At 42.7% G+C, this 70,731-nt stretch overlaps 4 protein-coding genes across 14 annotated transcripts in view; 2 read left to right on the top strand and 2 right to left on the bottom strand.

The window, feature by feature from the left end:
* The window catches only part of ttc23l.L (tetratricopeptide repeat domain 23-like L homeolog), a 17,671-nt gene extending 8,720 nt beyond the window's left edge, over positions 1-8,951 (top strand). For 2 of the 3 annotated variants that reach the window (XM_018266443.2, XM_018266463.2), the window contains 6 exons: positions 376-553; positions 2,473-2,572; positions 2,885-3,012; positions 5,862-6,055; positions 8,382-8,464; positions 8,686-8,951. In XM_018266443.2, the coding sequence (XP_018121932.1) occupies positions 376-553; positions 2,473-2,572; positions 2,885-3,012; positions 5,862-6,055; positions 8,382-8,460 (679 nt within the window). In that variant the 3' untranslated portion in view covers positions 8,461-8,464; positions 8,686-8,951. The remainder of the gene's footprint in view (positions 1-375; positions 554-2,472; positions 2,573-2,884; positions 3,013-5,861; positions 6,056-8,381; positions 8,465-8,685) is intronic. The other variant, XM_018266457.2, reaches the window with a different exon arrangement.
* Positions 8,952-9,098: 147 nt separating this feature from the next.
* On the bottom strand, positions 9,099-28,039 carry brix1.L (BRX1, biogenesis of ribosomes L homeolog). The gene is made up of 10 exons (XM_018266472.2): positions 27,819-28,039; positions 23,475-23,586; positions 23,241-23,284; positions 19,982-20,052; positions 18,741-18,790; positions 18,481-18,554; positions 18,296-18,346; positions 17,591-17,692; positions 12,432-12,560; positions 9,099-9,425 (listed from the first exon to the last, which is right to left on the bottom strand). Exons 1-10 carry the CDS (start codon positions 27,954-27,956, stop codon positions 9,177-9,179), a joined length of 1,020 nt encoding a protein of 339 aa, XP_018121961.1. The 5' UTR covers positions 27,957-28,039; the 3' UTR covers positions 9,099-9,176.
* A 2,661-nt stretch (positions 28,040-30,700) lies between these two features.
* On the bottom strand, positions 30,701-45,905 carry rad1.L (RAD1 checkpoint DNA exonuclease L homeolog). Of its 6 annotated transcripts, none has more exons than XM_018238473.2 (6): positions 45,774-45,905; positions 44,582-44,808; positions 44,125-44,233; positions 36,173-36,431; positions 35,462-35,560; positions 30,701-32,272 (listed from the first exon to the last, which is right to left on the bottom strand). In XM_018238473.2, exons 2-6 carry the CDS (start codon positions 44,780-44,782, stop codon positions 32,089-32,091), a joined length of 852 nt encoding a protein of 283 aa, XP_018093962.1. In that variant the 5' UTR covers positions 44,783-44,808; positions 45,774-45,905; the 3' UTR covers positions 30,701-32,088.
* dnajc21.L (DnaJ heat shock protein family (Hsp40) member C21 L homeolog) lies at positions 45,888-65,905 on the top strand. Of its 4 annotated transcripts, none has more exons than XM_041569650.1 (14): positions 45,888-46,018; positions 47,760-47,853; positions 48,768-48,891; positions 49,341-49,463; positions 50,542-50,846; positions 51,461-51,603; positions 52,293-52,380; positions 53,379-53,528; positions 56,734-56,776; positions 59,038-59,207; positions 61,022-61,064; positions 63,194-63,363; positions 65,523-65,601; positions 65,712-65,905. In XM_041569650.1, exons 1-14 carry the CDS (start codon positions 45,922-45,924, stop codon positions 65,880-65,882), a joined length of 1,800 nt encoding a protein of 599 aa, XP_041425584.1. In that variant the 5' UTR covers positions 45,888-45,921; the 3' UTR covers positions 65,883-65,905. The 4 variants fall into 4 exon arrangements, with proteins under 4 accessions (XP_041425584.1, XP_018121922.1, XP_018121916.1 ...); XM_018266433.2 differs by having other exon boundaries at positions 51,461-51,612; positions 65,715-65,905; XM_018266427.2 differs by having other exon boundaries at positions 51,461-51,612.
* Positions 65,906-70,731: the final 4,826 nt, after the last annotated feature.

The raw sequence follows: 70,731 nt of genomic DNA, 5'->3' as shown, positions 1-70,731 counted from the left end.
TAATGTACAACATTTCTAGCTTCTTCTTTAGTTAGACTTTAGTTCTGCTTTAAAGGGGAAGTTTTTGTCCTTGTCACAAGTTGCTGTTACCAGACTCTTGCCTTTGTTTTAGGTCATTGCATAAGGGTAATGGGGCCCCTTTAGCCGTTATTATTCACACTTTGGAGATAAGTGGATGCTCAATGCTGGAATGTATGTATGGAAACATGATCCACACACCATAATGATAGCTGGGGTGTCTGTCACAAGTTCTTTGAGTGGGAGGTGCCATATTGCTCGCCTCACACATTAGTTAGATTACTAGCACTCATATAGAAAAGGATTGCTATGCTTAGATTGGCCTTAACACAACAAGATCTTTCCCTTTCTCTAAAGGGCCTGCCTGCTGCAAAATAAACCAAGTTCTGCCATTAACTATTTTGAACAAGCTGCGGATTTCATCATCTCCTCCAAAGGGGACAGCGCCTCAGAACTGATCGGTCTGTATCAGGATATGGCCAGGGCCGAGTTTATGAGGAAGAAACCAAACGGTGCCATTGAGCACCTGCTGCAGGTACAGTGGCCTTGCAAGGACATTTACATTGAGAACAGTTGCAGTTTCTCTCACTGTACTGAATAACAAATCCGCTCCTTTGTCTGACTCTAAATACTTTCTGGCCAAGACGTCAATTCCCATAATGCCTGGCATGTTCTGTCATTAACAGACCTTTCATTAGGAAATATAGAATTATAGACGTGTGCAAGGCATTGTGGGAATTGGAGTCTTGTCTAGAAGAAAGCTGCTACACTGGTACACAGGGATGAGAAGTATTTACCTTGCTGTAAACAAGATTCAGGCATAGTTGTAATACACTAACACACCAGTCTGGAACTTCTCCATAATCTTCATATACTGTATGAGCCGGGGTACAGAGCACAAAACTGCAATAATAGCATCCCTAATAGTGCTGCCCTCTAGCATCCCCCATCCCCAGCCTGCACTTGGTTTGGCCCCCTATTTACTTAAGCATCTCTTCTACAGCTCTTTCCTGCTTTCTCTGACATTGCATAACGTTGTCAGGCCACAAATACAGTACAGATGTTTTATCTGTACTGGGGAGGATATTCCCTGTATTTACTTCTACTGGGGAGGGTATTGTAAGTAATATATCAGTGTTTGCAGATGACACAAAATTATCCAGCCCAATTAATTCCATCCAGGATGTGGCATCCTTGCAACATGATCTTGACAAACTGGCAATCTGGGCAGCTAAGTGGCAAATGAGATTCAATGTTGATAAATGTAAAGTCATACCCTTAAAGGAGAATTCAATCCTAATGTTTTACTTAACCCTCAGTGCAGATTCAGGCATTGGAGTTCATGGGCGCAATCTTCTCTTTGGAAATCTTCAGAATGAGACCAGTGTGTTGGCACATGTGCAATTTTCTGATTCGCGACAACTGCGCAAAAACTCGCCGGTCTAATTCGAATGATTACTGAAGATGGTGCCCATGAACTCCGATGCCTGAATCTGCACAGAGGGGTTAGTAAAACTTTAGGGGCATTTGTCTGGGGGAACACTTAGGCTGGAGAAAGGAGGGAGGGGGTCTATGTAGGGTAGGGGGGTAGGGTTTTTTAACTTTAGGGTTGAATTCTCCTTTAATGGGACTGCACTAGGCAAATCCATTATGGAAAAGGACATTGGAGTCCTTGTAGATGATAAACTTGTCTGTAGCAAGCAATGCCAGTCAGCAGCATCAAGGGCAAATAAGGTCTTGAGCTGTATTAAAAGGGGCAGAGATTCACGGGAGGAGGGGGTCATTCTTCCACTGTATAGAGCACTGGTAAGGCCCCATCTAGAATATGCCGTACAGTTTTGGTCTCCATCACTCAAACAGGACATTATTGTATTAGAGAGGGTACAGAGAAGGGCAACTAAGCTGGTAAAAGGTATTGAAAGGTATAAGCTGGAGAAGAGACGCTTAAGGGGAGATATGATAACTATGTATAAATATATAAGGGGATCATATAATAATCTCTCTAATGCTTTATTTACCAGTAGTTCTTTCCAGCTGACACGAGGTCACCCATTTCGATTAGAAGAAAAGAGGTTCTGCCTAAATATTGTGAAGGGGTTTGTTACAGTGAGAGCTGTGAAGATGTGGAATTCTCTCCCTGAATCAGTGGTACAGGCTGATACATTAGATAGGTATAAGAAGGGGTTGGATGGTGTTTAGCAAGTGAGGGAATACAGGGTTATGGGAAATAGCTCATAGTACAAGTTGATCCAGGAACTGGTCCCATTGACATCTTGGATTTTTCCCCTCTGAGGCAAATTGGCTCTAGGAGGGTTTTTTTGCTTTCCTCTGGATAAACTAGCAGTTAGGCAGATTTTATATAGACATGAAAGGTTGAACCTTGTTACTATGTTATAATGGCGATACACGTGTCCCTGTTTTCTGACACGCAGTCTGTTTATTATTATTCAACAGGCACATTCAATTTCTCAAGCCAACTATAGAAGTAACAGCACGGAGGCGGCACAGAGCGGGTTGCAGTTGGCTAAAGCTTATGCTGCGTCTGATTATCACGGTGAGTAGGAACAAACTCATGAAATTCTGATTTTAGTAAAACGGCAGCTCTTAAAGGGCAACAGCGAGCCCTAACGTGTACACAACAGCAGAACCAATGGGCAATACTCAATTTATATGGATTAACCAGCGTTCTTTACACAGCATGAACACTGCAAGGTGTAGTTATACAAGAACAAGTGATAGATTAGTGGTGTGTAGGTCTGAGAGCAGTGATATCTGTAGTGAGAGACAAATAATAATATCCTGCAGTGTAAGTGGCTCAGGCTTGGGTAGCCTTGACTGATCGGATGGATTTCTGTTCCGTTATTAGAGGCAGCTCACAGGTACTTCACAGAGAGTCTCAGCGCTTACCAATCAGTGGCAGGTCCTGATGACCCCCGGACATTGAGTGCCTGTGTGGAATTCAGCAAATGGCTTGTTCAGATCGGGAAGAAACAGGTAGGAAAGCACAACACCCCTTTATCTATTTTACTATGGTAGGTGGCCAGACTCCCAGGGGACTTGCTTCATTGTTTCATATGTCCATCAGTCCATGTGTGGGGCCCCCTAATAATGGAAAAGGAAGAGTACTCGCACACCCGTGCCAACAGAGAAACAGGTAACTCGGTGCCCAGCGATAGAGGCAACCTCCAGTGAATGGTAGGAATAGAAACACGCTGGCACACAAGAATCCTGTTGCTGGTTAAACCATGCACAAATTTTTAATGCGTAAGTGCGGTGCAACGTTTCGGGGCCACGCCCCTTCCTCAATGCTTGTGGCCCCGAAACATTGCACCGCACTTACACATTAAAAATAACAGGATTCTGTGTGCCAGCGTGTTTCTATGCCCCCTAATAATGGATCTGCTCATTCAAACTGTGGTGCAGCCAGACCAAAATCGACATGGCTGACAGTTAAAAGAATTGTTCAGTATAAAAATAAAAATCAGTGACTTGAGGGCGGGGGGGCACATGGGCCATAAAGGTGGCCACACAAGTGCAGATAAAGCTGCCGATATCGGTCATTTGGACCAATTTGACAGCTTATCTGCCCATGTATGGGGGCTTCCGACTGGTCTTCCCGATCGATATCTGGCCACGATTTCGATCGGGAAGGTTTGATTTTTTCCCGTCGGAGCCCCTTGGCGCATAGTAATTCGATCGTTCGGCCATACGGCCGAACGTTTGAATTACCCCCGATATAGCCATGCCGTTAGTGGCATATCGGCGATGTCGCCAAACGAGCGAATCTTTGAGTCTATGGCCAGCTTAACTGTTGCTTTTGAATCTGAGCTGAATGCTGAGGATCAATTGCAAACTCACTGAACAGTTATGTCCCATGTGGCCCCCTTATAGTCAGGCATTGGTAACTGCCTGACTATTATGTTAGACATCCAGTCACTCCAGCCTTTATACATTACATTTTTGGATAACTAACTATATTAGAAATATTTTTTATTTTGCACAGCTTATCTATTTACCCAGTTTATAATTTTATACTGAACAATCCTTTAACCCCTCTCTTTTCACTGGCCAGCATGGAACTGATTTGTTGGGCCTACGTCCCTTGACATCCGCTAATTTACTGACAGCAGAATAAGTGCACCTTGATCCTTCATATGTGAGGGCTAATTGCACCTCAGCTGGGTGAGCCATAATGCTAAATTAGCAGAGACCTGACTGGGGGGGGGGGGCTCCATAAACAATTCCCTTTGACTATTTTATTAGCTTGGTGGAATAGGAAAATAAATCTGCTGCTTTGGGTCAGTCTGAAGGGCTTGAATGTCAGATGATTGTCCCAGTTTAGTACCTTAGTATAGTTTCCATCAGGCAGGGGGTAATTAGCAGCTATGATGTCACTAAGTGGTCTCTGCACTTTATTACTGTCAGATGGGGTCCTGGAAAAACTAACCATTGATATTAAGTTACCTCCTGAATTTGCACTGCTTGACTATCAGCTGAAAAAAATAAACTTATAGAAAAGATGTTCAGTGTCGAATACAGTAATAGTTGGGGTTAACTTACCCAGAAAAAAGGGGGGTCCAGGTGCTCAAGCCCCAGACCTTCAGCTCGGGGAGGCAATTTGTTGCAAATTAGAAAATAGTAAAGGGCTGGCACATACCAGACCACACTCCACGAATGTATTTTTTAAAAAAGATTTTTATTGTGGCAAAAACATCACAGCAAAAGCCTTACACGTTTCGCGCCTTGGGGGCAATTAGTCATAGGCTTGACTCCTTTTGCCAATTGTACTCCTATGAGGAAATATTGGAATAAATATAAACATTTTATACATTTGGTCATTGCAAATACACGTAAATCAATTTTTTTGCATTGGATTCAGGAAAACTCCCCAGATCTCAAAGTTGTTTTGTCTTATCTAAGGTCTTTATGCTTAGATGAAGCAATAGATTTTAGATATGGTAGGGTTGGTTTCAGGGAAAATTCTTTGAAAATTTTGACATTCTGAAATCTGATGATAAAGTTATCATTAGGAAATATAGATATTATTTTGGATTCGGCTGAACCCCCGAATCCTTTGTGAAAGATTCGGCCGAATACTGAACCAAACCCTAATTTGCATATGCAAATTAGGGGTGGGAAGGGGAAAAATTTTACTTCCTTGTTTTGTGACGAAAAGTCACGCGATTTCCCTCCGCACCCCTAATTGGCGTATGCAAATCAGGATTCGGTTTGGCTGGGCAGAAGGATTCGGCCGAATCCTGCTGAAAAAGGCCGAATCCTGGATTCTGTGCATCCCTAGTAGATATAGTTCTGATGAAGATTCTTTTTACTGTTCCAAGATAGATTGATGGTATGTAAATCTTTTGTGCATCAATTTAGCAAATGCTTTATTTGTCTGATTGGTAGAGAGGAGGATTTATTTTTATTTCTATTTTATATTCATTTATGTTTCTTGGTGAATCTTTGTTTAAAGTCAACATTTGTTACTTTATTCTCAATGGATTGATGTGTAATAATCCTTTTATTTTGTAAACTGTTGGGCTTCATTGTAAGTCAATAATTTGTTGATTTTGCTCCTACTGTTTATTTTGAAATATCAATAAAAATAATTGGAACAGAAAGACGGGGTCCTGAATTCCAGTCACTCTTATTGAGCCTCGGGGGCCCAGTCCAACACTGCTGCCGTTTAGCTCATATAATATTGAGATAAGTTGACTGCTACATACTCAGTTACCCCCCAGCTGTAGCCCAAACACCTGGAATGGCCCATTATGTCTATGACACTGTTTATTCCTCCCCTGAAACGTATGACTTGCTGTATGTTCATTTGTCTCCGGCTGCAGGAAGCGTACAAGCTGCTACAAGGGGCCGTCGGGACGGACACTGAATTTAATGAAGAGCTGGCTGAGATTCTAAGTATAATGGGAAGCATATGCTTAGCAGATGGGAAGATACAAAAGGGCTACAAACTGCTGAAAAGGGTAATTTCTTGTGTGAGGAGTCTGATCAATTCTTTGTACTGGCAGCAGCAGCACAGGTTGGTAGCCACTCTATGGTCAGTCAGTGCCACCAGCAGCTAGATTTCTCCATACATTCCATAGCAGATTGCCAGAGCCATATCATTTGCCAAATCCTTTTTGTACAGGTACACGTCAAAATATCCAAGGTGTGCCAAAAAGATGTTACAAACCCATAGCAACAAGTCAGCTTTTAGCAGGCTAAATCAATAGTCTTTAAAGGGCATGTAAAGTCTAAAATAGAATAAGGCTAGAAATGCTGTATTTTGTATACTAAATATAAACATGAACTTACTGCACCACAAGCCTAATCTAATTTATGCTTTCAAAGTTGGCTACAGGGGGTCACCATCTTGTAACTTTAAACATCTTTGCAAGACTAAAGGTGGCCATACACGGAGAGATCCGCTCGTTTGGCGATGTCGCCAAACGAGCAGATCTCTCTCCGATATGCCCACCTTGAGGTGGGCAATATCGGGCTGATCCGATCGTGGGCCCTAGGGCCCATCGATCGGATCCTAACGAAGAGTAACGGGCGGTTGGATCGCAGGACCGCATCAACGAACAGATGCGGCTGCGATCCGAAGGGATTTTTCGTCCCATCCGATCGAGATCTGGCCGACTTTCGGCCAGATCTCGATCGGTGAAGCCCATCGTGGAGCCCCATACACGGGCCAATAAGCTGCCGACACGGTCTGTCGGCAGCTTTTATCGGCCCGTGTATGGCCACCTTAAGACTGTGCACATGCTCAGGGTGGTCTGGGCTGCTTAGGGATCATCATAAACAAAGCTGCTTGAGTTCTGCATGGCTGGGAAGTAAGGCGGGGACTCCCCCTGCTGTTCATAAGTATGATTGTTTCCCTGCTCAGCAGTTAGGGACCATCTGACAATTCCTATCCACAGCAGTAAATGAAGGGAGAATTTCACTGCATACAGTCAGGTTTCTTATAAAAACGGTACACATTTTTAATTTAAGTATATTGGAGATAGGTTTCTTTTTCTTTTTCATTAAAGAAAGTAAAAATGGGATTTTATTTTTTTGCCTTTACATGCCCTTTAAATCAGAAAGCAGCGACCATTTCCAACACAGTGCAGTTCTGATAAAAGTAAAGCACCCTGCATTTTTTAAAAAACTAGTTTTGCGTGTGACGTGTGCTAGGGACACTCTACACAGGTTTAATATAACTTTTAAAGGGCATGTAAAGTCTAACATAGCATAAGGCTAGAAATGCTGTATTTTGTATACTAAATATAAACATGAACTTACTGCACCACAAGCCTAATCAAACAAATAATTTATGCTTTCAAAGTTGGCTACAGGGGGTCACCATCTTGTAACTTTGTTATACATCTTTGCAAGACTAAGACTGTGCACATGCTCAGTGTGGTCTGGGCTGCTTAGGGATCGTCATAAACAAAGCTGCTTGAGTTCTGCATGGCTGGGAAGTAAGGCGGGGGCTCCCCCTGCTGTTCATAAGTATGATTGTTTCCCTGCAGAGCAGTTAGGGACCATCTGACAATTCCTATCCACAGCAGTAAATGAAGGGAGAGTTTCACTGCATACAGTCAGGTTTCTTATAAAAACAGTAGACATTTTTTAATTAAAGTATATTGGAGATAGGTTTCTTTTTCATTAAAGAAAGTAAAAATGGGATTTTATTTTTTTGCCTTTACATGCCCTTTAAGAAATTTACTGTTCTTAATGAATTTCCTTTTCCTTTAATGATGCCTGAACAGCCCCTTTTCAATGTGAGTTCCAGACTGATAGCGGGAGCAGTTGATGCTGAGGGGGCTCACATGTAATTCCATGGTTTTCCTGCTCCAAGCCCTTCTGTACATCTCGGCTAGCATCATTCTATGGGGTGACCACATAAAGGCACTAAGCTACAAGGGGAGTTATACAGGGAACTCTGAGTATCACTCATGTATTATAAGGGATAATGTAGCCCCTACTGTATATAATAAGGATATTAGAAGTCACTGAGAGGTTCCGTGACCATATAAAGGCACAAGGCTGCAGGCTGAGTTATACAGGGAACTCTGAGTATCACTCATGTATTATAAGGAATAATGTACCCCCTACTGTAAATGATAAGGATATTAGAAGTCACTGAGGGGTTGTTCTGTGACCATATAAAGGCAATAGTCAATAACTCAGATACATCACTGAGCACAATTTATTTAGTGATTTCCTTCACTTTTCCCCCCATCTATACTGTAATGCATAGGAGAAATGTTCCATGCTGCAGCCACAATAGCATTATATTATATTATATTAGCACTTTATACATACAGTAGAGCGGCAATATTATTCACTCACACCTTGGCTTCCATTTGTTCTTCCAGTGCCTGGACATTCAGGCTGCAGTGTATGGATCCCAGCACAGTAAAACCAAAGGAACACAACATCTCCTCACCACGTTGAAGAGGTAAGTTCTATATACTGGTCCCATTAACATATCACCGACTGGAATATAAATATATTGTATTTACACGTGTAATTCACACAAAAATATAATTTATGTACGGCATGGTTATTTTGTTCCTCTCTAAATAGATAAATAGATAGCTAGATAGATGATAGATAAATAGATAGATAAATAGATAGGCCTGCGGGGGAAAATGTTGATTAATGAATTGTCTTTTACAGGTCTGGAGTGGTTGGAGACTGAGAAAAGCAAGGAATGCTCCTACTGGGAATAATGTGGGATCATCTGTCTAGGTCTGTGGCAAAAAGAAAGGCAACAAATAGCCAGGGAATCCAGTCAGTGCAAATATCAGTTTAGTCTTTTCTACGCCTGAGCCCCAGCTCTACCTTTTACACTAGATTGTGACAGTGTGTCCATACAAGTATACATGTGTTGAGATTTTGTATTTATTTCACTATAAAAACAGAACTGTGTATTTTTTGGCCAAGGGCGTCAATGTCTGCTTTGTGGGTGTGACATGCAGGAGCCAGTGCCAATATGTGGGAACTTAAAGTGCTTTCTGTATATCCCAGTCACCTGTTTATCACCTATATTAACAATAGAATAGAAAGGAATGTCCCATAGAGCAGAAGAATAGTTTTTAGGATAAGGTTTAATATACAAAACAGCCAAACCCTGTGCTAACCCCCCCCCCATACCCGTCCCACAGACATCACATCCGTTTCTTAGCCATTCTCTGCCTTTTGAACTGCTTATCTTTCCTCTTAGCCTTGGGCTTGGGTGCTGGTGGCTCTGTTTCAATGAGCTGAGGCTTCTCTTCAGCTGGAGTGTAGAACACGGCTTCTGTGGGATCAACAGGGATAACAGGTCTGTCTTCCTCCTTCTTCATCTTCTGCACCTCTTTCACCTGCTGCTTCTCTTTCACCTTAGCGGCCGTGGCCAATCGGATCATACGCCGGTGCTTCAAATGGAACATGAGATTTTCATTAGCGAGAATCTAACACAATGGGGAAACTAGACGGGGTTGTTTACCTTTAAATTAACTGTTAGTATGATGTAGAGAGGGATATTCTGAGATATTTGCAATTGGTTTTCATTTTTTATTATTTGTGGTTTTTCAGTTATTTAGCTTTTTATTCAGCAGCTCTCCAGTTTGCAATTTCAGCAATCTGGTTGCTATGGTCCAAATTACCCAAGTAACCATGCAATGATTTGACTGGAATATGAATAGGAGAGGCCTGAATAGAAAGATGAGTAATAAAAAGTAACAATAACAATACATTTGTGGCCTTACAAAGGATTTGTTTTTTAGTTGAAAGCTGGAATGAGTCGGAAGAAGGCAAATAATTCAAAAACTTAAAATAAAAACAGGAACGCCAGTTGAAAAGTTGCTTAGAATTAGCCATTCTAGAACGTACTAAAAAAAAAAAAAATGTTCTTAAAGGAGAATTCAACCCGTAATAAAAAAAACCCTACCCTGGGTAGACCCCCCCCCAGGCCAAATGCCCCTAATTTTTTTTTCTACCCAGGTTAAGGGGGGTTTTAAACTACAGGTTGTTTCTCCTTTAATGGTGATCCTCCCCTTCTAACTAGGCCTTCCATTAATCAGTTAAGGTGGCCATACACTATAAGATCCACTCGTCTTGTGAGGTCGCCAAACCAGCGGATCTTTCCCCAAAATGCCCAACGGCGGGGCAATATCGGATTAATTATAACCCAATTGTTTGGCCTTAGGGCCAAACAATTGGGTTATAAAACGGAAATGGGCACGACAGGTTGTAGGACTGCATCAACTAGCTGATTCTGTCTTTGATTGAAGGAAAAATTAAATCTGCCCAATTTATATCTGGCAATTTTTGGCCTGATATTGATCGGGGAGATCCGTCGGAAACCCCCACACGTGCAGATAAATTACTCAATTGGTCTAAATATCGGCAGCTTTAATCTGCCCGTGTATTGCCACCCTTGTGCCCTCTTAGCTGAACTCCACAAACCTTCTTGCTCCATAACGGAGGGGTCATCTGTGGGTTGGGGCAATTTCATCTCAGCAGCATTTGTATTTAACAGAACATTCTACTAAGGCTCTAACAGTAGGGTCGGGCATACATGAAAACTGATTTCTATATATCTAATCTCCATCTTGTCCCTGTTGTGGACAAAACTGCCTACAAGCGGTGGAGCCATCTTTAAAATGGGCTCCAGGTGGTGATGAAAGATGAGAACCCTGCAGCATGAATCCCCCCTACTCTACTGGGACTTGCAGGACACATTCTTTTTATTATCACAAATCAAGTCATTTGCACTTCAGTAGGACAGCATAAGCTTTTCTGTTATTAAACAGCTTCATTAATGCATAGGACCTTGAGATTTCTGGATAATGGATCGTTCTGTAATTTGGATCTCCATACCTTAACTCTACTAGAAAATCATTTAAACATTAAACAAACCCAATAGGCTGGTTTTGCTTCCAATAAGGATTAATTATATCTTAGTTAGGATCAAGTACAAGTTACTGTTTTATTACTACAGAGAAATAGGAAATATTTTTTTTAAAATTTCTATTTGTATAAAATGGAGTCTATGGTAGACAACGTTTCTGTAATTTGGAGCTTTCTGGATAACAGGTTTCCCAATAATGGATCCCATACCTGTATTTAGCTGATCATATTGCAATTAGGGATGCACTGAATCAAGGATTCAGTTTGGTATTCGGCCAAATCCTTGTGCCTAGCTTAACGGGATCCACATATGTAAATTAAAGGGGAACTAGAGTCTAAAATAGAATAATGCTAGGAATGCTGTATTTTGTATACTAAATATAAACATTAATTAACTGCAGCAGAAGTCTAATAAAACAAATGATTTATGCTTTCAAAGTTGGCCGAAGGAGGCCGTCATCTTGTAATCTTCTTGGCAAGACCAAGACTACACACATGCTCAGTGTGGTCTGGGCTTCAGTTGGGAGGCTTAGGTTAGGGATCATCATAAATTATCCAAACAGCACAAGTCAAATAATATCTGCCATAGAAGCCGATACAGCAAGACTGATTAATAATCAGAATATACAGACTGGGTCTGTGAATATAAATCTCTACACAGCCGCCGGCTGCTTTATAGGGAAACCAACAAAGCTGCTCGAGTTCTGGGAAGAAAGGTGGAAGGGGGGCTCCTCCTGCCTTTTGAAAGTATGATCGTTACCCTGCAGAGCAGTTAGGGACCGTCTGAAGTTTTCTATCCGCAGCAGTCAGAGCAAGTAAAACGAAGGGGGAATTTCACTGCATACAGTCAGGTTTCTTATAAAAACAGTAGACATTTTTTAATTAAAGTATATTGGAGATGGATTTATTTTTCATTAAAGAAAGTAAAAAAATCGGATTTTATTTTTTTGCCTTTACATGCCCTTAAAGGGTGGGAAGGGAAATCAAGAGACTTTGTCACAAAACAAGAAATGAAAAACATTTTTTTCCCACTTTTTACTTTCCTGCACCTAATTTGCATATGCAAACAACTAAGCTGCATATGCAAATTCGATTTCCTATGAATCTTTCATGAAGCATTCGGCCGAATCCCCAATAGTGGATTTGGTACATCCCTAATTGCAATTTCCCTCTTATGGGATAGAGCTAGGGATGCACCGAATCCACTATTTTGGATTTGGCCGAACCCCTGAATCCTTTTCAAAAGATTCGGCCGAATACTGAACCGAATCCTAATTTGCATATGTAAATTAGGGGTTGGATTCGGTTCGGCCGGGCAGAAGGATTCGGCTGAATCCTGCTGAAAAATGTTGAATCCTGACCGAATCCCAAACCAAACCCTGGATTCGGTGCATCCCTAGATAGAGCTGAGCAAGAATGCTAAAGCTTATTATATTATAGAACAGGCAAATCTAATAAGGTCCCAGCAAGCAGCGTAATTAGGGCTCTGTCATTCATTCATATCCCCCCGATAGCAATGGATACTGTACCATGTTTGGAGACTGGTAGTGAGGGTTTTCATACAGTGTTGGTCCTCCAAAGCTTCCCTTGAAAATCTTAATGAGATTTAGGACAAAACGAGGTCCAATTTCCACCAGAGCCGCATCCTCTTCCATAATCTGATTTGCAGAACAAAACATTAAGGTATTAAAAATGGAGGTAAAACAAGGCGACAGACGTACAGAACCTAATTCTGTGTGACGCACCTTCTTACCCAGAACATGTGGGTGAAAGATAAAATGAACATGATCCGAAACATAAAATAAAAGGCTTGTATATTAAGACTGAAAACAAATGTGTAATATTTAGTGAGCAGCAATGGGGAAATGGTTTATTCTCATCATTCATAGGACGGCTTCTCCTGCCTTACTTTAAAGCCGAGACTCTAGCCATCGCATTTCCTAACATTGATGTTTCTATTGCGGTCGTCTTTGCACCCGCGCATTCACGGAGATAAGAGAGCTTAGAAAGTCAGAGAAAACAACTCCACTGAAGATCTAAAACTTTATATACAAACAGAACTAAGCTGTATGATACGACATACACACTAAAATATATACAATAGGGGGATGATATATCCCTTTAAAGGAGAACTAAAGAAGTAGCTAGAAATATTGTACATTATGTTTTGTGCTTCTGTACCAGCCCAAGGCAACCACAGCCCTTTAGCAGTAAAGATCTGTGTCTCCAAAGATGCCCCAGTAGCTCCCTATCTTCTTTTCTGCTGATTCACTGCACATGCTCTGTGCTGCTGTCACTTACTGAGCTTAGGGACCCCTTCACAATAACATTTTTTATACTCACCGTTAAAATTGTTTCTCTGTGATCAATAGGGGGACACAGGGACCATGGGGTTAAGCTCCACCCTCCAGGAGGCAGGACACTTACTACTTAATTTGTGGGCTTAACCCCACACTCTGACCTTATACAATCAGTTTGGTCACAAAGAGTGCTCTAACATGAAAAAAAATATATATAAGTAGTTAACATAACAGGTAGAAGGTAAATCAGGGGAATATCCCTTAACAATAACTTCAGGGCAGGAAGCCCTATGTCCCCCTATTGATCACAGAGAAACAATTTTAACGGTGAGTATAAAAAAAAAATGTTGTTTACTCAGGGACCATGGGGGACTTAAAGCAGCCTCAAAAACAGTAGGGAGGGAATGAATGTAGAATTGACCATTACTTCAAAACTGAATGAAGCACCTTGCGCCCAAGTGATGCTTCAGCTGAAGAAAACGTATCAACTCTATAGAATTTTGTACAGGTGAGCACGGAGAACCAGGTCGCCGCTCTGCAGATCTGGTCCAGTGAAGCAGAGTTGCGCCAACTGCTCTCGAAGAATGAGCCCAAACACCTTCGGGTGGGGTCTTTCCTTTGGATAGATAGGCTTGACATATGGTCTCCTTGATCCATCTTGCGATGGTGGCTTTTGATGCAGCCTGACCCCGGTGGGGACCACTTGGTAGTACGAATAGTGATTGAGATAGTCGAAAAGACTTTGACCTTTCCAGGTACCATCGTAATGCTCTAACTCCATCTATATTGTGTAGTCGTCGTTCTTTGTCATTCTTCAGATCCGGACAGAGAGAAGGAACTACAATCTCTTGGTTGATGTGGAAGGATGACACCACCTTGGGAAGGAAGGAACTGTACGTAGAACTGAATTATCTTTGTGGAATATTAGGAAAGAAGGATCAGATGACAGTGCACTTAGTTCAGACACCCTTCTGGTTGATGCTATTGCCACTAGAAACAAACTTTCCAGGTGAGCCACGTGTCTGACACAGATCCAAGCGGTTCAAACGGAGGATCAAGTAGAGCTTCAAGTACAACATTTTAAGCCCAGCCTGGTATCGGATGATGATATGGGGGTACCACATGCTCCACTCCCTGTAGAAATGTACGAACTGTGTCATCTAGTGCTAATCGGGACTGGAATAAGACCGACAGAGCGGACACTTGTACCTTCAGAGAACTGAGCTTTAGTCCCAATCTGAGGCCCCGCTGCATGACAGAACATGATGGCCGTTTCAACAGCCATCCCGTCAAAGCGAACAGACTTGGGTTATGATGTGCGATGGGTCCCTGCAACAGCAGATCCGGTCTGTAATGAAGACATATCGGTTGTGCTATTGACATTTCCTGAAGGTCGTAAAACCAGGTTCTCAGAGGCCACTATTACTGTGATGTTGGATTGTCTGATCTTTTTGAGTACTCACAGTAACATGGTAAGTGGTGGAAATATGTAAGCTAGACTGAATTGCCAGTGCCGTGTCATGGCATCCACCCCTTCCACTAACATTTCTCGGTAACGAGCAAAGAATCGAGGGGCCTTTTCATGGTCTCTGGATGCCATTAGATCGATCTGCGGCTGTCCTCATTGGTTTACTAGTTCTGGTGGTATCCCTCTGATATGATCTTTTTTACCCACGCATTTGAGCAGTGGCTGTTCCACACCTCCCAGAATCGAAGCAACCTGCACCCAATACGCCCCCCCGACTCCGGAGGGGGTGGCCATCAGGCCGACGTAGACTTGTCTGTAGTGGGCTTGTTATTGGGACGGTTGGACTTCCTGTGTGTGCGATTTTTGTAATTTGTTTTGTCTCAAAAATGTGAACGCTGTGGTGCGTTGTTTCTTGTGTGCAACGGCCACTTGAGCCTCGAAAAAATGTTTCCACGTCTGGCGGATTTATTAGCTCTGGTCTTGGCTTGTGGAAGAAACGTGCTTTTTCCTCCAGTGGCCTGGGAAAATCTTTTTCAAGCGCCTCTCCAAAAAAGGGGTTGTCCTTTGAAAGGCAGGGATGTCAAGGACTTCTTGGAACTAAGGTCTGCAGATCAATTTTTTAGCCACAATGTTCTGCGTGCTGCAATGGAATGGAAAGGGCTGAAGTCCGAGCCGTAATTTGTGATGGGTCTAGTGCAGTGTCGCACAGGTAGGCCGATGCTTACCCTATTACTTGTGCTGAAGATAAAAGGTCAGTTCTAGGGACTCCCTCTTGAATATCTTTGATAAGGGATTCTGACCAAGCTTGTATGGCTCTGGCCACCAGGCCGAGGCCAGACATGGGCGTAATGCTGAGCCAGATGAAGAATAAATTGACCTTAGGAATCCCTCCATTCGCCTGTCAGACGGATCTTTGAAGGCCGTCACATCTGTGACCGGCAAAGTAGTGGACTTGGCCAGTTTGGACACTGGTGTGTCCACTGCTGGGGGATTAGCCCACTTGTCCACCAATTCCTTCAGAAAGGAATAGGATTTGGAAAATTTCCTAGTCGTCTGAAATTTTCGTTCTGGAGAGCTCCACTCCTCTTGAATTATGTTAAGGAGATGTTTGTGAGAGGGCAAACAGGTTTCAGACTTATGCTAACTCTTGAACAAGCCAGAATCCTCCTGTGAGTTAGCTGTTTGAGAGATATTTAACACTTCTAGAACACCCTTAATACTCTCCACGTCATGTTGAGTATCACGGTTTCTGCAGTGCTCTAAATTTTCCTCCTCTTCACCTGACGAGAGGTGAGATGGTGGTAGCTCTCCTTCCGAGTTACAAGAGGTCTGATCAGCGGATGATTCCTCAGTGTGTGGGTAGCAGTGTCAGCTTTGGCACTATCTGCCTGCTTGCGTTTTCCACTATTTTTGTGGTCTAGCTTGGCCAACACCCTACCCAGATTGTCAGCCATGGAGGGAAGTCCCTGCAGGGAAGCTAGTGACTGAGATAGCTGAATGGCCCACATTGGGGCTGGTATGTCAGAAATAGTACTGGGCCCTTGTTCCTGGGAAGTACCTTCCATAGCAGAGTTCTCGGTTAAAGCTGCTGCTGGGCTTGTGATAACAGCTATCCCTGCCCCTCTGAGCAAGACTTGCAAAGAGGCTCCCCCTGTCCGACGGGCAGCTTAATTTGGCATGTAGTGCAGATAAAAAAAAAACATAGCCTACGCTGTTCTAGAAGCCCCCCTGCCCTGGTGAATAACCCGCTGGTCTACCTTCTGCCATGTGCTTATAGAAGGAGAGAGTGAGGGGTGGCCACAGGAGCTTTCAGCCGGAAGGCTCTAGTCAGGGCTCCTATCTCTGCTTCCGTGTACTGGAGTGGTGATGTGAGCTGTTGCCAGTGCGCCGCAATGAGAAGGGCGTGCAAGATGGCCGCCGGAACATGAAAGTGCGCTGTGTTCCACTGCGGCGTGCACTAAGTCTCCCCCTCTCCTACTTTTGAATGCCGCCGTGTAAGCACCAATGCGCTGAGTGAAAAAGAGAGGCTGTCCAGGTAACAAAAAAATTCTCTTGTGTTAAGAAGAGTCGGGGGAGAGCAGTGTAACTAAGTGGACGTCGCTATAGCCTAGATAGAACGCCCAAGGTGGAGGAACATGCAGTGTGGCATTAGGAAGGACCAAAGGGGAGGAGAGCTGCCAACCAATGGAGCGAGGTGAGCTGTTATGCTTAACAGCAGTTACTCACCTTGTGCGCACCGGCCAGGTCATCTGCCCTTGACTAACTTCACAGGAACATCTGGGTGGTCGTTATAGCCTGATAGGCTAGAGAATGACCCCGGTGCTGCGATTAGTCAGGTATATGCTACAAAGGTCATAGACAATTCCTGCTTGTAAGTAGAATTAGTTGATCAGTCACGACTTGACTGAGATATCTGCGGAGTACAACCTCCAGGTAGCAGGACACTTAAAAAACTGATTGTATAAGGTCAGAGTGTGGGGTTAACCCACAAATTAATTAGTAAGTGTCCTGCCTCCTGGAGGGTGAAGCTTAACCCCATGGTTCCTGTGTCCCCCCTATGATGACAGAGAAATACAGTACACATAGAATAGAAATGTCTCAATATAAGGCTGATTAGTAATTAATACAGATAATTACTACATGGCAGCACAGAAACCAGTGCAATTAGCATCAGAATTTAATAATCAGCAAACCTGTAGCATTAGCTTATATTACAGGGGAAACTCATTTTCTGCTGGATAATTAGTGACGACCCCTAAGCTTAGCTTCTCAACAGCCAATCAGAGCCCACTGAGCATGTGAGTGTCACAGACACTTTCCAAGATGGTGACCCCCTGTGACAAGTTTGAAGTCCTGGATCATTGCTGCTATTGACAAGCTGAAACTTTAGCCTCGTGCAATAATGGATCCCATTACCCACCTGATAATTCCTAAACCAGATGCGGTTGTCTGCTATGGAGAAAGTGAATATATGGTCCACAAACGGTTGGCTCCTAGGGTGATATCTCGGTGTTCCAAAAATCTGAATGAGACGAGCACAAGCATATTTAGGGGACAGACTATAGACCCTAAAGACAGACTACAGACTTACAGGATAAGTAAACCTTAAAAATAAGTGAATGTAAAATTGATGAGGGTGCTATTCTAAGCACTTTTGTAATGTACATTCATTATTTATTTATTTATTTTTAATTCCAAGATATTAAATGTACTGTTAACATGAATGAATTTTGTTACAACAGTGCCACCTGCTGGTCATTTTCCCACCAGTCTGACCACCAAGTAGTCAAGGAAGTTGTCAGGAGAAAGAAAGAGGCTGCTCTGATGTTCTTCTGCTTAGAAAAAAAAACTAGAAACCTTTCTCAAATCTTTCCTAAGCAGAAGAACATCAGAGCAGCCTCTTTCTTTCTCCTGACAACTTCCTTGACTACTTGGTGGTCAGACTGGTGGGAAAATGACCAGCAGGTGGCGCTGTTGTAACAAAAAATTGAAATAAAAAATTGAAATAAATAATGAATGTACATTGCAAAATGATTCGAATAGCCCTCAGTAATTTTACATTCACTTATTTTTAAGCTTTACTAATTCTTTATACAGTAAATAGAAGGGCGTAATATAAAAGTACCTGTGTAAGCAGCTCTTTTAGCACAGCGTATTGAGGGTCCCTGTCAAATGCCTGAAATACAAAAATAACTTTACTGAGCTGCTGGGGATTAAAGAGGAAGACGAGAGTCACAGACAGGCCCAGCATGAAGAAGAAATAAAGAGCAGGGCCAGTACTATGTGATACATTTAAATCAATCTACTAACCGGATCAAAGGAGAGAATCGGCCGAGAGCCTTTTAGGCAGTTCCCAGACATCTTCAGCTCCGCCAGCGTGTGAACTGCAGTAATGAAATGCATCCCAGGTTAGTGCAACACTCAACAAAGAACTCAGAAGTGCCACTGAACTACAGCTCACAGCATTCACCAACAGTCAAAAATCACAGGCTTCAAAAGTCTTGTGTAATTCAGGAGAACTCAGAGATCTTTATCAAGTGCACAGAGCAGTAATTATAGCAGCAACTTACTATTCTGAACCAAGAACTTAGCAGAGGGTCCCTCGGGGGAGTTGGATAACCTGAAAGTAAAGAGACTCGTTTTAAGTTACTCATTCTACGTTACTATCATTACTTTCATTACTTGACAGTTACTCATTCTAGGTTACGATCATTACTTGACAGTTACTCATTCTACGTTACTATCATTACTTGACAGTTACTCATTCTAGGTTACTAGCGATGTGCGGGTCGAGAAGTTCTCTAACCAGCCTGCTCCCTACCCGCATCCGACCAGGGCCCACTGCTCCCCTTTATTTAAAGACCCGCGCCCAACCAGCCCCGCAGTGGCATCACAAAAGGGGCAGGCGGAAGTCTATAAATTCCGGTGCCGGAAGTACTAAGTCGCGCATTTTGTCCAGGGGTCGGCCCGAACCCGCGGGCCTCGGGTCGGCCCACACATCACTATAGGTTACTATCATTACTTAACAGACAGTTACTCATTCTATTATTATTATTAACATGTATTTATATAGCTCCAACATATTGCATAGCACTATCATTACTTAGAAGACAGTTACTCATTCTACGTTACTGTCATTACTTAACAGACAGTTACTCATTCTATTATTATTATTATTATTATTAACATGTATTTATATAGCTCCAACATATTGCATAGCACTGTATTCTAGGTTACTATCATTACTTAACAGGCAGTTACTCATTCTAGGTTACTATCATTACTTAACGGACAGTTACTCATTCTAGGTCACTATCATTACTGGTGCAGTTGTGCTACTTCAGATTCATGTAATAATTCAACCTCACACCTGTGTTGGTCCTCCGTTGACCTAAGCAACAGCAAACTTATTCAAACAGATCCGCATACATACAATTGTTTGCAGTCGGGGAGCTTACCCCTTTTATTTTGCTACCAACAGTATCAACGTTTGGGGGGGGGGAACCCTTCCCTTCATCAGGGTGATACTGTTGGTAGCAAAATAAAAGGGGTAAGCTCCCCGAATGCAAACAATTGTATGTATGCGGATCTGTTTGAATAAATTTGCAGCTTTCTTAAGCCATAAAGATCACTATGTGTTTGTACATAAAGCTACACACTGTTGTACATACATCAGCCCCAAACAATGACATATAAACCTTCTGCTGTTTCTCTATAAGGAAGCAGTAGGGCCCAGTAATACAATGAGGCTATACATGTGCTATAGAACTAGAAACCTGGGAGCTCAAAAGTGAATCAGCTTGTTGCTCACCACATATACAGATCCTGCTTCTTCTTGGCTTCAAAATAGATGCACTTATTGCAGTTCTTCATTTCACACACCTACACACAAGGAGAAGTCAAATACAGCAATGACGGCATTAAAGACAGCGCAAAACCCTTAATAATCCTAGGCCAGCTGCCTGATTTATCCCCAATCTGAATTTATATATTAGGCTATTTAAATGCTCTGCTATATAGTTGCCCAATTATGTCACCAAATCTCTGTAAACTGCCCCACCAACACCTGCAAGTTCTTCTCATGCAAATCTAGAATCTGGGAAGGGAGTGTGACTGTGGTATAGCAGGTATAGTAAGGAGAGATGGTGCCTATAGTAACAGTGGATAATAGTCTCTGGGAAGGGAGTGTGACTGTGGGATGGCAGGTATAGTAAGGAGAGATGGTGCCTATAGTAACAGTGGATAATAGTCTCTGGGAAGGGAGTGTGACTGTGGGATAGCAGGTATAGTAGGGAGATGGTGCCTATAGTAACAGTGGGATAATAGTCTCTGGGAAGGGAGTGTGACTGTGGGATAACAGGTATAGTAGGGAGATGGTGCCTATAGTAACAGTGGGATAATAGTCTCTGGGAAGGGAGTGTGACTGTGGGATAGCAGGTATAGTAGGGAGAGATGGTGTCTATAGTAACAGTGGTATAATAGTCTCTGGGAAGGGAGTGTGACTGTGGGATAACAGGTATAGTAGGGAGATGGTGCTATAGTAACAGTGGGATAATAGTCTCTGGGAAGGGAGTGTGACTGTGGGATAACAGGTATAGTAGGGACGATGGTGCCTATAGTAACAGTGGGATAATAGTCTCTGGGAAGGGAGTGTGACTGTGGGATAGCAGGTATAGTAGGGAGAGATGGTGTCTATAGTAACAGTGGTATAATAGTCTCTGGGAAGGGAGTGTGACTGTGGGATAGCAGGTATAGTAGGGAGAGATGGTGTCTATAGTAACAGTGGTATAATAGTCTCTGGGAAGGGAGTGTGACTGTGGGATAGCAGGTATAGTAGGGAGAGATGGTGTCTATAGTAACAGTGGTATAATAGTCTCTGGGAAGGGAGTGTGACTGTGGGATAGCAGGTATAGTAGGGAGAGATGGTGTCTATAGTAACAGTGGGGATAATAGTCTCTGGGAAGGGAGTGTGACTGTGGGATAGCAGGTATAGTAGGGAGAGATGGTGCCTATAGTAACAGTGGGATAATAGTCACTGGGAAGGGAGTGTGACTGTGGGATAGCAGGTATAGTAGGGAGAGATGGTGCCTATAGTAACAGTGGATAATAGTCTCTGGGAAGGGAGTGTGACTGTGGGATAGCAGGTATAGTAGGGAGAGATGGTGCCTATAGTAACAGTGGGATAATAGTCTCTGGGAAGGGAGTGTGACTGTGGGATAGCAGGTATAGTAGGGAGAGATGGTGCCTATAGTAACAGTGGATAATAGTCACTGGGAAGGGAGTGTGACTGTGGGATAGCAGGTATAGTAGGGAGAGATGGTGCCTATAGTAACAGTGGTATAATAGTCTCTGGGAAGGGAGTGTGACTGTGGGATAGCAGGTATAGTAGGGAGAGATGGTGTCTATAGTAACAGTGGTATAATAGTCTCTGGGAAGGGAGTGTGACTGTGGGATAGCAGGTATAGTAGGGAGAGATGGTGTCTATAGTAACAGTGGGGATAATAGTCTCTGGGAAGGGAGTGTGACTGTGGGATAGCAGGTATAGTAGGGAGAGATGGTGCCTATAGTAACAGTGGGATAATAGTCACTGGGAAGGGAGTGTGACTGTGGGATAGCAGGTATAGTAGGGAGAGATGGTGCCTATAGTAACAGTGGATAATAGTCTCTGGGAAGGGAGTGTGACTGTGGGATAGCAGGTATAGTAGGGAGAGATGGTGCCTATAGTAACAGTGGGATAATAGTCTCTGGGAAGGGAGTGTGACTGTGGGATAGCAGGTATAGTAGGGAGAGATGGTGCCTATAGTAACAGTGGATAATAGTCTCTGGGAAGGGAGTGTGACTGTGGGATAGCAGGTATAGTAGGGAGAGATGGTGCCTATAGTAACAGTGGGATAATAGTCTCTGGGAAGGGAGTGTGACTGTGGGATAGCAGGTATAGTAGGGAGAGATGGTGTCTATAGTAACAGTGGTATAATAGTCTCTGGGAAGGGAGTGTGACTGTGGGATAGCAGGTATAGTAGGGAGAGATGGTGTCTATAGTAACAGTGGTATAATAGTCTCTGGGAAGGGAGTGTGACTGTGGGATAGCAGGTATAGTAGGGAGAGATGGTGTCTATAGTAACAGTGGTATAATAGTCTCTGGGAAGGGAGTGTGACTGTGGGATAGCAGGTATAGTAGGGAGAGATGGTGTCTATAGTAACAGTGGGGATAATAGTCTCTGGGAAGGGAGTGTGACTGTGGGATAGCAGGTATAGTAGGGAGAGATGGTGCCTATAGTAACAGTGGGATAATAGTCACTGGGAAGGGAGTGTGACTGTGGGATAGCAGGTATAGTAGGGAGAGATGGTGCCTATAGTAACAGTGGATAATAGTCTCTGGGAAGGGAGTGTGACTGTGGGATAGCAGGTATAGTAGGGAGAGATGGTGCCTATAGTAACAGTGTGATAATAGTCTCTGGGAAGGGAGTGTGACTGTGGGATAGCAGGTATAGTAGGGAGAGATGGTGCCTATAGTAACAGTGGATAATAGTCTCTGGGAAGGGAGTGTGACTGTGGGATAGCAGGTATAGTAGGGAGAGATGGTGCCTATAGTAACAGTGGGATAATAGTCTCTGGGAAGGGAGTGTGACTGTGGGATAGCAGGTATAGTAGGGAGAGATGGTGTCTATAGTAACAGTGGTATAATAGTCTCTGGGAAGGGAGTGTGACTGTGGGATAGCAGGTATAGTAGGGAGAGATGGTGCCTATAGTAACAGTGGGATAATAGTCTCTGGGAAGGGAGTGTGACTGTGGGATAGCAGGTATAGTAGGGAGAGATGGTGCCTATAGTAACAGTGGATAATAGTCTCTGGGAAGGGAGTGTGACTGTGGGATAGCAGGTATAGTAGGGAGAGATGGTGCCTATAGTAACAGTGGATAATAGTCTCTGGGAAGGGAGTGTGACTGTGGGATAGCAGGTATAGTAGGGAGAGATGGTGCCTATAGTAACAGTGGATAATAGTCTCTGGGAAGGGAGTGTGACTGTGGGATAGCAGGTATAGTAGGGAGAGAACACCTGGTGGGTTACTCACCTCATTCACCACAAACAGCTTGTCCTTACGATCCATTTTCGTTTCTGCAGGTGGGGAGGGAACATCAAACAGCAAAATTAGCAATATGATCATCTAATGAACATTTTATTGATGTAAAGCAGTTGGTAGAAGGAAAGCTAGCCTCTCATTGGGTGGTGTTATTGGGCAGGGAAAATGCTTGCTTGTTGCTAAATAACCATTAAGGATACAGAGATGGGGCTGAGGGTCTCTCACCTGCTTTTGAGTGAGGCATTAAAGTCTTGAGGTCCTGCATTAAATGTCTGGTTCGGAAATTGATGCCACGGGAAGAGAAAACGAGAACTCTCTCCTTGTTCTTCCATTTGCCCTGAGAGGAAAGAAAGAAAAAGCAAATGTTCTTCAGCCTCTCTCTCTCTCTGAGGTTGGGGAAAGCTTTTTCCTTGCACTTCCTGTGATACCAACACATGCCACTTGCACTGAAGTTACAATACACTGATTTACTCACTACTGTACCCGCCAACATTCCCAACATGGAACAGACTGAGGGAACACAGAGTATGGTGTTGCTGATTACATGAGGATATAGAGGGGACATACGGGTCACCCCCTAGTGACTAGTCTGATGATTGCAATGGCCCTTACACACATCATTGTGTTGTTAAATAAACAACTCGTACCAACCCACACAACTCTGCCCACTGTCCTACCACCTCCTGCATTCAGCTCTGTGCCACAAACAACCACAAACCTAAGGGCAAGACCAGACATGGCTTTTTGCCGCGTTTTTAAAAAAGAACAGCAAGGCTTAAATCCGCATAAACTGCACTACCACTGAAACGAATGGAAAACGCACGATGGCAATTCACACAGGGCGCTTGCCAGCTTAAATCCGCCACAGGACGCCAGTATTGGCGTTTTTTAGCAGAAACGCCAATACGTCAGGAAACTACCAGATCAATAGACTCTATGGGATCTGCACGTTTGAAACCACACTTTGCGTAAATACGCAGCGTATTTTAAATATGGCGTTCAAATTCAATGAGAACAATGAGAACTGCATGTTGGGAAAAGAATCCTACGTGCTGAAAAACGAATGTTGACGGTTGCATGTGGTTTCAGTGGCATATTTTATGCCTGGCTGTTCTTTTTTAAAAAATGCAACGTAAAAACGCTGCGTCTGGCCTCCCCCTTACAGCCCAAACTGGATTTATTGCCCAAATACAGGAGGCAAGTGCACACGGCCAAGAGCCCTTCAGACACAGAGTCAGTGAGCCCAGCCACATATATATATCACACACACATTTCCACTTAGATTTCTTTACTTTCACAAAGCCAAATGTTCTGACCCCCTGATCCAGGAGGGATTATTAGAATGGCTGGTCAGTCACTTGCCCTTTCCATTCCAGCTCTTCTCTGTGGTGCAACGTTTATTCCGGGTCCCCTTAATTTATAATGTTTGTGAGCAACTCAGGGTCCTTCTTTAGATCTCACTGACTGGGCCTAGCGTTGCCACCTTTTCTGGAAAAAATACCGGCCTTCCTATATATTTATCTCTTTTCCGTATTAATAACATTGGGATCAACCATTATTTTTACCGACCAGACAAATAGCGGCCAGGTGGCAACCTAACTGGGCTCCCAAACATAGGCGGATGGTGATTTTTTTGTTTGGGTAGGCTAAAAAATGGTAAGTATCTACAGCCATATGAAAAAGTTTTGGAACCCCTATTAGCCTGCATAATAATTTACTCCACTTTCAACGAAAAAGATAACAGAGGTATGTCTTTCATTTCCCAGAAACTGGGGTGTTTTCTTTAGTGAAGCAGTATTCAGTTGTTTGAAATTAAATCAAATGTGAAAAACTGGCTCTGCAAAAATGTGGGTACCATTGTAATTTTGCTAATTTGAATGCATGTAACTGCTCAATTCTGATTACTGGCAACACCAAATTGGTTGGGTTAGCTCCTTAAAGGAACAGTAACAGTAAGTGTTTCAAAGTAATGCAAATATCACGTACTGTTGCCCTGCACTGGTAAAACTGATCTGTTTGCTTCAGAAGCACTACTATAGTTCATATAAACAAGCTGCTGTGGAGCAATGGCGGAAATTGAAAAACGGCTATATGGTACATTTTAAACTAATGGATAACAGATAACACCATTAGGCAAACAGAGCTTATTTGCTATATGCTGTGTGACCTGAGCCTTTTCTCCTTTGAATGGCTGCCCCCATTGCTACACAGCAGCTTATTTATATAAACAAAAGTAGTGTTTCTTAAGCAAACACAACAGTTTTACCAGTGCAGGGCAACACATAATATTGCATTATATTTTCATTACTTTAAAACACTTTTATTTTTTGATGTTACTATTCCTTTAAGCTTTGAACTTCATAGGCAGGAGTGTCCAATCAAAAGAAAAGTGACCAACTTCAAGTTGTGCTTCTGTTTGACTCTCCTCTGAAGAGTGACAGCATGGGATCCTCAAAGCAACTCTCAAAAGATCTGAAAACAAAGATTGTTCAGTATCATGGTTTAGGGGAAGGCTACAAAAAGCTATCTCAGAGGTTTAAACTGTCAGTTTCAACTGTAAGGAATGTAATCAGGAAAGGAAAGTGCTTTGGACTGCTGAGACAACAATGTAGTTATTTGGCTATAACAAAAAGAGCTTTGCATGGCGGAAGAAGAACACGGCATTCCACGAAAAACACCTGCTACCTACTGTCACATTTGGTGGAGGTCCCATCATGCTGTGGGGCTGTGTGGCTAGTTCAGGGACTACTGGGGCCCATGTTAAAGTCCAGGGTCGGAAGAATTCAACCCAATATCAACAAATTCTTCAGGATAATGTTCAAGCATCAGTCACAAAGTTGAAGTTACACAGGGGTTGGATATTCCAACGAGACAATGACCCTAAACACACTGGGAAATCTACAAAGACATTTATGCAGAGGGACAAGTACAATATTCTGGAGTCCCCCGACTTGAATATCATGGAAAATCTATGGGATGATTTGAAGCAGACTGTCCATGCTCGGCAGCCATCAAATTTAACTGAACTGGAGAGATTTTGTATGGACCAATGGTCAAAAATACCCCCATCCAGAATCCAGACAATCATCAAAGTCTATAGGAGGTGTCTAGAGGCTGTTATATTTGTAATAAGTATTGATGTAATATCTCTGTTGGGGTGCCCAAATTTATGCACCTGTCTCATTTTGTTATAATGCATATTTTCTGTTAATCCAATAAACTTTATGTCACTGCTGAAATACTACTGTTTCCATAAGGCATGTTATATATTAAAAGGAAGTTGCTATGACAAAACAAAAAAATGACAAACAAAACTCCCAAACGTTTTCATATGACTGTATCTGCAATGACCATCAATACAATAGACTTACCAACAATGTTTTTTTGTCACACACATGTTGATAACTCAGTGCAGGGTAACAGAAAAAAACAATTTTTTAAAACAAATTATGTGGTCTTTTAAGGTTGAATTTTTTTTCCACTCTATTCAGTCATGTTAGATGGATCCCATATCTTATCTTACATTCAACTCCCAATATGTATTTTTTTGTCCCCACACTTTTGTTTTTTTTTTTTTTTCTATTACATGCCAGCATGCCCAGCCCTTGGCAGCATTAGCCCCCAGAAAAAACCTCTCCAGCAAGGCAGTTCCCTTACTTCCCAGCAGAATTATATCTCTTACACAATAAACACAAACTATCATTCCCTGGTAATATAAACCCATACAGCCCCAAAGGATCTTGATCCCAGACTTTTTACACACCTTCACTTCTCTTCATGGGATCCCCAGTTCAGTGATTTCTCCGTGTAGCTCAGCCCACCGCTGGCTGGTCTAAACTTACACTGGGAAGCAGGGCAGGCAAGAGCAGCAGAGTCTGAGAGTAAGGATTTAACTCATCTACCAGCAAGGTGGAGTACATTATGGATAGATTATTACAGTCTAACCCTTGCATCTGTTCACATGTTAACGCTGCTTATTGAAGTTGACAGTGCCACGATAATGTAAGTTTTTCACCTGCTGACTCCCTGAGTTTTTTAGTTAGTTACTTGTGTAGCATAATGCTTATGTTTGGGGAGGCTTAGCCTTCCCCAGCCTTCATTAAAATCCGCCTATGCTCCCAAAGCCCCACTCTGACCTCTCCCCCAGGGTATGAACTATACAGAGATTACAGATCCTACATTATTAGCTCCCTCCTCTCTATAACTAAAATGCCTATAGAAGAACAGTTGTACCATGAACCTGTATTAAACTACAACTCCCAACATGAGGAGCACAGGCTGCTGATTAACCTATTAACCCATGAAACACTGCACGTACCAGAAGCACCAGCTGCAGAACTACATACACTCATGTCTGAGAGATCAGGGGCCCAGGAGTATTAAGAGGAGTAATTATATTGTATACAGCTCTTATCTCCCATCCCCCAACCTATAATTGCCCCTGTAATGCTGCAGTCACAGTCTTTCCTGGGCCGCCCCAGAGCTCTGATAACAGACACACTCAGAGTTACAGTGGGAGATAAGGAGCCGACACAGACTTCATGTTTAGCGCGGGCCAAGGCCTCTCACCTCTGATACAGGCGGGGGGACAATAAACTCCTCTCCAGCTGCCGCTTCCTGCTCGCTCCCGGCCGCCTGCTTTTTTGCCTTTTTGGTGCTTATAGCCGGTTCAGGCAGTGAACCACGTTTCCTCTTGTAGGCGGCCATGCTGTTGTGCAGCAGGAAGCGAAGAAACTCTCTACGCCTTGGGTGAATTCCCTGGTAACGTGCACGCACGCAAGGTTCCAGCGCCCTCTGCTGCTCGTAAAGAGGAAATAGGCGTCACGGCGCAGATGCATTACCACCTGCAAACATTAGGTGTCGCTGTGATAGTCTTAAAATGATGGTAAAGGTAAAGCATAGGCAAGTGCTGTTGTAATGCTCCTGTCCAGCTGCTGTACACAATCACTGTGTCATGTATGTAAAGGAGTGGTTTACGTTTAATTTTTAGTATGTTATAGAATGGCCAATTCTGAACAACTTTTCAGTTGGTCTTCATTTTTTTCTTGTTAAAGCTGTTGTTCACCTTCAAAACACTTTTTTTAAATTCAGTTGTTTTTAGATTGTTCCCCAGTGATAAAGACTTTTTTTTTCAATTACTTTCTATTATTTAATTTTTACTGTTTTTCCAAAATCTAAGTTTAAAGTTGAATGTTGGTGTCTCAGGTGTTTGAGTCTGGCGGCTCAGTAATTCAGGGGCAGACTCTGAACTGTTACAATTTTTCAACATTGAGTTGATTCATTTCTCAGCAGCATCTCGGAGTATTAGTAACTATTGTATCAATTCTAACAGCTGCCTTTAAAGGAATCGTTCAGTGTAAAAATAAAAACTGGGTAAAATAGACACTCTGTGCAAAATAAAAAATGTTTCTAATATAATCAGTTAGGCAAAATGTAATGTATAAAGGCTGGAGTGACTGGAAGTGTAACATAATAGCCAGAACACTACTTCCTGCTTTTCAGCTCTCTTGGTTTTCACTGACTGGTTACCAGGCAGTAACCAATCAGTGACTTGAGGGGGGGTCACATGGGTCATTTCTGTTGCTTTTGAATCTGAGCTGAATGCTGAGGGTCAATTACAAACTCACTGAACAGTTATGTCCCATGTGGCCTCCCTTCAAGTCGCTGACTAACTCAGAGTTAGAGAGCTGCAAAGCAGGAAGTAGTGTTCTGGCTAATATGTTACACATCCAGTCACTCCAGCCTTTATACATTACATTTTTGGCTAACTAACTATATTAGAAACATTTTTTTTATTTTGCACAGCCTATCTATTTACCCAGTTTTTATTTTCACACTGAACTGTTCCTTTAATAAAACTCAGGGATTCTGCTCAGCAGGGACAAGGATAAGAAATGTATGAACAAAATGTATCAATTTAAATTAGTTAATAGGGTCGGCGAACCCCCTCCCAGGGCTGCTCCAGAAGGTGAAAAATGACACTTTACACTTCAATATTAGAAAAACATCACATATAAAATAGAAAGTCATTGGAAACAGATGTTATTTCTGGTGATCTATCTGAAAACAACTAGTTATTTGAAGCTAAACCACCCTTTAATGTAAAATTAATAAATAAAATTTGTTAGTTCAGAGATATTAAAGTATACATACAACAGCGCCATCTGCTGGTCATTTTCCCACCAGTCTGACCACCAAGTAGTCAAGGAAGTTGTCAGGAGAAAGAAAGAGGCTGCTCTGATGTTCTTCTGCTTAGGAAAGATTTGAGAAAGGTTTCTAATTTTTTTCCTAAGCAGAAGAACATCAGAGCAGCCTCTTTCTTTCTCCTGACAACTTCCTTGACTACTTGGTGGTCAGACTGGTGTGAAAATGACCAGCAGGTGGTGCTGTTGTAACACAATTCATTCATATTAATTAAAGGGATTGTGTCATGGTTTTTTTTTTATGTAATTTTTATTTCTAAATTTCACTGCAAATAATTCACTCTAACATAGAAAATGTAATTCCTGAATAAGTGTATTTTTTAGTTGTAATATTGGTGTGTAGGTGCATTTCAGGTCATTTTGCCTGGTCATGTGCTTTCAGAAAGAGCCAGCACTTTAGGATGGAACTGTTTTCTGGCAGGCTGCTGTTTCTCTTACTCAATGTAACTGTATGTGTCGCAGTGGGACCTGGATTTTACTATTGAGTGCTGTTCTTAGATCTACCAGGCAGCTGTTATCTTGTGTTAGGGAGCTGCTATCTGGTTACCTTCCCATTGTTATTTTGTTTGGCCGCTGGGGGGGGAAAGGGAGGGGGGTGATATCACTCCAACTTGCAGTACAGCAGTAAAGAGTGACTAAAGTTTATCAGAGCACAAGTCACATGACTGGGGGTAACTGCGAAACTGACAATATGTCTAGCCCCATGTCAGATTTCAAAATGAAAGAATATAAAAAAAATCTGTTTGCTCTTTTGAGAAATGGATTTCAGTGCAGAATTCTGCTGGAGCAGCACGATTAACTGATGCGTTTTAAAAAAAAACATTTTTTTCCATGACAGTATCCCTTTAATGTACTGAGTTCTATCTGTGGGTTTGAAAGCAGAATGACTCATAGGATTGTTAGTGATGTACCACTACAGGCTCTTATTTCCCTTTTACACTGAGCCAAAGACCCAGAAATAAAATCGCTTTCCTTAGCACACGTGTGTTTCTGCAGTTCAGGCCACAACCCTGCTGGAGAAGCATGTTCTGCACATGTATTAAGCACAGCACAAACAGATCTACACAGAGGAATCCTCACCACTCTGTCAGTCACAACCTACATCCCTGAAACTGCTTCTCACCCCTGCGGATATTGAAAACCACCCAATAACCCCAGGCAGTCAGAAGATGCAGTTCAACACCATCTGTAGGGCCAGATCTTGCCCAGCAGTGCCCTTAGCATTATTACAATAACCAGGACTCGGCATTTGTATAATATTTTATTCTAAAAATACATTATTCACAGCGGAGGGGGTCCTTGGTGCAAGTGCAAATCACGTGTGTAACAGAAGGAGGGCTGCACTGAAGGAACCCGGGGAGGTTGTAATGTAAGGAATAGATTGCTACTAATGATGACAAATCCCCTATTGAACGCTCTAGGACTGGCAATTGTAGCAAAGTATTGCCTAATTAAGGGCACATTAAAGAAAACAAGCTTTCCTATGTGTCAACTCTTTAGCCAGAGCACATACTGTATAAATAAGTGCAAACAAAAATCACACCTTTTCATTACACTCACCAAAAGAAATAAAATGTATATAATATCATTTAAATAATATGGTGAAGTCGGGTTGAATGAATCCATGTAGGATGTAGATACCCGGCCCCAGTTGTGATACTTTGCCTTGGAAAATACTTCACAATCATTTTGAGATAGGGATGCACCTGATCCCCTATTTTGGATTCGGCCGGACCCTTTGCGAAAGATTCAGCCGAATACCGAACCGGATCCTAATTTGCATATGCAAATTAGGGGTGGGAAGGGGAAACATTTTTTACTTCCTTGTTTTGTGACAAAAAGTCATGCGATTTCCCTCCCAGCCTGAATTTGCATATGAAAATTAGGAATCGGTTCGGCCTTGGAGAAGGACTCGGCCCTAATCCGACTGAAAAAGGCAGAATCCTGGATTTGGTTCATCCCTATTTTGAGGTGAACGATTATACCTGGGGCCTATCTAGAACCAGTCAGGAAATCTACATCCTACTTGGTTTCATTTGGTGAAATAAATGGTGTGAGTACCTGGGGACGTACAGGTATGTGATATGTGGTGATATCTACCTGACTGATATTTCAGGTTCAGCCCCCAAACCCCCAGTATAGTACAATATACACAGTCTTTTGCATTATATGCCCTATATTACTCATACTTCTGCCATTTTTCCACCTCTCTTGTAGTCAGTCGTTAGACACTGATCAAGCGGGTTTGCAGAACTATATACAGAGATGCTGGAGGGGAAGCTTTGTCCCTCCAGCACAATATAGGTATGAAGGGGTCAAGGCTCAAGCTAAGCAGAGAGTAGTTTAACTGGAGATATGTGAACCCCCTGCCTGAGCTGGTATCATCCATTCATGGGATGGAGCAGGACACATCTGTTCAACATAGTCCCCTCAAGTTCACCTTCCAGTAGTCCCTGTAGGACCATCCCTTAGAGAGAACCTCAGACCCTGACAAGGACTTATGAAACAATGGGAGTTGGCATTGTATAAAAGAGGAATGTATATGGTGTACTCAATATCACGCCTCTCCTCTTCCGTAGGTCTCACCATGAGAGACAGCAAACTGGATGAGTCTATAGAGATGACTGTGCCTCAGTCTATACATCGGCCTCTCCGACTTCCTCATCTGGGCAGCAGTAATACTCCACAAAGCAGATCTGCCCGTCCTCATTGCGGATCATGTACTGTAGGGAGAGAAAGCCTCTGTTGTCTGTCCTGATGGAAACTTTACAGGATAAAGCCAACGCCTTTGTGGATGGTTTCAGCAAAGAGATTTTATATCTGTAGGGCAGAAGGAAATTTATGGTCATCCAAAAACAGTAAAAAAAAAAAAGGGATCAATAGGAGATCAAACATACAGAACAACCTTATCTACTACTTCAACTCTTTAAAGGGATACTGTCATGGGAAAAACATTTTTTTTTCAAAATGAATCAGTTAATAGTGCTGCTCCAGCAGAATTCTGCACTGAAATCCATTTCTCAAAAGAGCAAACAGATTTTTTTATATTCAATTTTGACAAGGGGCTAGACATTTTGTCAATTTCCCAGCTGCCCCTGGTCATGTGACTTGTGCCTGCACTTTAGGAGACAAATGCTTTCTGGCAGGCTGCTGTTTTTCCTTCTCAATGTAACTGAATGTGTCTCAGTGGGACATGGGTTTTTACTATTGAGTGTTGTTCTTAGATCTACAAGTCAACTGTTATCTTGTGTTAGGGAGCTGTTATCTGGTTACCTTCCCATTGTTCTTTTGTTTGGCTGCTGGGGGGGGAACCGGAGGGGGAGATAGCACTCCAACTTGCAGTACAGCAGTAAAGAGTGATTGGAGTTTATCAGAGCACAAGTCACATGACTTGGGGCAGCTGGGAAATTGACAAAATGTCTAGCCCCATGTCAGATTTCAAAATTCAATATAAAAAAATCTGTTTGTTCTTTTGAGAAATGAATTTCAGCGCAGAATTCTGCTGGAGCAGCACTATTAACTGATTCATTTTGAAAAATTTTTTTTTTTTCCCATGACAGTATCCCTTTAAGGCACATACAGACCACACAGGGAAGTCTGTGATAAAATGCTGGCACACTTTATGTGAGTAGACAGGGTAGTCAGTCTGGGACAGGACATGGTTGAGATATTAAAGTGAAGTCAAAGGAAGACATGTGACATGTCCAGTGTTTGCAGATTACAGTAAGGCAAGGCATCGCCGTGTAAAAAAACTGCATACAAATGGCGTAACTTCCCCCAGAACTTACTTACAAAGGTCTGAAGCAGTATAAAATAACGGCAGAAAACCTGGTCGTCGCATGGTGTAGAAAAACAAGCGGCTTGATAAATTTGCCAGCTTTTTATACCGTTTTTTCTGCAAATTTTGTTTTACACAGCATAATATATATGCCCCTTAATGTGTGTTTGGGAAACTGCAGAGGATGTGGAAGGAGTTAGCAAGAGTTGAAATGTGATCCGATTGTGATCAGAGGGGGAGAAAGGGGGAGTTAGTGAAGTTTGTGGGAAATATAAAATCAAATGAGTTACCATTGGGGTGAGAGAGGAGGAACCCGAGTACAGAGGAGGTTAGTGAAAGGAGGTTAGAGACAGCAGGAGCATTAGGACTGGTAACAGGTATGTTACAGTCACCTGGTAAGATGTACAGGGCATCAGATGAAAGGAAATAAATAGGGATACACCAAAGCCACTACTTGGGATTCAAGTGAAAGATTCAGCAAAATACCGAACCAAATTTGTATATGCAATTCAGGGACGGGAAAGAAAAAAGTGTGAAAAAATGTTTTACTTCCTTGTTTTGTGATGAAAAGTCACGGGATTTCCCTTCCTGCCCCTAATTTACATATTCAAATTATAAATTGGATTTGGTTCGTCCAGCCACAAGGATTCAGCCGAATCTGAATCCTGCTGAAAAAGGGCAAATCCCAAACCGAATCCTGGATTTGGTGCATCCCTAGAAATAAGAAAGCAAAGCAATGTCGTAAAAAAATTTGGTTGGTCCAGAATACAGATGCACTGAATCCAGGATTGGGCTGAATCCTTCTGCCCAGCCTAACCCTAATTTGCATATGCAAACTGGGGGGAGGGAGGGAAATCGTGTGACTTTTTGTCACAAAACAAGGAAGTAAAAAATGTTTTCCCCTTCCCACCGCTAATCTGCATATGCAAATTAGGATTCGGTTCGGTATTCAGCCGAATCTTTCACAAAGGATTCTGGGGGTTCGGCTGAATCGAAAATAGTGGATTCTGTGCATCCCTAGTCCAGGAGGTCGTATATGACAGTGAAACAAAGTGATACTAATAGAATGAACCACAAATAAGGACTAGTACAGAGAAGGAGCAGGTAGAAGAACTTTAAATGTACAGTGTGGGGAGAGAGAGATTGAGTGAGTAAACTGTAGACCCCCCATAGGACATGGCAGCAGGTTTCAGTTATAACAAATAAGGTGAAGGAATTGGTGATGAAAAGGTCATGCATGTTGTAGACGGAGTGGCAATTTCCAGAGGGCACAGGATATATGAACCGTGGCATTGGATACGGGGTCTGTAATGTAGAGAGCAACATGGTGGGCTTGGAAAACTTGGTTGTGACAGAACAGGGCTGGATGAAATGTCTCCAGCTGCGAGTAATAGGAAGGAGAGGAATGCAAAGTCTTTTAAAGTAATGCAAATATATTGTACTGTTATGCTGCACTGTTAAAACTGGTGTGTTTGCTTCAGAAACACTACTATAATTTATATAAACAAGCTGCTGTGTAGCAATAGGGGCAGCCATTCAAGCACAGTATACACAGTAGATAACAGATAAGTACTACTATAGTTTATATAAACAAGCTGCTGTGTAGCCATGGGAGCAGCCATTCAAGCACAGGATACACAGTAGATAACAGATAAGTACTACTATAGTTTATATAAACAAGCTGCTGTGTAGCAATAGGGGCAGCCATTCAAGCATAGGATACACAGTAGATAACAGATAAGTACTACTATAGTTTATATAAACAAGCTGCTGTGTAGCAATAGGGGCAGCCATTCAAGCACAGTATACACAGTAGATAACAGATAAGTACTACTATAGTTTATATAAACAAGCTGCTGTGTAGCCATGGGAGCAGCCATTCAAGCACAGGATACACAGTAGATAACAGATAAGTTCTACTATAGTTTATATAAACAAGCTGCTGTGTAGCCATGGGGGCAGCCATTCAGGCACAGGATACACAGTAGATAACAGATAAGCTCTGTAGTATACAATGGGATTCTTCAGAATGTATCTGTTGTCCATTGTGTATCCTGTGCTTGAATGGCTGCCCCATGGCTACACAGCAGCTTGTTTATATAAACTATAGTCGTGTTACTGTTCCTTTAAGGCAGAAGGAAAATATTCTGGGCAAGAAAGAAGAGCAAAGTGTAGTGCAGATACATATACAAATGATTTCCCTGCGTTGGGCGAAAGGGATCCTCCATTACCTGTTAGTTTGAGTTTGAGTGCAGTGGAAAGCTTCTATCAGATCCGAATCTTTGGGATAGTCTAGGTGTGCGCTTCCAGCATTGCCAAATGTGGACAACCTACAGAGCAAGTCAAATGGTAATAAAATGATGATGTATGTTATATATAGTAAAGTAAACTGAGGACGTTGAACTCTGTGCAGCACTTGAGCAGCATGGAGAGCTATATCCCCATTTCCAGCCTCAAACAGGACAACACTGATGTATCTTAGTCAAGAGACATTCATTCATTTATGCTAACAGGCAATGTTCTTGTACGCTACACACTAGGGATGCACCAAATACACTATTGTGGATTCAGCCGAACCCCCGAATCCTTTGCGAAAGATTTGGCCGAATACCGAACCGAATTTGCTCATGCGAATTAGGGGTGGGAAGGGGAAAACATTTTTTACTTCCTTGTTCTGTGACAAAAGTCACGAGATTTCCCTCCCCGCCCCTAATTTGCATATGCAAATTAGGATTCGGATTCAGTTCAGCCAGGCAGAAGGATTCGGCAGAATCCTGCTGAAAAAGGCCGAATCCTACCCGAATCCCAAACCAAATCCAGGATTTGGTGCATCCCTACTACACACACACAGCAACATCTTTACAGTTGCTACAAATTCTACTTGCCCACAGCACCAGTCGCTCTTTGCAAGCCACACTTTAAAAACAAGTGACCAGAAGTACCTAAAATACGGCTTATCTGGAGACATGATGATCTGCAGGAACTCGCTGGTCATGTCCAGTTCAGCAAACGCCTCCCTGAGTCCCTCTGATTGGAGGATGATTTTATTAAGGACATTGGTGCTGCAGAAATCAAAGTCCAGAGTCTCCTCAGGTTCCTGGGTGTTGATTTTGCACACTGTGACCACCCCACTTTCTTCCAGAAACAGGATGAGGGGATGGCCGTATCCTTGGTAACACATTTTTAAAGCTGTAGGTGTACCTATGAAGAGACGCAGTATAAAGCACACAGTGGATGTGAAATACAGCAACTGCAAGGGGAAGAGCACACAAAACAAAATTAATTAGACTGCTATAATCTGCAAATGCTTTCATGGCAGTCACTGGGGCACTGGCTGCTAAATGGAATACAGTAAAAGCATTATTTTCTGATCCTGAATGGTCTCTTTCTGCGCTGCCATTAGGGGTGTCCTAATAGGGGCTTTTATGGTACAAGTCAACACTTTTTGATGGTCCTATCACCGTTAAAGTAAAGGTCCACAAAAATACATTGGCAGAATAAAGAGCAAAACTGATATATGTAAATCCCTGTACAGGAAAGAAAATGTAAAGCCTTTAACCAATTTTTTGAAAAATGGATCGGAGTGTGGTTATTGCTTTCTCCTGATATAATGAATCTGAAAAACAATAAAAAAATACTTAGAGAGGAAAGGAAAATCTTGTGATGATGTTCTGCTCAGAACTGACCAGGAGATGACTCTGCTTGTCTCCCTCGCTTCATTTTCTAAACAGAGCAACATCATAAGGAGTTTTGTGGTTTTACTTTTCCCTTAAACCTTTGCACAATGCTCCCATCCACAATTCTTTGAAATGACACAATGCAAGACTTCAAAGTCTCATCTTTAATCTCACCAAGATTTGCTTGTGATTTGTACAGAATGAAAGTGTTTTTTTATTTCTTTTAAGACATATTCATATTTAGATATATTACTCACCCTTTCTCAAAGCATAATGATGCAGAAAGAAACATTTTTGAAAGAATTTTTCCTCCTAAAACAATTTATGACCAGGTGCTGAGCGTTGCAAGGGAAAAATGCAGCTGTTGTGGAACAGTTTATGATCAGATAGAGGGAGTGGCAAGGGGAAATGCAGCTGTTCTGGAACAATTTATAATCAGGTGCAGGGAGTTGCAAGGTAAAATCCAGCTGTTCAGCAACAATTTATGATCAGGTGCAGGGAGTTGCAAAGGGAAATCCAGCTGTTCTGGAACAGTTTATGGTCAGGTGCTGGGAGTTGCAAGGGAATAAATGCAGCTATTCTGGAACAATTTATGATCAGGTGCAGGGAGTTACAAAGTAAAAATGCAGATGTTTTGGAATCATTTATGTTTAGGTGCAGGGGGTTGCAAGGGAATAAATGCAGCTGATGTTCTGGAATTGTATAACATATGTAGGGAGTTACAAAGGAAAACTGAAAACATGTTGATTGCTTTTTGTATACAACATAATACTTTGTAGAAAATGACTATGGTATTTACACTAACTGCTGATGCACATTGCCCCCACAAAAGAATAAAATACCTTTAGTAGCAGATTATGTTTTATTTATACAGAAGTTTGCTTTTCTATTTCCCCCCAATTATTGCAGGGCAAGGGCAAGGGAAAGGAACAAGCAGTGAAGGGAGGAGGGAGTTAAATGAACAAGGCAGAGAGGGGTAAAATGAACAGGGCACAGAGGGGTTAAATGAACAGGCAGAGAAGGAGAGAAACAAACACTGCAGGGAGGAGTTAAATGAACAGGGCAGAGAGGGAGAGAAAACAGGATTTTTTGATACTCACCGTTAAATCCTTTTCTCTGTAGTCGATAGGGGGACACAGGGACTCTTGGGGTTTAAGCTCCACCCTCCAGGAGGCAGGACACTATTAATAAAATTAAAATTAAGGGGGCGTGCCCATATAGTGGCTTAACCCCACATGCTGTAGCATTCCTTCAGTTGGTACCAAAGAGACTGCTGAAAGATAAACTGTATCAATACTCAACTAGCAAACCAGTAAATCAGGAAAACGTTTCCATAAGACCAAGTGGTCAACATTTCGCTCAGGGTTGGGAAGCCCTGTGTCCCCCTATCGACTACAGAGAAAAGGATTTAACGGTGAGTATCAAAAAATCCTGTTTTCTCTGTCGTCTAAAGGGGACACAGGGACTCTTGGGGACTTAACAAAGCAGCCCCAGACAGCAGGGTGGGAGCGAATACAGAAAAGGCAAAGACACGTTACTGTACCACAGTGTGTAGTACTTTGCGGCCAAAAACGGCTTCCGCTGATGAGAACGTGTCCAGTCTGTAGAATTTAGTGAATGTATGAACCGAAGACCAGGTGGCTGCTCTGCAGATCTGGTCCAAGGAGGCCGAGTTGCGCCAAGCCCAGGAAGCACCCAAGGATCGTGTGGAGTGAGCTCGAACATTGGCAGGAGGAGTTCTGCCCTTAGCTAGGTAGGCTTGTCTGATGGTTTCTCTGATCCAACGTGCGATGGTAGTCTTGGAAGCTGACAGGCCCCTCCGAGGCCCGGACGGAATGACAAAAAGGGCTTGAGAGCGCCGATATGATTTAGAACGGTCAAGGTACCAGCGAAGTGCTCTGACCACATCCAGACTGTGAAATCTCCGTTCCTTGTCATTCTTGGGTTCCGGACAGAGAGATGGAACCACAATCTCCTGGTTGACGTGAAACGAGGACACGACCTTAGGCAGGAAGGAAGGCACAGTCCTCAGGACTGCCTTGTCCCTATGGAAAACCAGCAGAGACGGATCACAAGATAAGGCACCTATTTCCGATACCCTGCGAGCAGATGAAATGGCAACAAGGAAGGCAGTTTTCCAGGTAAGCCACTGTTCAGGGACGACACCCAGAGGTTCGAAGGGAGGGTCAAGGAGAGCCTCCAAAACGAGGTTGAGATCCCATCCAGGGACTGGTGATCGATAAGGTGGAACGATATGTTGTACTCCCTGTAGGAAGGTGCGGACTGAATCGTCTAGGGCTAGACGAGACTGGAAAAGGACAGAGAGGGCAGATACTTGGACCTTCAAGGAACTGAGTTTCAGACCGAGTCGAAAACCTCGCTGTAGAAAGGATAAGATCCTGGGAATATTGCATTCATGGAAGGAAAACTTTGATTCCTCGCACCAGTTCCAGTAGCTGCGCCAGACCCTGTGGTAGGCTTTAGAAGACGTAGCTTTGCGTGACTTCAGCATAGTGGCAATCACATCGTCCGCTATACCCTTACGTCTCCAGATGGCCGCCTCAACAGCCATCCCGTCAAAGCGAACAGTCCCGGATTGTGGTGAAATATGGGACCCTGCTGGAGAAGATCGCTCCTGGGAGGGAGCGAACTGGTTGAGCTATGGACATGTCCTGAAGATCCGTAAACCACGTTCTCCTGGGCCAATACGGAGCTATCACTATGACCGTCGCACAGGATTGCTTGATTTTCTTCAGAACCCGAGGAAGCATTGGAAACGGAGGAAGACATAAGCCAGGTTGAAACTCCAGACTTGTGTCATGGCGTCCACCCCAGCGCCGTCGGATCCCGAAAACGGGCGTAAAAGGCTGGAACTTTGCGGTTGGCTCTGGATGCCATGAGGTCGACTTGAGGACGTCCCCACCTTTTCACTAGGTCTGTGAACACCGCGGGATGAAGTTCCCATTCTCCCGGATCCAGCTGGTTCCGACTGAGAAAGTCTGCTTGCGTGTTGTCCACTCCCGGAATGTGTATGGCAGATATCCTGACTGAGCTGAGCTCTGCCCAGGCTAGGATTTGTACCACCTCCGCTAGGGATGCTTTGCTGCGGGTACCTCCTTGTCTGTTGATGTAAGCGACGGTTGTGGAGTTGTCGCTTTGGACGCGGACAGACTTTGTTTGGAGTAGGGGAGACCAATGTCTTAGGGCAAGCTTGACTGCCCGAAGCTCCAGGACGTTGATGTGTAGCCTCGTTTCTGTGGGAGACCAACGGCCTTGTACCGACGAGTTGTTCCACGTGGCGCCCCACCCGAGGAGACTTGCGTCTGTCGTTATCACGGTCCAGTCCGGAGTTGCCCAGGACTGGCCCGTCGTCAGATTGTGGTGGTTCAGCCACCAGAGGAGTGACTCCCGTGTTGTCCGCTGTAGAAGAATCCGTTGGGACAGGGGACCCCCTTTCCATCCCGACAGAACGTTGGCCTGTAGAGGTCTCAAATGGATTTGAGCAAAGGGAACCGCTTCGATGGACGAGACCATCAGACCGAGTACCTTCATTGCGAGGTGGACTGTGGGGTGCCGGTCTTGAAGGAGGAGATTGACTTGCGCTCTGATCTTCCTCTGCTTGTCCAGGGGCAGCGAGACACGTTGAGTCAGTGTATCGAATTGGGAGACCCAGGAATAGCATTTGGTGACTGGGTGTCATGCTGGATTTGTTCCAGTTGATGGTCCACCCGAAGCTCTGAAGCAGCGATATCGCTTGTTGCATGTCCCTTCTGCTCTTCTCTAGTGTTGGAGCCTTCAGGAGAAGGTCGTCCAGGTAAGGTGTGATCGATATTCCGTGGAGTCGTAGGGTTGCTGCCGTCACTGACATGAGTTTGGTGAACACTCTGGGGGCAGAGGAGAGGCCGAATGGGAGTGCCACAAATTGGTAATGGAGATTTCGGAATGCGAATCTGAGAAAACGATGGTGAGGAGGCCAGATTGGAACGTGGAGATACGCGTCCTTGATGTCGAGGGACATCATCAGTTGACCTGGTTCCATTCCTCGGATGACTGACCTGAGAGTTTCCATTTTGAACCGGACTGACCGTATGTGTTTGTTGAGGAATTTCAGGTCCAATACTGGTCGGAAGGACCCGTCCTTCTTTGGAACCAGGAACAGATTGGAGTAAAATCCGCAAAATGTTTCTGACGGGGGAACTGGAATGATCACTCCATTCTGTTCCATGCTCGTAATGCAGTCCAAGAAGGCTCGGCCCTTGGCTGGGTTTGAGGGGACTCTGGACATGAGAAATTTTCGGGGAGGAAGAGAAGCGAAGTCCAGGTGGTAGCCCTCGGAAACGATTTCGGTTACCCAAGCGTCTGACGAGTATCGTATCCACACCTCCCGGAATCTCAGCAATCGTCCCCCTAGCGTTGCAGTGACCCCGGAGGGGGTGACCCGTCATCCTGAAGTGGCCTTGTCGGCTGGAGACTTGTTGTGGAATTTGTTGTTCTTCCACGATGGCCGTCCCTTGTCGTTTGGTTTAGAGCGAAACTGAGAACGTTGGGGATGACTGTGCCGTCTGGAAAAACGTCCAGTGTGGCCGCGAAAGGACCGACCGCGCCTGGAGGAAGTCGTGGGTCTTGACTTGCTTTGGGGGAGGAAGGTGCTCTTCCCTCCCGTGGCCTGTGAGATTATCTTTTCGAGCTCCTCACCAAAAAGTCGCTGTCCCTTGAAGGGTAGTGAGGTAAGGGACTTCTTGGAACTGACATCCGCAGACCAGTTCTTCAGCCAGAGCGTTCTGCGTGCTGCGACGGAGAGCGCTGATGTGCGGGCAGTAATCTGTGCTGTATCCAGGGAAGCGTCGCACAAGTAAGCTGCTGCCTCCGCGAGGGACTGTGCGGAAGGCAGGATGTCAGCTCTGGGGATGCCATCTTGAATATCAGCAACGAGGGATTCTGCCCATGCCTGAATGGCTCTCGCTACCCAGGCTGAGGCGAGAGCTGGACGAAGGGTTGAGCCAGCGGATGAGTAGACTGCCCTGAGGAAACCTTCCAGACGTCTGTCAGATGGGTCCTTGAAGGCTGCGGCGTCCGTGACTGGTAACGCTGTGGATTTAGATAATCTCGAAACTGGTGCGTCCACAGTTGGAGGCAGTGACCATTTCTCTACCAAGTCCTTGGGGAATGGATAGGATTTCGAAAATTTCCGAGTAGCTTGGAACTTGCGCTCCGGCGAATTCCATTCCTCTTGTATTATGTTAAGGAGTTGGTCATGCGAAGGAAAACATGCAGAAGCTTTGTGTTTTCTTTTAAACAGGTTAGAAGATGAAGCCTGTTGTTCAGGTGTCTGTGTGATTTTTAGCACGTCCATCACCCCCTTGATAATGCCCTCTACGTCGTGAGGGAGTTCCTTGCTTTTGGAATCTTCCGCATTATCCTCCTCTGCTTCTGAGGAAGCATCAGAAGGTGGGAGTTCCCCCTCTGAATGAGAAAAATCCTCTCCAGCTGACGAGACGTCAGAGGGGGTATGGGTGTCGGTGTCACCCCTGGAACTGGGAAGCCTTTTACGCTTTCCACTGGCTTTGTGACCTAGTTTGGCTAGGGCTTTGCCCAAATTGGTGGCAATGGAAGGAAGGCCCTGCAGGGATGCCAGGGATTGGGAAAGTTGAATGGCCCATAGGGGGGCAGGGGGTTCTGAGGAAGTGCCCGCTACCCCATCCATTGCATCCAAATCCTGTGCGGTTTCCCCAGATTCAGGGACCGTTGGGATGGACCCCTGGGTGGGCACTGGACCCTGCCCCTTTGAACAAGATCTGCAGAGCGGGTCAGCCTGGCCCCCAGGGATTTTTAGGTGGCAGTTTTTGCAGGTAAAGTAAGTCACCTGTGCTGCTGGTGCTCTCCCCCCAGCCCTGGGGAAAAGTCCCCCTGACTTACCTTCTGCCATGTGAACAGTGGCTGAGGTACCTGCTGAAGTAATGGCCGTCAGGAATGTGCTTGGTAAAAGGGTGCCTAGAGGTAACCCAAGACTGCTGCCTGAAGGTAGAAGCCTAATCCCCAAGAGCAAGTGGCTCCCGTGGCTCCGGGTCAGGAGGAGGAGGGCTGCTGGCAGAGTGGAAGCAGGAGAGGAGGATACAGTAAGCGGCAGCTTACTGTGACTGCGGGAAGTGGCGGGAGGAAGTTCCGCGCCTTCTGAAGCCTCCTCTACGCTTCGCGCCGAAAAAAACAAAATGGCGCCTGGAACGCATCAGCGCGATGCGTTCCACTGCGCGCAGGAGAAAGGCGCGCAACTTCACCAACAGCCTGCCTGTGTGGGAGACCGTCGGAGGGAGCAGCGAATACATCGCTTAGTGCAGCTAGGTCTGGGCTGGGGTGAGGGGGGGGGGGAGAGCACGCCAGAACACGAGTAGAATATTATATCATACTCACTGCTGGCTCTTCACCGGTCAGAACATCTGCTGGCCCCAGTGGGTTGCAGGGATTTTTCTGTGCAGGTCGGTTATAGCCTAGAGGGCTAGAATATGACCCCGGTGAGAGATCCCTCGAGGGGGGGGTACACTCAAGGGACAGGCAGTCCTGCCCTGGTGACACCCCATAGATATGCTTCTGTCTTGAAGCTGGTATCCATCCTCCTTGAAGCAGGACACTTTAAAAACTGAAGGAATGCTACAGCATGTGGGGTTAAGCCACTATATGGGCACGCCCCCTTAATTTTAATTTTATTAATAGTGTCCTGCCTCCTGGAGGGTGGAGCTTAAACCCCAAGAGTCCCTGTGTCCCCCTTTAGACGACAGAGAAATGAACAGTGCAGGGAGGGGAGGAGAAAGGAACAGGTCAGAGAGAGACAGAAAGGAGCAGTTCAGTAAGGGTTAACAGATGTCTGCAGGGAAGTACTGAGTGTGACATCACAAACACGCCCACTCCTCCCTCACTGGCTGCTGCTGTGTAGCTTAGGCAGAAAGAGCTGGTGGCTACAGAGCCTGACACTGGAAAGTCATGAACAGGAAGGGAGGAGGGCTGAGCAAATTTTTTAAGCTAATACAGACGTTTTCACACATGTAATCCTTTAACAGAACTGTGGATAGAAGCAGGTGCCTGGAGCTTATTGCTCAGTCTAAAATCACTTAAGAGTTCAATTTATTTCTGTACCCCTATTTCTCCTTTCTTTTCATGCTTTTGTTAAATATCTACATTGCTTTAGACTAAGTTAAAGCAAACAAAAGATATGAAATTTATACCTGGCCCAGCACTAGCACCAAATATCGTAAGACAATCCAGCAGGACAGTCAGATTGACCCGAAACACAACAGACTCCTCTCGGATGTTGAATTCTTGAAAGATTCCGGCCTATGAATGAACGGAAACAAAGGAAGATGAGCAGAGTGTTGACGAGCAATATGAGAGTATAAATGAAACAATACTCAGTTGAAGCAATGCCCAGCCTAGAGTGATTGATGCAGCCGAGTCTCTACTACTGGTGACAATAAGCAGTCTCAGTGTCAGAGTGAAAGCTGCAGTAAGTACTGCTAGGCTGGGCAGGTTTAGGGGGTTATTTTGAAAGAAAAAAAAGCCTATTCTTTTTATAACTATTGCCACATTCCCATGGCTTTTCACAGGAACATGTCAGTATCACTTGAGTATGATCTCCCTCAGTTTGCCCCATTCCCGGGACAGAGAATAAACAAGCCCTGCTACCTGAATGAAGGCGTTGGCCTGGAGACACTTTGCATTTTCCACTGTGACTTTAAGGCCATTGTTAGTAGCAAAGCAGGACGCGTGGTCTTTGAAGTGAATGGCTTTCAGAATGTTGGACAGGTTCCTGACATTATCCAGGCTGCAGGTGAGCACGTACTGATCGTCATCCGCTTCGGGCTGCGTCAGGAAAGGCATATTCATGCACCGCTGCAAGGGAACGCACAAACCTGTAATAATAAGGCAATGCTTGAATCCAAACTGGTGACTAAACACTCCTATTGGGTTTATTTTATGCTTAAAGGATTTGTTGTGGCTTTAAAGATCCGCACCATGAAAACCCCTAATCTGGAGAACCCCAGGTCCCAAAGAATCCAGATAATGGATCCTATACCTGTAATTTTTAATGGCGACAATAATAACAATATGCCTTTGAATGTACGCGGGGACAAAAGAGGGATGAGTCTCCCAGACAAACACATGGGGGTATAATGAAGTTAATGATTGTCATAGTCTGCTAGAGTGAATTTCCGCCACTCTCCATTCATTTCTATGGGATTTTGAAAGGCCCATTTATCAAAGGATGAACTTTCACTTTCACCCATTGATAAATACTATTTTAAAAATCCCATAGAAATGAATGGAGAGAGGCAGAATTCCACTCTAAAGGACTGCAGTGATTGTTAACTTCACTCTTAATAAATAAAATCTACACCATGATAAGTAAATAATATAATAAGTAAATATACCCCATGATATGGCTAGCAAGTGAGAATAAGCAACCGCAATCATGTCCAAACCTTTATATTCAGCCAAGTTCTGAATTCTAGGCCCCTGGATGTTTCTGGACTACAACTCCCTCCAGTTTTCATGATATAATAAGGGTCAACAGTGAGAGCACAATGGGAGTTGTCCTCCAACAACAGCTGGCAAACCAAGTTCAGAAACAGAAGGAAAAATCCTTAAGCTGAACACTAAGAGGAGGGCAGCAAGAGCAGGAGGGCAGCAAGAGCCGGAGGGCAGCAAGAGCCGGAGGGCAAAAAGGGGAGCAACAGCAGGAGGGGAGCAAGAGCTGTATCAGCTGCTCACTTTCCCAACATTGTCCCCAAGTAAGTAATAATCCCGTTACTAGGGTTACCACCTTTTCTGGAAAAAAATACCGGCCTTCCTATCCCCTCCTGTTACCTGCTGTTACCTGCTGGCGGGACCAGAGCAGTGAGTATTGGCTCAAACGAAGTACGTCATCCCGCGCCGGAAGTCGTCCGAACTGCTTCCTCGGTCACCCCCTTCCCCAGCTCCTTTTTCCGGTTCCGGCCCGCACGTGTAAACTGACAGAGCCGGCTATGAGGTGCCACTACGAAGTTCTCGGGGTCCGCAGGGACTGCACGGATGAGGATCTGAAGAAGGCCTACCGGAAGCTGGCCCTACGCTGGCACCCGGGTGAGATGCTGGGGGGATGGGGTTATAGTGGCTGGGCCATGTCTGTTCCGGGGATGGAGCTACTGAAGCTGCTTAGGGCACGGATCCTGCGGTTGTTGTTCTATTGTGTGTGCAGGGGATGCTGGGAGATTTACATATAAAAAACATATTGGTGTTTCTTATAAAATGTCCATGTTGTGCAGCTTTTCTTTAGCATCACCCCTCCCACTGGTGCAGTTTCCTTCTCATTTCCCCATTACACTTACACACTGGGCAAAACAACCCCCCCCCACTCATTTCAGGTGTCACCCCCACTCTCACTTTGGGGTTGAGTTTCCATCAGCCCAAGTCTATGAAATACAGAGGTCCTCTGCAAAGTCTATGCACCCAGACAAATACACGAGATCCTCTGCAAAGTCTATGCACCCAGCAATTGCCCAGTTCATAGAATTCCATTTCATTCTATAAATGTGGTGGGTTCCGTAGTTTAGAGATGGCTGAGTACAGGACTATTTAATACCCTGTAGTCCCAGTTTAGAGAGAGATAAAAGTGAGGTGCTAATTCTGTGCAGAGTGCATCAAAGAGTATCACGTTGGAAGAGGCTTTGGAATATGCTTGCTCTGTTTTATAATGAAGCTCTTGCTTACCTTCTTTAAAGGGATGGCTCACCTTTAAATTAACTTTTAGTATTGTTAGAATGGCTAATTCTAAGCAACTTTTCAATTGGTCTTCATTGTTGTTGTTTTTTTTTATAGTTTTTGAATTATTTGCTTTCTTCTTCTCACTCTTACCAGCTTTCAAATGGGGGTCACTGACCCCAACTAAAAACAAATGCTCTGTACAAATGTATTGCTACTTTGTATTACTCATATCTCATATAAGTAATTATAAAACAACTGGACTTGCTGAGTAATCATTGAAGACGTTTCACTACTCATCCGAGCAGCTTCTTCAGTACAACTGACTGGTGTGGGAAGTTCTCATATAAACTCTTCCACTAATCCAATCACAATGGCACATTGTAACTCTTCAAAGAGGTGACATCTGAATTTACAGATGTGTTGTTACTGTGATAGGCCTCTCCTATTCATATTCCAGTCTGTTATTCAAATCAGTACATTGTTGCTAGACTAATTAGAACCCTAGCAACCAGACTTCTGAAATTGCAAACTGGAGAGCTGCTGAATAAAAAGCTAAATAACTCAAAAACCAATTTCAAATTCTCAAAATATCACTCTCTACGTCATACTAAAAGTTATCTCAAAGGTGAACAACCCCTTTAATGAGAAGGGTTCATGTTCACTACAATGCAAAGGTTATGTGATCATTTAATGACATGGTAAAAAGGCTGTGCTACATTTACTGGGTAGTCACTGTGGTCTGAGCTTTGAGCAGCCCTGGACTTGAATTTAAAATAGGCTTTGGCATTCCAAGTGAATAGAGGCCAAAACAGCCCCCACCAGCCCAGAAAATATCAACTGTCTATGGCATCTTGCAGCGTTTGCATTTGCCAGAACCCACAGATTTCCAGTCTGGGCCCTGCTTTGAGATTTGTTTGGATTGAGGGCTGCTAGTCTGGAAAACTTGTATAGCGGTGGCTACATCTCCTGCTGGGTGTATTCGCAAGTGGGGTTATTTGTGGGTCTTCTTAGTCAAGTATGTGCAGGTTTCTGATAAAAGGTAAAATAAATTACTAGCCGACAATGTATAAGATATAAAAAACATGGCAGATATTCCTAAATCCATCCGTTGTATTTTCAGATAAGAACTTGGACAATGCAGAGGAAGCTGCCGAGCAGTTTAAATTAATCCAGGCGGCCTATGATGTCATTTTTGATCCTCAGGAGCGAGCTTGGTGAGTTATCCGCTTATATGTTCTATTATTTCTACATGGCAGAAAGGGCCCTTATTCCAATTCATTCAGGATAAAACAAATTTACATTTTATGCAGAATATGTTATAAAACCATCAAACTCCTGTTTAAAAAGCTAAGCAGCTGCTTTTTATGAGAATTTGGCTGCTAGAGGTGACTGTTAAGCTAAAGGCATGGGCAGGACACAAGGTCCGTTTGAAGAGCTACAGTGTGACCCCCCCCATACAAACGACTACTGAACATTTAGAATACCTGACAATATAATACAGAGTAGTAGCAACGCTAAACAGTCTAAATAAATTGCTTTAATAATTATGGTAAAGACAGAGAATAAGAGGGAAACAGACACATGCTGTCCCTTCAGCTTGAGTCAGGTCTGTGTATGATTTATGGCTATATGCTGTGTGTGTTTTTTTTTCCTCGATATTAAAGGAGAAGGAAAGCTATGGAGGCATTTTATTGCCAATAGATTAGCTGCAATAGTGCAAGCTAGAATGCTATATTTATTCTGCAGAATGTTTTACCATACCTGAGTAAACAGCTCTAGAAGTTCTGTATGTTTCTGATAGCAGCTGCAGTATTAGCTTGGTGTCACATCACTTCCTGTCTGAGTCTTTCCCTGCTCACTTATTGCTCTGGGCTCAGATTCCATCAGAGAATGGAGGGGGGAGGGGAAGAGGAGCAAACTGAGCATGCTCACGCCCAGGGCAAGGAGGTTTAAGATGAAAACAGGAAGTCTGATACAGAAGCCCATGAGTACACAAAAAAAGGAAAGAATTGCTGTGTTTCTTTAGACAGAGAACTCAGAGCAGCATTACTTTGAGGGTTTACTGGTATGTGTAGGTGGGCCTTTCTGATAAGGCTTACTTAGTTTTAACCTTTCCTTCTCCTTTAAGGTATGATAATCACAGAGAAGCCCTGCTGAAAGGAGGGGTGGATGGGGATTTCCAAGATGACAGCCTGGACCTGCTCCAGTATTTTACTGTAACTTGTTACTCTGGCTACGGAGATGATGAAGAGGTAAGGAAATCTCCAATGACCGATATGTTGTACATTATATAGTGAATAAAGTACCCCCTCTTGTAAAATATAAGGATATTATAAGTTACCGAGGAGTTTCATGACCATATAAAAACACGAGGCCGAAGGCCGAGTGTTTTTATACAGGTCATGGAACTCCGAGGTAACTTATAATATCCTCATATTTTGCAACTGGGGGTACTTTATTTATTATAATACACAAATTTCAGTGAGTCATGTGACAGAAATGACATCAGAACTCACCGTTTATAACTGATGACATCAGAACTCACCGTTTATAAGGATATAATTTACAGGATATTCATGGCTTTTGTGTATTATATACTGATACATATGAGTAGATAATACATGATATGGCCTCAAACATTGTAGACTCTCTTGTGCAATGTAAAGGAAGAGATTTCAATAATCTTCACTGTAACTTTCAGGGATTCTATTCGGTTTATCGGCGTATCTTTGAACTGATCGTGAAAGAAGAATTGGATAATAAAATTGATGGGGAAATGGAGGAACATCCACCCTTTGGAGACTCACAGAGTGACTATGACACGGTACAAACTTTGTTTTCTTTTATGCACCCTATCTGAGAGTTCGTTCCCTTTTCATTTAACTTCTAGCGTTATGTATACATTGATGTTGACAGTTTACAGTTGGCTTTCATTTTTTTTTATTCTTTTGTGGTTTTTGAATAATTTAGCTTTCTGTTAAAGGAAAACTATACCCCTGAAACAATGTAGGTCTCTATAAAAAGATATTACATAAAACAGCTCATATGTAAAACCCTGCTTCATGTAAATAAACCATTTTCATAATAATATACTTTTTTAGTATTATATGCCATTGGGTAATCCTAATTAGAAAATTGTCGTTTTAAAATAAGGGCCGCCCCCTGGGATCATATGATTCACGGTGCATACAAACATACCAAACAAACTATACTTGTTAGGTCACATGAGCCAATTAACAGACAGAGCTGTGTCTTTTGCTTCCACACTTCTTCCTGTTACAGTTAGAGTTGCAGTATTTCTGGTCAGGTGATCTCTGAGACAGCACACAGACCATCACAAGGTCAAGGCAAGAGATGTAAAAGGCCAATATTTACTTAAATATATGTTCCAGTTTGATATGATTCTTTAATATGTCACTTAATATGTTATAAACTATCTGTTGCTTAAAGGGATCCTGTCATCGGAAAACATGTTTTTTTCAAAACGCATCAGTTAATAGTGCTGCTCCAGCAGAATTCTTGGAGCTGCTATCTGGTTACCTTCCCATTGTTCTTTTGTTTGGCTGCTGGGGGGGGGGAAAGGGAGGGGGGTGATATCACTCCAACTTGCCGTACAGCAGTAAAGAGTGATTGAAGTTTATCAGAGCACAAGTCACATGACTTGGGGCAGCTGGGAAATTGACAATATGTCTAGCCCCATGTCAATATAAAAAAATCGGTTTGCTCTTTTGAGAAATGGATTTCAGTGCAGAATTCTGCTGGAGCAGCACTATTAACTGATTCATTTTGAAAAAAATTTTTTTTCCCATGACAGTATCCCTTTAAGTATTAATTTTGGGGATATAGATATTGTAGGTGCAGTTATTTGACATGTGTTAAGGATTATTTCTCCCCTCCCACAGGTAGTGCACCTTTTCTACGCTTATTGGCAGAGCTTCTGCACAGTTAAGAACTTTGCTTGGAAAGAGGAGTATGACACCCGGCAGGGGTCCAATAGGTGGGAGAAACGGGCCATGGAGAAGGAGAACAAGAAGGTCAGAGATAAAGCTCGCAAGGAGAGGAATGAGCTGGTCCGGGAGCTGGTGGCCTTTGTCAGGAAAAGGGACAAACGGGTCCAGGCCCATCGCAAACTGGTGGAAGAGCAGAACGCAGAGAAAGCCAAGAAGGTGGAGGAGCTGCGCAGGCAGCAGAAACGGCAGCAGGCAAAGTGAGCAAATCTCTGCTATAATCATTGGAACAGACTCATGGGAGTGGTGTAAGCAACTATAGACTTAGTCAGTTTAGTATGATCGGTTGGGGCAACATATGAGCTAAAATGTAGGATGCAAGTGCTGTAAGTGAGAAACACCCAGACTAATAGGGGAAGTGGTTAGAATGCCAAGTTCCAGCATCCCTTACCAATTCAAATGGGAGAAAGATTTTCACTTGTAGCTCAGCATATTAATGGGTTCTTAGGGTGTTCCTTATTACTCTACTAATATTAGGGATCCACTAGTTTGGATTCCTGGGGCATATGAAAATTAGGGTTTGGATTTAGTTCTTCCGGGCAGAAGGATTTGGCCGAATCCAAATCCTGCTGAAAAAGGCCGAATCCTGGATTCGGTGCATCCCTAACTAATATACACTTAACAATTTTTAATCCTATATATGTGCATACTCTAATGGTCAGCCTTTTATCTCTCCAGATGTTTCCAAACTACAGCCTAGTCTAGGTTTTCTGGGAGTTGTAGTTCAGCGTTTAGAGTGCTGCTTGTTTAGTCCCTGCCTTAATGGCTTTTGAATAGTATGTGATTAATCAAGAATCATTTCTCTGACTGACAGGCTTGCAGAGCAGTACAAAGAGCAGAGCTGGATGGCCATGTCTGAACTGGAGAGAGAGCTGCAGCAAATGGAAGCTCAGTATGGGGAGCAGTTCGGGGACAGATCTGATGATGACTCTGAAGATGCTGAAGAGCAAAAAGATGGTCAGAATGGTAAATACTTTGTATATTGAGTTCTGTACAGTGGCAGAGGGTCAGCTGATTAAAGGGGTTGTTCACCTTTGAGTTGACATAGAGAGTGATATTCTGACATGATTTGCAATTGGTTTTCATTTTTTATTTGTGGTTTTTGAGTTATTTAGCTTTTTATTCAGCAGCTCTCCTGTTTGCAATTTCAGCCATCTGGTTGCTAGGGTCCAAATTACCCTAGCAACCATGCATTGATTGGAATAAGAGACTGGAATATAAATAGCAGAGGGAGAAGATGAGGAGAATAACAATATATTTGTAGCCTTACAGGGCATTGGTTCTTAGATGGAGTCAGTGAGCCCGATCTGAAAGCTAATGAGTGGGAAGAGGGCGGCAAATAATTAAAAACCTAAATTAAGACCAATTGCTTAAAACTGGACATTCTATAACATACTAAAAGTTAATTTAAAGGCAAACTACCCCTTTTAATATGGTTAGGCATAAAATACATAAATTAAGCAGGAGGAATATGCCTAACGCAGGAGATAAGCCCTGGAACAGAGAGGAGTTTCTTACCCTATGGGTGATTCCCATGTATGAAACACATGCCTTGCTAATCACTGCCTTCTTAGTAGGTTACTTGCATAGACTGCTCCCTCTTATTTATCTAGAAAATGTAATGCCGGTTCTGATTGCCTACACAGGTAAAGCAAGTGAAGAAGGGGAAGAAGAGGTGCTGTATGACGACCTTTATTGTCCTGCTTGTGACAAAGTTTTCAAGACTGACAAAGCGTGAGTTTCCCTTTGCCTTCTATAATATTTCTATCCCATCATTACATCGCTTTATATAGTTCCCTATATCACTCCAACTTGCAGTAAAGAGTGATTGAAGTTTATCAGAGCACAAGTCACATGACTGGGGGCAGCTGGGAAACCGACAATATGACTAAAAAAACTAACTGTTCTCTGCCTGTGGTAGAACAGTGATAGACAATAGTACAGTGAGATAAACGGGGTTGTTTACCTTCAAACTACTAATTGTTTTCAGATAGATCACTAGAAATAACGACTTTATCCAATGACTTTCCATTTTCTATGTGTGACCGTTATTCTAATAATGAAGTGTAAAGTGTAATTTTTCACCTTCTGAAGCAGTTCTGAGAGGGCTGGTCGCCGACCCTGTAAACTGATACATTTCTTATCTTTGTCCCTGCTGAGCAGAATCTCTGGGTTTCATTACAGGCAGCTGTTAGAATTGATACAATAGTTGCTAATACACCAGAGATGCTGCTGAGAAATGTATCAAATAATGGAGCAAAATTGTAACAGTTCAGAGTCTGCACCTGAATTACTGAGCTGTCAGACTGAGACAATTACATTGAACTTTAAACTTAGATTTTGGAAAAACTTTAAAAAATAATTAATGTAAAGTAACTGAAAAGATTCTTTATTTCTGGGGAACAATCTGAAAACAACTGAATTGAAAAAGATGAATGACCCCTTTAAAGGGGCTGCAAAACTTCTAATTTTCGAACATTATACTCTTTACTAGGGCTGTTAATCAGCTCTCTTCTGCTATATTGTGTCAGGAGTCAGAACCAGAAGTGCAGAGGATATAGACTGCCAGACGTATGGGTCCTGCAATAGCAATTGCACATTTAAAGCTGCATAACATATAAAATCACTCTTTTTCTACGTTCTAACTTCCTGCACAAGTCTCTCTATTAACTGAGCTGAATATATGCAGCACTCTGGGCTTCATATGGAGTGTTTTCATTGGTTGCAAACAGAATGAAGAATCATGAGAAATCAAAGAAGCATCGGGAGATGGTGGCCCTCCTGCGGCAGCAGCTGGAAGCAGAGGAAGAGGAGTTTAGTGGCTCGGTGGAAGAAGACAGTCAGGCCCAGAATGGAGATGAAGAAATAGAGGAAACGCCAAAGTAAGCACCGAGTGCCAGCAGTGTGGCTGGTTCATGTGTGTACAATGAAATACATGTATACTGCTGGGAGATAGAAAAGGGGAGGGAGCACTCACAGACCCGTCGATGTGCAGCCGCTGTGCTACAACGTGAAAAACGATCCCGAAGCGTATGTCCATCAACAAACTCTTGCTACCACGGAGCACCAGCAGGTTTAGAACATCCATTTATTCGTGATGAGCCCAATAGCTCCATAGCTTTGACGCGTTTCGTGGACCAACCTCTTCCTCAAAAAGCTAACTTGTATCAACTTCTGGAAGCATTTAAAACCGCAAAAGCCACACCCCTTCTAAAAACATTAACCCTATCGTGGATAAACCACATGATCCAATGTCCGTTGTTCTTGACACAAGTTAACTTTTTGAGGAAGTGGTTGCTCCACGAAACGCGTCAACGCTATGGAGCTATTGGGCTCATCACGCTCTGTTTTCACCTTTTAATGATTTCCAAATGAATGGATGTTTTAAACTAGCTGGTGCTCCTTGGTCGCAAGAGTTTGTTGATGTATACTGCTGGGGATGGAATTGACTAGCACATGCTCAGGGCAGGACCTCATAGGGAATCTTAGCAAGGTAACGTAGTAGTTCATTTTGAAAAGTAAAAACAAATCCATGAGAGTTTGCCCCCTCTTTCCCTCTAAGGTTGCCACCTGGCCGGTATTTTACTAGCTTGTCCGGTAAAATGATGGTTAGTCCCAATGTTATTAATAGGGAAAAAAGATAAAAATATAGGAAGGACGGTATTTTTTTCCAGAAAAGGTGCCAACCCTCTTTGCCTCACAGAGGGAGAAGTTCATTCCTTTACTGTATCTTTAGTCTAACAGTAACATCCCTCAATACTGGAACTCCACTATTCCCATGTAATGGGAAGCTGTTTGCTACATTCTGCCTCTTTGTTGCTTTCCTAATCCCTGTAACAAAATATTGTGCCAAGATCTCACTTGCTGCCCTAAATTAGGGATTTGGAACCTAGTGGTTGGGACCCTTAAAGGACATGTAAAGCCTACATTTTCCTACCATGTATATAAGTTGGGCACATCTCCCCCACCCAAATGGAATTATTTGTACTGCACATTCCCCCTCCGTTTGCCAGCGCCATTCCCTAAAACAAATAGCAGCTTTCACCCGGGGGCCATTTTCCCTCTGACACATCATCAGTGCATTTATATCTGCAAGCAGCACATGATGCACATGATGTAAAGTGCATGCAATTGAAGAATGCAGATTTACTATGATGATAAATCCTGCTTGAATTGAGCACTGTAATGGTTAAGCCAAGCTCAGAAGAGGGGGTTAGGATTTAAAAATAGGAACAGAGAGCTAGAACAGAGTTTCTATGGGAACCAGCAATGCTGCCTCTTCATTGGCTGCTAGACTTGAGGGTGTTTTATTAATCTGAGTTGAGAAGAACTGAGCATGCTCATGAGCCAACAGCCAAAGGAAATTCCCGAGGGAGGGGGCTGAGTGGGTTAGAGGAGCAGAAGGAATCCTAGGTGATTAAGGGGGTGCTGTAGCCTTACTGTTAACCTTTGAACAACCAGAGTGGCAGGTATTTAGAGATTTCAAAGAGGCTCTTCAGTGATTACATTTTTGTTTAAGGAGTTTACATGTCCATTAAAGGGGTGGTTCACCTTAAGGTAACTTTTTAATTATTTGTCTTTTTCTTCTGATTCTTTGCTTCTTTCAAATGGGGGTCACTGACCCCTTCTAAAAAAACAAATGCTCTGTAAGGCTACAAATGTATTGTTGCTTTTTTTTTCTTTTTTTACTGATTCTTCTATTCAGGCCTCTCCTATTCATAGTCCAGTCTCTTATTCAATTCAGTGCATGGTTGCTAGGGTGATTTGGGCCCTAGTTACCAGATTGCTTAAAATGCAGATTGAAGAGCTGCTGAATAAAAAGCTAAATAACTCTAAAACCTTCAGAAATAAAAAATGAAAACCAACTGTAAATTGTCTCAGAATATCACTCTCTACATCATACTAAAAGTTCTCAAACAACCCCTTTAATGCTTAGAGTAGATCCCTGTTATTAGAGTCCAATCTCTTCCTGTATTACTAATTAAAAGTATGGGACCTGTTTTCCAGAATGCTTAGGACCTTAGTTTTTCCGGATAACAGATCTTTCTGTAATTTGGATCTTCATACCTTAAGGCTACTAGAAAATCATGTAAATATTAACTAAACCCAATAGGCTGGTTTTGCCTCCAATAAGGATTAATTATATCTTAGGTGGGATCAAGTACAAGCTACTGTTTTATTATTATTACACATAAAAAGGAGATCATCTTAAAAATGTTGGATAAAATGGAGTCTATGGGAGATGCCCTTCCCGTAATTTGGAGCTTTCTGGATAACGGGTTTCCAGATAACGGATCCCATAACTGTACATACTTTTTCCTATATTGGTAGTATTCTTACTCTGATTATTATTATGGGATCTATTGTCTGGAATCCCGTTATCCAGAAAGCACAAAATTACGGGAAGGCAGTCTCCCATCTATTTTATACAACATTTTTAAAAATGATTCCCTTTTCTCTATAATATTAAAACAGTAGCTTGTACTTAATCCCAGCTCAGATGAAAATTAATCCTTATTGGAAGCAAAACCAGCCTATTGGGTTTAGTTAAAGTTATATGATTTTTTTAGTAGACTTAGGGGGTTATTTATCAAAGTCCGAATTTCTCAATATTTTCTGCTACAAACTCGATCAAATCCGCTCGGGTTTTTTACGCTTATTTATTATTACATTTTCCTGAAAATCTGCTTTGCGGGAGAAAATCAGATTTTCGCGTTTTTTTTTTTTTTGATTTTTCATCCAAAATAATTTGTCATGATTTTTGCATTCAGAGTTTAGTAAATAATCCCCTTAATGTATGGAGATCCAAATTATGGAAAAACCTTAATCTGGAAAACTCGATGTCCTAAGAATTCTGTCTAACAGGTCCCATACGTGTATTTATTATTATTTTTATGATTCTTATTAAGTAATAGTAGTCTGCTTATGGTTATTGCGAATAATAATTTGAAAAATTATTCTAACTTTCGTCCTCCATCAACGTCATAGGTTTTGAATCAAGTTTGAATTTATCCTATACGTATAATATTGAAAGATCTAGAGCATTTTTTTTTTTTTTTCATTTATTTTAACTGTTCATTCCTTCAGGCTTTCCAAAAAGCAAAAAAAGAAAAAACGGCAAAAAACAAAGGTAAGCTTGAAAATTGTAATTGATCATTGCATGTAAACATTGCTCTTTATGTGTGTGGGATAAATAATGAAATCACTTTTTTTTCCAGCCACTTTTCAGTGAGCTGCTGGATTTTCTTATTTATCTCTCCTAATATTAATGAATGGAAAGTGCTCAGTTGAAGCCCACGAAACTGTCACCCTCAGTCAACCCTCAAGTGAGCATTTTGGCGCCTGTCAATGGTGTGTGTACGCCAGATGGGGTTCTTTCCATTTACTAGTATTAAATCTTTGGGAGGTGAAGCAGCGGCATTTAGTCCATTGGACAGGGCCACCATCAGGGGGGCACAGGGGGTACAAGAGTACCGGGCTGGGGCCTGAAGCCGTGCCGCCTCCTTCCGAAGTCCCGAACAGCCAAAATGCAGAAGTGCCGAACAGCCAAACACCCAAAGCCACGAAAACTGCCAAAATTGAAGTCCTGAAGCGCCGAAAAGACCAGAAGCCACGAAAACAGCCGAAGTCCCAAGGCGGCGAAAAGACCCGAAGCCACGAAAACAGCCAAAATTGAAGGCCTGAAGTGCCAAAAAGATCCAAAGTTATGAAATTGAAGGCCAATGTTTTTTTTTTGTTTTTTGTTTTTTTTAAAGGGGCATATAGCATACATTTTCACAATGCATCAAACCATGTCAAATACTGTAAAATAGAAGAATTCGTTTTTATTTTAATACCTTTTGGATCAAAAAACGTCTGTATTAGCTTGAAGACTGTTCTCAGCCCTCCCCCTTTGCAACTTCCTGTCTCAGACTCTTCAGTATCTGAGCTGCAGCCGAGGGCTCTTTCTGTATAAGCTATAGAGCAGCAGCCAATGAGGGAGGAGTGGGCGTGTCTGTGATGTCTCTCTCAGTCCTTCCCTGCAGACATCTGTTAACCCTTACTGCTGGTTTTCCCTTCCCTGCTCCTTTCTCTCCCTCTCTGTCCTATTTATTTAACCCCCTCTCTGCCCTGTTTGTTTTCCTCCCCCTCCCTTCACTGCTTGTTCCTTGCCCTGCAATAATTGTGGAAAAGAAAGAAAAGCAAACATCTGTATAAATAATACATAATCTGCTGCTAAATGTATTTTATTCTTTTCTGGGGGCAATGTGTATGAGCAGTTAGTGTAAGTACCATAGTCATTTTCTACACAGTATTATGTTGTATACAAACAGCAATTAATGTCTTTTGGGTTTTTCTTTGTAACTCCCTGCATCAGTTATTATATGTTATACAATTCCAGAACATCAGCTGCATTTATTCCCTTGCAACTCCCTGCACCTCCCTATAAATTGTTCCATAACAGCTGCAGCTCCCCTTGCAACTCCCTGCACCTGATCATAAATTGTTACACAACAGCTGCATTTCCCTATGACAACTCCTTGCACCTCCCTATAAATTGTACCACAACACCTGCTTTTCCTCTTGCAACTCCCATACATTTTTCTACAACAGCTGCATTTTACCTTGCAACTCCCTGCATCTGATTATAAATTGTTCCATAACAGCTGCATTTTACCTCACAACTCCCTGCACCTGATCATAAATTGTTCCACAACAGCTGCATTTCCCCTGGCAACTCCCTGCACTGGATTATAGATTGTTCCAGAACAACTGAATTTTACCTTGCAACTCCCTGGACCTGATCATAAATTATTCCAGAACAGCTGCATTTATTCCCATGCAATTCCCTGCAATTAAATATAATTTGTACCAGAACTGCTGCATGTATTCCCTTGCAACTCCCTGCACCTGATCATATATCAATATGAAGGAAAACAAACCTACAGCTGCTGTTCATTTCAGCCTAGACACCGAGCAGAGCGGTTCTCTCTGCAGCTCTGATATAATAACAGTTCTAGGAGGTAAAATGCTTTCAAAACATTTTTCTTTCTGCATCATTACATGTTTTGAGGAAGGATGGGTAATATATCTGAATATGAAGGTTATATGAAATGTCCCCTTTAACTTAGGGGGCACTGGTCCCCAATAGCTTTTTATAACTCGTGTGGGGGAGGGGGTTAACTTTTTTAGCGCTGATGTCTGTGTGGTCTTTTAACTTTGATGTGTAGTGGGCGGGATCTGGGGTGGGGCTATTGGTATGATTATAGGTAGGAACTTCCATGTTGCTTGTGTTTAATAAGATGAAAAGGAATGTTCTGCAAGGAGTAATGTGTTTTTTTTTTTTTCTTCAATTCATTTAACTGGCATGTACCTTTTTTTAATGATCAAAACAAATAATTTTGTTTCTAGATGTGTAATGACAGCGCTGAGGAGGAGCAGACTCATGATGACAAGCTGAACATACACAGAGAGGAGAATAACCCAGAATTGGTTAGTGCAAGTGAACAGCAGAATGGAGTTGCCCCAGACCCAGACTCTACTACCAATGAGGCTGAGACACAGATCGAAGACGCAAAACCGTATGTATCTACTGTGTCAATATTGGGATATCTCATATATAATCTGATCTATATTTATTTGTTCTTTATATTGGGGCCTTTTATCTATGTCCATGATTTGCATTTTTAAACATTGCCTCCCTAAAATTAAAATTAACTATTTACTTTTACGGGTTACCCTGTTTGGGGTTCCTTCTGTCACTCATTCTTTTGATTGGTTTTAAGATACTAGTTCTTTAAAATGTAATCTACCGTATATACTCGAGTATAAGCCGACCCGAGTATAAGGCGAGGTACCTAAATTTACCTACAAAAACCTATTGACTCGAGTATAAGCCTAGGCGTGAGAAATGCATTTTAGGACATCTTCGGCAGAACACATGCTCCTGTGTGCACTCTGCTACTGATCTGAAGAGGCTGCAGTCACAGTTCTGTACTGCCCACACTTGCTGTTGTAGGGGTATACATACATAACATACATACAAACATTACATGTACATACATACAAACATACAGCAAGGGTCGGACCAGTGCTGCACCATACTAGCCATGCTAGCGTTTCCTGGTTTTCTGTTGGCTTCCTCCCTCTCCTTCACTATCCCACCCCTAAGGGCTCTCGTGTAAGTGAGGGCGCTGCTGCTATGGACTGGGCTTTGGACCGCCTGTGCAAGTGAGAGCGCCGGCCTCCTATGGATAGGAGTGTGAGTGGGCACACTGTGCTGGTGTGTGACAGGGGAGCCTAGGTGCACAGGGTCAGTACTTCCCCTTTAGTGCTCCTTAACACACAGCTGCTGGCACGACACTTTTCTAGCAGTGCTCCAGCCTGCCCCCCTTTTCTGTCACCCCAAGCCCCACACCACCCGAGTGGGACAAGAGAAAGCGCCACCCGGCGCAAGTACATGCAACGAAAATGTGCCCGGATAGAAAAACCTTCACAAGTCGCACTTACCGGACGCTGGGAGTCAGGAGCAAATTTGTAGCTCCTGGATCTGCTCAGCTCCAGGCAGGTACCGGACTCGTCTGGCCAGCAGCAACGGTGGGGCCCTTTAGGACCTGGGGCCCCAGTGGTGCGGTCCTGAGGCGGTACAGACATGGAAAGTACCAGTCCAGATTGCGATCCATCGTAATAGCCTCGCGTAATAGAATGCGCATGCGCGGACAGCATTACGTTTGCTGCTTCCTACCTGCTTCCTGCCATCAACGTAGAATTTTTAGTGCAGGAGCAGTGCAGCCAATCACCAGCGGGAATGCATAGCAGGGTCCTCAGCAGCCTCGACTCCAACCAAAGGTACTGGCAGCAGGCAGTTAACTATAGGCGGAAGCCCATTGACTCGAGTACAAGCCGAGGTAGACTTTTTCAGCACATTTTGGGTGCTGAAAAACTCGGCTTATACTCGAGTATATACGATATATGTATTCTTGATTTTGTTCTATAGTTGGCGCTGTTGTGTATATATAAAACAGTAGCTTGTACTTGATCCCAACTAAGATATAATTAATCCTTATTGGAAGCAAAACCAGCCTTTTGGGTTTAGTTAATGTTTAAATTATTTTTTATGGAGATCCAAATTATGGAAAAAAACGTAATCTGGAAAACTCGATGTCCTAAGAATTCTGTCTAACAGGTCCCATACATGTATTTATTATTATTTTCATGATTCTTATTAAGTAATAGTAGTCTGCTTATGGTTATTGCGAATAATAATTATTCTAACTATCGTCCTCCATCAACGTCATACGTTTTGAATCAAGTTTGAATTTATCCTATACGTATAATATAGAAAGATCTAGAGCTTTTTTTTTCTTGAATTTATTTTAACTTTTTGTTCTTTCAGGCTTTCCAAAAAGCAAAAAAAGAAAAAACAGCAAAAAACAAAGGTAAGCTTGAAAATTGTAATTGATCATTGCATGTAAACATTGCTCTTTATGTATGTGGGATAAACAATGAAATCACTTTTTTTGTCCAGCCACTTTTCAGTGAGCTGCTGGATTTTCTTATTTATCTCTCCTAATATTAGTGAATGGAAAGTGCTCAGTTGAAGCCCACGAAACTGTCACCCTCAGTCAACCCTCAAGTGAGCATTTTGGTGCCTGTCAATGGTTTGTGTACGCCAGATGGGGTTCTTTCCATTTACTAGTATTAAATCTTTGGGAGGTGAAGCGGCGGCATATAGTCCATTGGACAGGGCCACCATCAGAGGGGCACAGGGGGTACAAGAGTACCGGGCTGGGGCCTGAAGGGGGGCCCGGCAGTGCTGAACTTTTTTGAAAGAGCTAGGCCCCCCTTGACAGCGCCGAAGCAATGCCGTCTCGTTCCGAAGCCCTGAACAGCCAAAATGTAGAAGTGCTGAACAGCCAAAGACCCAAAGCCTCGAAAACTGCCAAAATTGAAGTCCTGAAGCGCCGAAAAGACTCGAAGCCACGAAAACAGCCGAACTCCCAAAGCGCCGAAAAGAACCGAAGCCACGAAAACAGTCGAAATTTAAGTCCTGAAGCGCCGAAAAGTGCTCAGTTGAAGCCCACGAAACTGTCACCCTCAGTCAACCCTCAAGTGAGCATTTTGGTGCCTGTCAATGGTGTGTGTACGCCAGATGGGGTTCTTTCCATTTACTAGTATTAAATCTTTGGGAGGTGAAGCGGCGGCATTTAGTCCATTGGACAGGGCCACCATCAGGGGGGCACAGGGGGTACAAGAGTACCGGGCTGGGGCCTGAAGCCGTGCCGCCTCTTTCTGAAGTCCCGAACAGCCAAAATGCAGAAGTGCCGAACAGCCAAACACCCAAAGCCATGAAAACAGCCAAAATTGAAGCCACGAAAACAGCCGAAATCCCAAGGCGGCGAAAAGAACGGAAGCCACTAAAACAGCCAAAATCTAAGTCCCGAAGTGGCGAAAGGACCCAAAGTCATGAAAGGAGGCGAAGTTGAAGTCCTGAAGCCACGAGTTCAATTCCTCTGAACACCAATCTGTTTTTTTTTATACTCTATAGTATTTTTTTAAAAAAAAAAAATAAAATGTTCTTTTTTTTACTTGTATGGGGGCCCTTGGCACCAATGCTTTATGGGGGGGGCCCCCGGGCCCTGGCGACAAATGTTTTTTTTTTTTTAACTTATAGGGGGCCTTGGTCCCCAATAGCTTTTTATAGAGTGTGGGGGGTTTAACTTTTTTAGCGCTGATGTCTGTGTGGTCTTTTAACTGTGATGTGTAGTGGGCGGGATCTGGGGTGGGGCTTGGAGGCTGTGGTGGACGGGGCCAAGGGGGCCTGAAAATGTTGTTGTACGGGGACCTGTGATTTCTAATGGCCGCCCTGTCATTGGATGACCGTGTGAGACAAAACAGCCTGTGAGCCATAATCCTAAACAGCAGCTTGTTCTATAAACTGTAGTTGTGTTTCTGAAGCAAATGCCCAGTGCAGGGTAGCAGTATATTATATTTTATGCATAGAAACACATTTATTATTTGGCTTTTATTACTACAAATACTATAGCTAGGCAGTGGTTATGGCAATATTCTTATATTTAGCTTCTGTACATGTACGGGACCTGTTATCCAGAATACTCATGTAAACATTAAATAAACCCAATAGGCTGGTTTTGCCTCCAATAAGAATTAATTATATCTTAGTTGGGATCAAGTACAAGTTACTGTTTTATTATTACAGAGAAAAGGGAAGTCATTTAAAAAAAAAAATTTGATTTGGATAAAATGGAGTCTTTGGCAGACGGCTTTCCGTAATTCGGATCTTTCTGTATAACGGGCTTCTGATAACATGATAACTCCATACCTGTATTGAAATCGGGACACTGTGATGTCTTGGATAATTGGCTTGTTTTTCCTTGGTATTGGTATAATTTATAGGTAGGAGCTTCCATGTTGCTTGTGTCTTATAAGATGAAAAGGAATGTTCTGCAAGGAGTAATGTGCTTTTTTTTTTTTTTCTTCTTCAAATCATTTAATTAACTGGCATGTACCTTTTTTTAATGATCAAAACAAATGATTTTGTTTCTAGATGTGTAATGACAGCGCTGAGGAGGAGCAGACTCATGATGACAAGCTGAACATACACAGAGAGGAAAATAGCCCAGAATTGGTTAGTGCAAGTGAACAGCAGAATGGAGTTGCCCCAGACCCAGACTCTACTACCAATGAGGCTGAGACACAGATCGAAGACGCAAAACCGTATGTATCTACTGTGTCAATATTGGGATATCTCATATATAATCTGATCTATATTTATTTGTTCTTTATATTGGGGCCTTTTATCTATGTCCATGATTTGCATTTTTAAACATTGCCTCCCTATTATCCATTTTTCCCCAGTGGCTGATTGTCTTTGCCTTATTTATTATGCGTTAAAATTAACTATTTACTTTTACTGGTTACCCTGTTGGGGGTTCCTTCTGTCACTCATTCTTTTGATTGGTTTTAGGATACTAGTTATTTAAATTTTAATCTATATGTATTCTTGATTCTGTTGTATGTATAAAAGAGTGATTCACCGCCATCTCGTTTAGCCTATGATTAAGTGGTATTCCCAAAACGCGTTAGGTGTCTCATATACTCCAGGTAAATAACTTTTCCAATGACTCAATGAATAGTATTTGGATACTGTCATGGGGAAAAAAAAAGATTTTCAAAATGAATCAGTTAATAGTGCTGCTCCAGCAGAATTCTGCACTGAAATCCATTTCTCAAAAGAGCAAACAGATTTTTTATATCCAATTTTGAAATCTGACATGGGGCTAGACATATTGTCAATTGCCCAGCTGCCCCAAGTCATGTGACTTGTGCTCTGATAAACTTCAATCACTCTTTACTGCTGTACTGCAAGTTGGAGCGATATCAACCCCCTCCGTTTTCCCCCCCAGCAGCCAAACAAAAGAACAATGGGAAGGTAACCAGATAGCAGCTCCCTAACACAAGATAACAGCTGCCTGGTAGATCTAAGAACAACACTCAATAGTAAAAACCCATGTCCCACTGAGACCCATTCAGTGACATTGAAAAGGAAAAACAGCAGCCTGCCAGAAAGCATTTCTCTCCTAAAGTGCAGGCACAAGTCACATGACTGGGGGCAGCTGGGAAATTGACAAAATGTCTAGCCCCATGTCAGATTTCAAAATTGAATATAAAAAAATCTGTTTGCTCTTTTGAGAAATGGATTTCAGTGCAGAATTCTGCTGGAGCAGCACTATTAACGGATTCATTTTGAAAAAAATTTTTTTTTCCCATGACAGTATCCTTTTAAGGGGCGGTGTGCCCACTTCATTTTCTCAATTTTGTCATATCGATATAGCTTTGCTATGACCCTATCATGGGCTGCCTGGGGCAGTAAAACACTTGTGGGATTATGTAGAAAAAGGAGCCAAGTTTGCCCAGGTGCAGTAACCCATAGCAACCAATTGGCTGGTAGCAGTTACCGGTCACCTAAAAGTTAACGTCTTATTGGTGGTTTTTGGTTACTGCTCTAGTGCCTTTTATTACATATGGGGATTGGTGTTTTAATTGTAAGAACTTTATTTCTCCCTTCTGAATGAGAAAGAACTGCTGGGATAAAGGCCTCTTTATTTCATACTGCAGGTACTGCTCTTTCACAGTCTAAAGGTGGCCATACACGGAGCGATACGCTCTTTTGGCGATGTCGCCAAACCAGCGGATCTCTCCCCAATATGCCCACCTTGAGGTGGGCAATATCGGGCTGATCCGATCGTGGGCCTTAGGGCCCAGCGATCGGATCCTAAGGAATAGTAACGGGCGGTCGGATCATGGGACTGCATCAACGAACAGATGCGGCCGCGATCCGACGGGATTTTTAGTCCCATCCCATTGGCCCGTGTATGGGGCCCCCCGAATTGGCTTCCCCGATCGAGATGAGGCCGAATGTCGGCCAGATCTCGATCGGGGAAGCCCATCCGGGGGGCTCCATACACGGGCCAATAAGCTGCCAACTCGGTCTGTCAGCAGCTTTTATCGCCCCGTGTATGGCCACCTTAAGGCTCAGAGGTTCAGCACAGAGAAATACTAAACAGATCCAGATCAATAAAAGTCCAATGTTGATTGTAGTATAATAACAGGGTTAACTTACTAATAAGTATGGGGGGTCCTTCAGCTTTTGGAAGGCAATAGATATTCATTGTAGGACTGGCATAAACTGGACTTCACTCCAATGCTTGATACGATTTAAAGTATATTTTATTAAGCAAAAAACATCTCCAATGATGTAGCCTTACGCATTTCGTGCCATATGGGCACTTAATGATAGGCCGACCCGATACCGGGTACACCAGTGGAATTATTATTCCTGTGCCACTAAATGTTGATTGTTTTCTTCTACTTAGAGCACCCAAACTGAAGGGTAAAAAAGCAAAAGAGATGAAAAAAGCAGCCAAGCAATCAGCGGCCCCTGTGCAAGACGAGGTATGAGGAGTGTTTTATAATGGGCATTGATTGTAGTTGTGGACCTTCCTGTCCTAGTCAAAAAACCATCATGTGACTTGATTTCATTTACGTTTTGTTTTTTTTTGCAGCAGGATGAGCCCCCCATGCGATGCAACACGTGTTCCTCAGAATTTTCAACTCGAAACAAATTGTTCAATCACCTAAAGACTACCGGCCATGCGCTGGCAACCCATAACTCTGCGGCTACTAATACAGCTCCAAACAGCAGGAGCAAAAAAGACAAACGTAAAAACAAATAAAACTCTGGGTAAAAAAAAAAAAACAAGCTGATGTGATTGGAAGATGCAGAGTGGTCTCCGCTGTTCCTCATTTGCTACTGACTTGCAAAGCTGCTGGAGCTGGAAGTAGAATTCCAGAGTGGATATCCAAGCCGGAAATGAGTGATTCAAAGAAATATTGTTGTGGTAAAACCATGGAAATTCCAAATGTGCTACATATACTTCTAATCAAGGTGCTTGATGCTATTTTCTTCTGGGAGCTTCCAGATGAGACATTTTTATGCAAGAAATCTTTGTTTTCAGCACTACAGACGGACTTTCTGCTCTACCCATCTGTTTGGTTGATTGCCTGGCCCCAGAATGTCAGAACAGAAAGGTACAGGCTCTTCTGAATAATTCTCATTTGTAGCCGCAAAGCATTAATGTAACCGAGTGGATGTTTAAAGGGAGCATAATGTCTATTCCAGGCATTGGCAGGAACGGACGGGGAGTCGGCCAGGACTGAGAGAACATAAAATTGTCAGGGTGTCTCCCTCTTCTAATCACCATTTGTACGAATTTGTTACTAAATGTATAATCTGTTTCCCATTTGCAAACTAAAGCGTGAGACAGGTGGGAATATAAGGGCACAGGACACCGCACATGTGCTATTGTAAAGGAAAACTATACCCCCAAACAATGTAGGTCTCCATTAAAAGATACTGAGTAAAACAGCTCATATGTAAAACCCTGCTTCATGTAAATAAACCATTTTCATAATAATCTACTTTTTTAGTAGTATGTGCCATTGGGTTAAATAGAAAACTGCTATTTTAAACAATTTGGGCCGCCTCCTGGGATCATATGATTTATGGTGCACACAAACAACCATATATTTTAGGTCACATGAGCCAATTAACAGACAGAGTTGTGTCTTTTGCTTCCACACTTCTTCCTGTTACAGTTAGAGCTGCAGTATTTCTGGTCAGATGATCTCTGAGGCAGCACACGGACATCACAAAATGGTGGCTCAAGGCAAGAGATGTAAAAATGTCACTTAAAGGGCACCTATCACAGCCAAAATCAAACCCATATTAACAATCTGACCAGCACAACATAAACACATTTAATCAAACTACATATATAGTTTTTTGAAAAGAAACTGCAGGTTTTAAAAAAATCCCTTACTTAGTCATATAGGTTCTTTCACTGAGGGAGGCCATACTGAGACTATAATATGCAAATTTCAGGAGCATGCTCAGATTGTAGTACTGCTTTGAGTATTCTACCCAGAATGCCTAGCTTTAGTAAACTCCTCCAATAGAAGTATCAGGAGATTTCCCTATCTTGTCCCCTGCTGGTGATGTTATTATGCAAATGAAGGGCACACACTAACTTCCAGCAGGTGGCAGCACTACTGAACAGCAGCTAACACAGAGGTTTGGCTGATTTGAAAATAGCTTAGAAGGGTTGATAAGCAAGCAAGGAATTTCAACTGAGCATGTGCGAGATTTTCAGAGCTGCAGTTGGCTGGGAAGATATAGGTAGGAGGAGCTAGAGAAATCCAAGATGGCTGCCTCAGCTAGAACTGCAGGGGAGATAGGGGAGATCTTGCAGAAGGAATAGTGAGCTGATCATTTACATTATACAAACAATTCTAACTGTTTTAAAAATCAGATTTCTTGAACTTTCACATAGTGTTTGTACTCAGGAAATGATTTTAGTTATGATTGGTGCCCTTTAATATGATATATACTATCTGTTGCTTAAGTATTCATATTGGGGGTATAGTTTTCCTTTAAGGTGGCCATAGACTTACAGATAATATCATATGAAAAAAATTTGGTACAATATTCAGTGCGTGTATGGTGGGAGAAGAGTCGACTGATATCGGCAGAAGACTTGGATATCGGTCGCCTCATCGATCGGGCTGGGTGGAAAATTTTGATCAGGCGCCTTTTGAAGGCACCCAAACATCGGCCATTGTTAGTGCTGAATTGTCAGATACAGGTAGAATTCTATTGTTTCTGTCTGTATATCCGACTATTCAGCTCTACACGTCTGTGTTGAAACGAACGATCTTTCCTGGAAAGTTATTTTCCAGAAAAGCTGGAAAGAGTCAGAAGAAGAAGTCAAATCATTCAAAACCTTTATAAAAAGAAAACATGAAGGCCAATGGAAAAGTTGCTTAGAATGAACCATTATATAACTTACTAAAAGCTTATGTAAAGGTGAACCACTCCTTTAATTATTATTGACAGCTTTCCAGCTTGGAATGTCAGCAGCTGTCTGGTTGCTAGGGTCCAATTTATTCTAGCAACTGGACAGTGGTTTGAATGAGAGACTGAAAGGTGAACAGGAGACGCCTAGATAGAAAGAGAAGTAATAAGTATAAATAACATAAAAATATCAGAGAGCCACAAGTTTTTGGGGGCAGTGACCCCCATTGGATAGCTGGAAAGTGTCAGAAGAGGAAAATTAAAAAGAAACTCTAAAAATGAAGAATTCTATAACATATTAAAGTTGAACTTCCCCTATGTAAAATGAATGTTAGCGTTTAATCTCCAGAGCATATATAAGTGTTAGTGCTGTTTAGTTGCTCTTTGACTGCAGTGTCACCCATCAGGGTTAATGTAGTGAATAATAAATACAGTTTATGGTGTGGGTATTGCTACAAGTCCTCCCTAATGAAGTCCAATTCCAACAATGATACAAATCATTTTTCAGAAGAAGCAAAGTCAGATTCAGCAGCCGGGACATGGGGGACCCTGTCTGGCCAATCACAGTGCATATATCATAACAAATAAATTATTTTGCTACCATGTTCCTGTGTGGTGATTCTGTACCCCTGAATCAGTTGTAATTGGGAGGTTTGTTTGTGTCACAGTACAACATGGAAAAGACACAATAGCATTGTCAGAACAGCATGTTTTGCTGACAGGCCAGAAAATGACCAGCAGGTGGTGCTGTTGTAACACAAGTCATTCATATTAACAGTACATGTATCCTTTAATATTAGGGATGCACCGAATCCAGGGTTCGGTTCGGGATTGGGCCTTTTTCAGCAGGATTCTAATTCAGCCGAATCCTTCCGCCAGGCCCAAACGATTCCGAATCCTACTTTGCATATGCAAATTAGGATTCACTTCGGTATTCGGCCGAATCTTTCACGAATGATTCAGGGGTTCGGCCGAATCCAAAATAGTGGATTCGGTGCATCCCTATTTAATATCTTGAAATTAAATAAATAAATAAATAATGAATGTGCATTGCAAAAGTTCTAAGAATAGCACCCTCATTAATTTTATATTCACTTATTTTAAAGGGCATGTAAAGGCAAAAAAATTTAATTCCATTTTTACTTTCTTTAAAGAAAAAGAAACCTATCTCCAATATACTTTAATTAAAAAATGTGTACCCTGACTGTATGCAGTGAAATTCCCCCTTAATTTACTGCTGTGGATAAGAATTGTCAGACGGTCCCTAACTGCTGAGCAGGGAAACAGTCATACTTATGAACAGCTTCTCAGCCATGCAGGACTCAAGCAGCTTTGTTTGTTTCCCTGTAGAGCAGTCGGCGACTGTATAGAGATTTGTATTGGATTTTATTTTTTGCCTTTACATTCCCTTTACTGTTTCCAACTCCAGCTGCAGGGACAAAGACCATGGAGCCAGATTTAAACAGATAAACTGGGATTCTATTTGGAGGATTATTTTGCTGCAGCCACTGGTTCTGCAGAGTTGGAGAAAGTTTGTATTAAACAATACAAAAAGTATAAAATCCACATTAGATTACATGACAACACAGGACCCAGTGCAGTCTGTATATTCTGATTATTAATCAGTCTTGCTGTATCGGGTTCTGGCAGATATTATTTGACTTGTGCTGTTTTGATAATTTATGACGATCCCTAAGCAGCCCAGACCACACTGAGCATGTGCACAGTCTTAGTCTTGCAAAGATGTATAACAAAGTTACAAGATGGTGACCCCCTGTAGCCAACTTTGAAAGCATAAAGTATTTGTTTGATTAGGCTTATGGTGCCGTAAGTTCATGTTTATGTTTAGTATACAAAATACAGCATTTCTAGCATTGTTCTATTTTAGACTTTACTTTCCCTTTAAAGTTTACTTATCCTTTAAATTGGAACTCCCAGGGATCTGCACACCTATTTTTATTCTGGTTAAAGGGTCTCCTGCCCCCTTGGAATACTTGTGACAGGTATATATCAGGACTTCCCCTTTGACAAACAGTCACTTAGTGGGATTTGCCATTAGCCTGGTTAGTATCACTCACTAAGTGGCTATTGTAGCAGAAGTCACGGGTGTGCACCTGGTTTAGTAAACCCTAATGACCAATCAGATGCTTGCTTTATTACAGGTAAACTGTTTATGATATCTTCTGATTGGTTGCATGTGAAAACAATATGACATTTATTATATTGTTAAAGGGTTTTTTTCACCTTTGATTTAGTATGATGTAGAGGGTGATATTCTGAGAATTGTTTATTATTTGTGTTTTTTGAGTTATTTAACTTTTTTGCAGCAGCGCTCCAGTTTGCATTTCCAGCAGCTAAGGTCCAAATGACCCTAGCAACCATGCATTGATTTGATAAAGACACCAATATAAATAGGAGAGGCCTGAATAGAAAGATGAGTCATAAAAAGTAGCAATAACAATACATTTGCAGCCTTACAGAGCATTTGTTTCTAGATGGGGTCAGCGACCCTGATTTGAAAGCTGGAAAAAGTCAAAAGAAGAAGGCAAATAATTCAAAAACGATAAAAAAAATAACCAATTGAAAAGTTGCTTAGAATTAGCCATTCTATAACTTATTAAAAGTTAACTTAGGTGAACCACCCCTTTCATGGTGGAGCATGAGATCTTACT

Source organism: Xenopus laevis, chromosome 1L, assembly GCF_017654675.1.
Source record: "Xenopus laevis strain J_2021 chromosome 1L, Xenopus_laevis_v10.1, whole genome shotgun sequence".
NCBI lineage: Eukaryota > Metazoa > Chordata > Amphibia > Anura > Pipidae > Xenopus > Xenopus laevis.
Note: the sequence above shows the minus strand (reverse complement) of the source record. Positions and strands in the feature narration are given on the sequence as shown.

What these genes read in the sequence shown, in the direction of transcription:
- brix1.L (XM_018266472.2), bottom strand. Translation starts at nt 27,956, where the DNA reads ATGGCCGCCTACAAGAGGAAACGTGGTTCACTGCCTGAACCGGCTATA. An exon ending in AAGCAGGATCTGTATATGTG is followed by an intron (nt 18,791 to 19,981) that starts GTGAGCAACAAG and finishes CTTTACTTTCAG; the next exon opens with GTTATCCAACTCCCCCGAGG. An exon ending in TAAAAGAGCTGCTTACACAG is followed by an intron (nt 17,693 to 18,295) that starts GTACTTTTATAT and finishes CGTCTCATTCAG; the next exon opens with ATTTTTGGAACACCGAGATA.
- rad1.L (XM_018238396.2), bottom strand. Translation starts at nt 45,450, where the DNA reads ATGAAAACTGGAGGGAGTTGTAGTCCAGAAACATCCAGGGGCCTAGAA. An exon ending in AGGCCAACGCCTTCATTCAG is followed by an intron (nt 44,234 to 44,581) that starts GTAGCAGGGCTT and finishes GTTCATTCATAG; the next exon opens with GCCGGAATCTTTCAAGAATT. An exon ending in ACTCAAACTCAAACTAACAG is followed by an intron (nt 32,273 to 35,461) that starts GTAATGGAGGAT and finishes TCTGCCCTACAG; the next exon opens with ATATAAAATCTCTTTGCTGA.
- dnajc21.L (XM_018266427.2), top strand. Translation starts at nt 45,922, where the DNA reads ATGAGGTGCCACTACGAAGTTCTCGGGGTCCGCAGGGACTGCACGGAT. An exon ending in CAGAAACGGCAGCAGGCAAA is followed by an intron (nt 50,847 to 51,460) that starts GTGAGCAAATCT and finishes TCTGACTGACAG; the next exon opens with GCTTGCAGAGCAGTACAAAG. An exon ending in AAAAACGGCAAAAAACAAAG is followed by an intron (nt 56,777 to 59,037) that starts GTAAGCTTGAAA and finishes TTTTGTTTCTAG; the next exon opens with ATGTGTAATGACAGCGCTGA.